Consider the following 66,460-nt stretch of genomic DNA (forward strand, 5'->3'; position numbering starts at 1 on the left):
GGGTGACGTCAGCGCCGATGGGGAAGCAATATGGCGGGAAGGGCGCTTTAATACGCGTCCAATGAACGACGGCGCAATAGAACTAAACTAAAATAATAAACTGATTAGATCAATGGAACGGCAACTTGGGGCATAACAAGTCTATATTGTCCAATAATAATCCTGTTACTAATTCACAACGCAAATGTTAAATTGCCACGGCATTATTTGTTAAAAAAAATATACATTATTATTGCACTTGCGCCATACAAATATTTTTGAATACTGTACTGAAAAAATAATTAATAGCTACTAATATCATTTCAATTATTACATTAAATATGTTTTGGCTGGTCCATGACAACTCAACAGGTCAACCTTCAGAACAATAATATTAACCAATTAATAATAACAATAGTTGTCAATCATTCATTATTGATAACTTAGAACTTTATTTTTTCGCCAGTGCTTTGATTGCTGCTTTTTTTTTTTATTAGTTATGTGTATTTCAACACAGGGCATTTTGACATGATTAAAATAAGAGCAAAACCATGAAGTAAAAAAAAAAAATTATTATTTTTTTATTAGAAATAGCATTAGCTGTACACTGCACTGTACATTGTGCAACATAAACATTAGAGTGCACCTCGAACCTCTCCCTCCCATCTTCATTTTGGCAGGGGGACAAAATAGCATAGCATCATTATCAAAAAAGTCCTATATACACATAAAAGCCAAGTCTCTGGTTGGGGGGAAAAGTTTAAACAAACAAAACAAGTCATGACGGAAGACTCCCAATCTCTCACAAACTGAGTCCAATTGAGATGGTGATTCATAGTCTGTGCTTCGTCCGTCATTCATCGAGGCCCGGCGACTCTCCTTGCTGTATTCTTGATGCTATTCTGATGGCTTCCTCCAGGGACGGCTGATCACTGAGCTGCAGCGGGGAAAAAAGAAAAAGAAAATAGGGAAAAACAGGGAATCATTCCAACGCCAAATGCCGACGCAATGATCAACGATTACTACCTGCAATGCTTCTATCAGAGACAATGAGCCTCCAGCTGTGACGGCCTGTTAAGCGGCCTCAGACTGATGTGTGGACTGTTATGTGGCAGCCGACGGCCTTCAAAGTTGGGGATTAGCATGACTGAGGGAGCCAAAGGGGGTAAATGGCGGCTGCGTTACTTTGGGTAACTAAAGGTTTGTCATGGGAAACCTTGATGTGATCGGAGCCTCATGTTTCTAAATAAAGACAATAAAGTCATTAGATTTAATTGCTATATGCAGTTTGCAGTATATACAGCATCAAGTACTGTAAAAAAATAAAAAAAATAAAAATGTTGTGACATGGAGGCATTTAAAAAAAAAAATTCCATTACAAATCTTTATTTAGTCCAGTCAGTTAGCATTATTATTGCTAATTACATAAAAACCTAAAAACACTTCAAATAACAAAGTGTCTGTGACAGCTAGAACGTGTATACAAAGGCTTTTTCTCAGCTGGTCCATGAACGGCCTGTTTGTTCTTGATGCCTGTGATAAACACTGAATGTACTGCACATAAAAAGTCATGGCATGAGACTCTTGTTGTTTACAAAAGCCCCGCTGTGTTAAAAACCCCCCCAGCCTCTTGCGGCCGCACACGCCGATGGCGCTGCCACATCTCGACCTCTGTGCAACCTGCCCTGCAAGGAGCCCGCCGTCCTCATCGAACTGCCAGGTTCAACCAATCAAACGCCGCATGTTAATTGTCCCTGTTGTGCAAACGAACTGCTGCCGCTTGTGTTGACGTTGACGTTGCGCGTGTTTACATGCAGTTTACGGTTATCTGATCCCTAATCAATGCACCAGCGGGGGCAGGGGCAGCTGAGCCGGACCCCGCCCAGCTGTCTGTTTAGGGCAAGTAGCTGGGAAAACGGGGCGGAACTGGCGAGGGGGATTAGCGGTGAGCTTAAATTGTCTTTCTGTAATTCCACTCCAGAGCTCTCGGCTGGGACTGGAGCGCTAAAGAAGGCAGGAGTCAACCCACCTGCACAGCGATGTGCGTGCCGTTGGAGGTGGCCAGTAACGTGACAGGATGAATGTCATCCTGCTCTTGGCTGTAGGCCGTCGCGTCCTCCACCGCTTGGTAGGAAGCCATATCGGGCGTCATGATGGCCACCTGGGGGAGACACCGCGCATGGTGCGCGCAAATCAAACAAATGCTTTGAATCACTGAAATCAAACAAACAAACAAACCAACAAAGACACAGACCGAGCTGGAGGGCAAAGCGGGGATGTCCTGAAGCACCTGAGGGGTTAAAAGTCCACGACCTGTGGAAGGTTTGGATCTAGGCTGCCCTCTAGTGGTGCGCCTTTTCCTCACAATTTCATCTCCACTGATATATTTTGTCAAAATAAAAAAAATTCTTTGGCAATTTTTTAAAGCACATTATAACTGAAATCATCAAATTATAAAACCTATGGCTCATATAATCAGATCTCATGCAGGCGTGCAGTGCTGGGGAGCACAAGGACTTTGACTGATCAGTTTGGTTTGAGTCTTTTTCTTCCACATTGTTGTATGCTGCTAAAAACAATAAACATGAACTGATATTATTGACAGCCTCGCCCTGCAAAAACCTATTACCATGCTCACAAGTTCCTCCTGAGGAGCCCACCACACCGGCAGTCACATTAAGAAGAATTGCAGAACCTTTGGTGTGTTTTCGTTCTTGCCAACTGAAAAGTCCTGAGAGGGACGTTCCTGCCACTCCTACCTGTTCGTCTGAGCCGTCTGTCGTAACCATGGTGACAGCGTGAGCGCCCTGCGCGGCCAGTTCGTGGGCAGGGATGGTGATGGTCGTGCCTTCCTGCGTCACCATAGTGATCGTGCCGCCCATGGCTTGTAGGTCCGCCTCCGAGATGCTGACCTGCCGCGCAACAGGAAGATCAGACCGAGTTCAACGCATCCCACGGATCCCGTTGGCCCTTTTCCCCCCTCTCTGTGACCCGACCGCAGTCAGTTACCTGCTGCTGGGTCCCGTCCTCCTGCGTCACCAGGGCCAGGTGCTGCTGCGGCCCCATGTCGGCGCTCTCCACGGTGGTCTGCTCCGAGCCAGAGTCCTCCGTATCCACCACAGTCGCCGTGTAGCTGACGCTGGGGTCGTCGATGGCGTCTGGAGGCAGAGTTTTCACTTCACTTTCCCGCGCAAATGGTGCATTCACACATTGTTAAATCACATTTTAATGTTCTAATCTCATGCTGGGCCACATAAATAATATTTGTGAAATTAATATTGGGAGTTTACTGGGGTTTTAGTGTTTTTTACACTTTCACTTCAGCTCATAAATGTTTTTGGCTGCACAATTTAGAAAAAAACAATTAAACTGTGAATGAAACAAACAAGTATCATTAAAAAAGGAAAGAGCCGCAGCCCTGCTGTTCACACCAGACCCACATTTCTCCGCGACGGTCGACAAGCGATTCTGCTCAGCTGCTGTTTACTCCCATTCAGAGCTATATTTTTCATCAAGATCAATTTCACGTCATCCTTCTTGACTTCACAACTCCTCTCTGCCTCTCTCTCTCTCTTTCCCTTTTTTTTTGTGTGTTTAGACACCCAAGACCCCGCCTCCCACCTCGTAGCCAGCCCACTCTGTTGCTCTCTTTCGTGCGCATGTGTTTGCGTGTTTGTTTTCATCTCTCTCGCACTCTGTTTTGATACGTACACAAAGATGACCGCATTTGTCAATCGCGGTATTTTATTTTGAAAATTGCTTTTATTATGAAGACTTACAGGATCTTCTTGCGTTCCTTTGAGTGACTTCCCTTCCGACCTGACACGGATCGCTGGCCACTCGCGCACAAAATAGCAGACGCGGAAGTGAGCACCATCATTTAACGAGGGTGCCGAAAGGAAACGTTCTCCTTACCGCGGCTTTGCTGCGCTTCGGTCTGAACCAGGCATTACGTTTGAAATGCAATTACAACAAATAAACGCGTTATGGATTGCATTTAACTAATCGCGACAGCCCTAACATATACATTATGTATATATATATATATATATATATATATTTAACAACCCAAACCACCACACAAGCCATTCACTCCTCCCACTTGCACTGTCTTGCACTGACCTGACGGGGGCTCGAAGTAGGCTTCCTGCTCCTCCTCGATGGGCTCCGTGTCGTTGTGGGTGGTGCGTTTGTGCATGGCCAGCGTGGAGATCTGCTTGTAGGTCTTGCCGCAGTGGTTGCAGTTGTACGGCTTGCACGGCGTGTGGACCACGTGGTGCTTGTACAGGCTGGAGTACTCGGTGAAGCGCTTCTCGCAGCCGGGCACGGTGCACACATACGGCTTCTCACCTGCGGGAACGAGCCAGAGGTCAGTGAAGGTCGAGAGCCGGAAAGCCTTCGGTTGCGAGCGCGCCAGGCGACCGGGACCGACCGGTGTGTATCCGCATGTGGTTCTTGTAGTTGGTGGCGCTGGCGAAGGAGCGGCCGCAGCTGGGCTCGGAGCAGTAGTACGGCCGCTCGCCGGTGTGCGTCCGGATGTGAACCTTGCGGATGTTGGAGGTGGTGAAGGACCTGCCGCAGCCTTCGATCGGACATTTAAACGGCTTCTCTCCTGCAGGACACAGGGAGACACAGAGCTCATTTTAAATACAGCTGAAATATTTTCATAAAACGCTTTTGGGGACGTTTCCTTGAATAAACCCATTTTGGTTATTTTTTACCTCTCCAGCACTTTCTGTATAATTGTTGTTGTTTTTTTAAATCTATGTATTGTCTCTGTATCATGGTTAAAATAATCAAAATAAACTATGATAAAAAAAAACGTTTGAAAAAAAAAATCAAACACTGTACTTCTCCATGGTTGCTTCTATTCCATCAGCTGATGCTGTGTCCTATTGGAACTTTAACACTTTAACTGCAGTGATCTCATTCTGGATGAAGTCACTGCACCTCCACCTGTGTTCTCCTGACACACACACACACTGACACTGTGACTCACTGGAGGCGAGGCCGTCGCCAGACACCCGACGGATGACGCGCTGACGTCTCACCTGTGTGAGTCCTCGTGTGCTTCTGGAGGTCACCGGAGGTTTTGAAGGACTTGCAGCAGCTCAGCTCCTGGCAGCGGTACGGCTTCTCGCCGGTGTGCGTGCGCGAGTGGCTCTTCAGTCCGTAACCTGCAGAAACCAGTCGACGGACATGAAGTCACGTTGACACAATCTCGCTTGCTGATTAACTCCCCGCAATAAAAAAATAAAAAAAATCCCACGCTGTAAAACATCAGGTCAGCAAAACAATCAACAAGTAAAGTCGGGCAACAAAAATCAGACCAGTGACACATTCAGGGTGTAAATGATTAAACGGGAAACAAACTCAAACATCAATCGCACTGACATGGGAAGCCGGCTGATAAACTTTATCTCGGATCCCATTTTTACTGGAAACGGGTGTAAACAGGACTTCATTGCCGAGAGCATGGGATGAACATCTACAGGTACCTGTAGCAAACTTCTTCCCGCAGCCCGGAAATTCGCAGATGTACGGCTTGTCTCCGGTGTGCGAGCGCTCGTGTACCTGCAGGGCAAGACGGTCGGGTGAGGAGGCGGATCGAGGGCCACGTGCTGCAAGCGTAACATTTCGCAAACTGCGCAAACTTTGGAAGTGGCGGCGCTCACCTTGAGGTGGTGGGCGGTGGTGTAGAGCTTCCCACAGCCTTCATACTCGCAGCGGAAAGACTTCTCGCCGACGTTGGTTGGCCTCACCTGCCTGTTGTCCTGATCCTGCAGCACAATCTGAGACACGCAAGACTCTGAGGTTCAAATCTGAACAAAGCACATTCAGGAGAAATGAATAATAATAAAAAAAAAATAAGCATCTTCTCGAGGATGGTTACCCGCATGTGGACCCCGTTGTCTGGCTCAACCCTGCCGTAGGAGCTCAGAGGGTTCTCTATGTTCTCCACCTGGGGGAGGGGAGACGAAAAGGCACAAAAAACATTGAACAGCAGAAAAGAGAGATGAAAGGGAAAGGCGGCATAAATCAGCCACGTCACATGACCACTGCTGCTGTGGCACGCTGTGTTCACCTTGGTGGTGTACTGCTCCAGCACGCTGATGGTGTCCGGATCAAGGGCCGTGGCCTCTGCCTGCAGGTCAGCGATGGTGCCGTCGGCCTGGATGGCCAGTATGGTGTTGGACGGAGGCATGTGCACCGTGTGCTGGATGTAGGCGGTGCTGCCGTCCTCCAGCTGCACCTCCTGCAGGCCGCTCTGGTCATAGGTATCTGCGCAGGGAAGAACAGGGACCTTGACAACTGCAGTCCTGCTGGCTAAAATACTTCCATGCAGTTTCAATTATGTATATTTACTTTGCACACTGCATGTTGCATGAAGTACTGCAGTCATGCATTAAATATCTTGTTACCTTTGGGTGTGTGGATGTAGGCTGTTGTTCCATCTTCTAACTGGACTGCCTGTCCGTCCTCGAGCTGCAAGCCGTCGCCTCCTGCAGACAAAGATCAACATCCAAGGAAGGTCAGTTACTGCAGCGCAGTGTCAGTGTCAGCGCCGCATCTTGCAGCTTACCCGCTTTAGGCATGGACACGTGCTGGACGTAGGCGGCCGAGCCGTCCTCCAGCTGGATCACCTGGCCGTCCATGATCTGTCCGTCAGAGAAGGAGGCCTTGGAGTCGTGCTGGATGTACGCCGTGGAGCCGTCAGCGAGGGTGACGGCCTGCAGGCTGACGGTGTCCATGCTCTCCATCTGATCAGCGTCTGGGGAGCCATTAGGCAGGGACGACAGCGGGGACAGTGAGCTGAAGAGTCAAGATGGTCACGGCCAGGCTAAACAAGTTATATACATGTTGTGCACGTATATTAACCGATATGTATATATATTTTTTTTATTTGGTTTAAACTTGGGTTCAAACGTGACATGTAATAAATTATGACTTACAAATAGTTTAAGCAGCATTAATCACATCAGCATTCATTTTTGCACATGACTTTATGCAGCACATAAAACAGTTTCAAACTGAACTTCTAGATTCATCGTACCTGCGACTGTCACGGCCTCCGTCAGGCAGAGTGTGACCGGCTGCCCATCTGCATCGTGAAACTCAGCCATTCCCTGGGAGTCCCGGTTTATCTGAGCGAGGAGCATGATTCAGCCGCTACACACACACACACACACACACACACACACACACACACACACACACACACACACACACACACACACACACACACACATTAAGTTTTACACAAATGTTTTGACAAAGAGAAACTTTACTTAAATTAAACGAATGAAAATATTGCGCTATACATGTGTTTATGCCATTTTGAAGTCTGCAGAATTAATTGATGTCGCTGCAACCGAGATTTTAGTTTTAGAGGACTATAAGCATACTCAAAGAAAATTAGCCTCTATAATGACTCTTGCTATGATATAAAAGACAACCTTGATATTTGCACATATTTATTCAGTTCCACAGTGACCTGACTGACTGCTCCTGTACCCTCAAACAACCCTCCTGAGTCAGCCGGCGTGTGGACAGAGTGACGCCACAGGTTATGACGGATGCGTCAGGAGGCAACGGGCAGGTGTTAGACTGTGTTTGTTCGAATGAGATAAAATACACACAAGTGCTGCGCAATGCGCAACATAATTACCGACGCTTTTAATGCCGCGGTCCTGTCATTTCCAGTAACTGCGGTGCTCTTTCAGGCAAGTCCGGCTGAGCACGTTTACCGTTTAACATCGCACTAAAGTTTGCAATTAGGGGGCTAAGAGGGTTCACTAGGTACGAAGGAAGGTCCCTGTTATTGTTATATTTCGTCATATAACAATAACAGATTAGTCTTTATTACACCTGTAAACGCCGTATCATCACTTCCTGGTGGAGTTGACTTGTTAAAAACAAAACGTTAACAAGCATCGCCATTTGTCAGCCAGGCTTTCATTTATCGAGCCAATGTCAGTCAGTTCCTGAGTACAGTAGAATTTGTTCCTGCCGCACAGCGATTCCGTTTTGGCGCTATATTATTTTCAATATTAGCATTGGGTGCTAGCCAGTGAGCTAACCGTGACTTGTCAAGTACGTCATCGTGTACCAAATCAGTACTTACAAGGTGTAATTAACGTGGTACAGCCATTATTGTAAGGTACCAGCCAGGCGGCACAGTGACAGTGTGTTTTACTTTGCGAAACGGCACACTTTGCTATTCCAGCCGCCCCAAGTCCACACGACGTGCATCGATTTAGCCATCAGGCTAGCGGTAGTGCTAAACTACCGCCGCTGTCACGACTCTTTTTAGGGAAGGAAAAAAAAATCAGCTGTCCAGAAAGCGGTGTTAAGACATGATCTTTTACGAGACATCAACTATTTTAAGCGAGCATTTGAGTCGCAGTCAGTCTCTACAGTGACAGGGAGGCTAGCTAGCTACATTCATCGAGTCCGATCGCTTTAGTCTAACGAGCGACGCAGTCAGGAAACAAGAACGGGGGGAATCCATGAGCTAATTAATGATAACATAAGCATTTTGACCCGGCCGGTGTCAAATGTATTCAGATGGTAAACAGTGTTTCCCATTCTGCCCATTCCACGGCGTAGCCTGCTAGTCCCTCTCGCAGCGATGGCTGTGGGAATAATGCATACTGGGTAAAAACCAATTTATATACTAACCTCCGCTCCGAAAATTTCCAACAATTCCTCCTGTTCGACCACCATGCAACAGTGCAGGAAACGTTCCGCGGTGCCAGCACACCGGGAACATGAATGTCAGCAGAACACTGGGGGGGAAGGCGTCGCTTACTGCGAAATGAGACCGTGGGATTGGCTAAAACGATCACACCGGCGGCCTCCTATTGGCCTACCATGTCGTCTTCAGCCATATCTTGATCTCACTCATGGTCCGGGGCCCCACACAGACGCCATTCCGCGTCAGTTTTCGTATTGTCTCGGGCTTTGCGCCTTGAAAACACAACGTCGCCGGACACATGAAACGTTTCAACTTCAATATTTTGCGACATTTATTCACGGCAGCTCGATCCGAGCCGCGTTCAGTCGCCTAAACGCGAGCGACGGTGTTTTTTGAGCGACATAAACAGTCGTGTGCGGAGCGACTGCGGCATCCATGTTGAAAACAAGGTCGTGTGGGAAAAAAAGGGGGAACCTGGGCAATGCAGTGAAGAAGAGAGGGTGGCACGATGCAGCGCACGGGGCTTCGCACATGATAAAAATTAAACTGTCATCCCGTGCAGTGCACTTACACAAGAGGCTAACTTGCATAGATTTGTGAAAACACATCTATATTAGGTCATCGTCGGAATAAGATGGTTATCTGAAGACTAATTTTGAAAAGAGCGGGGGAAAGCCAACACTATTTTGTTCAATCTGACTGACTTTAAAGGACAACAACTACAGTTTTGTTCAGAACAAAGATGTTCTGTTAATTTTCGTTTTCTGCACAAACTTGGCAACGTAGCTAGAAAAGAACTGATAGAATTTATTGGCTTATTCGGTGTAGGTTATTTAAATTCAACTCTATTATAATCAAGTGGAATTGATTAACGGGTTGTCCAGGATATAATAATTCCAGGTAGCTACACTGGAATACACGAGGTCTGCTGGAGCCTCTCCCAGCTGTCATAGGGCTAAGGCAGGGCGACTCCCTGGACAAGTCGCCAGTTCATCGAAGGGCCACTCAGGAGACACATGCACACCTACGGACAATTCACCTTCTCACTTTACATGCATGTTTCAGGAAGACGCTGGTATTGAAAATGGATTAATGGATTTTCTGGAATTAATTATTTTTCTTTAATTAATTTGTATTGTCATTTTCTTCTTTTGCTAATTTCTATTTGCCATTTAATGTGTCTTTGCTCAACACTCTGCATTTTCATTCCCTTACTTTCAAACGAATCTTTAGTTTCAGAAGGAGTCACGATTCAGTAAGTGGCGTATTTGTTATTGGAGTTTTGGTTAAGTCGAGGTTGCCGACAGATACAGGAACGAGGTTGTGGTGTAAGAATAAAAGTTCCCGTTTATTCATTAAAAAAAAAAAACGTAACCAAAAGGGGGGAAATTAAGGACGTTCACTCATTTTATTTTATTCTTGCAGTTTCTACAAATATAATGCAAAGCAATTTTGAATTAGTTGTGATCATAGAGTTCATGGCTTCAATTTAATATTCCTTATAGAATAAAGTAAATAAAACGTTTGTAAACATTCAGGGGGTTAGTAACTTTTACACTGAAGATTCTGACCGGAAACGTGGTTGCAAACACGTGTGACTCGAGTCCCGTCAGCGGCCGAGAGGTGTCTCTCCCTCCTCCCCGCGGAGCTGAGCGCATCACCTGGGCTGGAGGTGGCCTCTCATCGACCGTCACCGCAGCCGACCACACACCCTCACGCAGCGGCTGCCATGTACACGGTGATGCGGACGGAGAACCGGCGGGACTCGGGAGTCTTGGACGCTGCGGCCGTGAGGCAGCAGAGGAGACTCAAACAGGCCATCCAGTTCCTGCACAAGGACTCCGCCGACCTGCTGCCTCTAGACGGCCTCAAGAAGCTCGGGACGTCCAACCAGGGGGTGCGACACCCATCACAGGCTTCATCATTATCATTATCATCATCATCATCATCATCATCATCATTAGAAATATTTTATCACAGGGACTATGTGCATGTGTAGCAATATCCTCTCTTATAAACATCAGAAGAAGCAATAATTACAATTTACATAATTATTATTTGTGTAGAATTTTTTTAGAATTATTAAATGATATTTAAGCTATTTATTATTTATTTTCAGATATTTTTATTTTCATCGCTGCAATAATTATGTTTTTGATGCCATTATATTATGCACCTCAGCACTATTTTTGAGAGTTGTTGAAGGGTTGTTTTAGGCCCAGGTGTATTTTGTGGGACTGTGCAGGTATAGTTTAACATAAATCCAGAAGACTTTGCCATCTTGCACAGGCTCAGAGCCACTGAAGCAGCTTGAGCTGCAGCCATCTGGGCCTAGATTCATGCTCCCATGGAGTAAAACAAACAGTTTGAGATTTTTTTTTGTGTGTGCTCGACTTCCCGCTGCCTCCTTTTCAGTATCATGCAATGACAAACTCACCCTGGTGAGTTTGTCATTTCTTCCTGCTGAAAAACGGAAATTGTCCCTGGGAATAATAAAGTTGACTTCACTCTCTTGCAGCATTCAGAAGTTTTAGTAACTTGTATTCGTTCTCATTTGTCTAATGTATTTTCGGGACATGCTTGCGAATTGTAGCAGCCACACCACATCCTCCAGAAGCGACTGCTGGAGGCCAAGTTGTCCCGAGGAAGGATGAGCCTGTCACCTGGAGAAGGAGGAGGAGGAGTTCTTCTGACCTTGACTCATTTCAACTCAGACGAAGAAGAAGAAGAAGAGGAAGAGGGGGATCTGATCTACATTCCCTGCAAGGTTATTATGTTTGGACATTTCCAAATTATTTGGAAAACATGCAGTTTTTCCACTCTGAAGCACCACTTCCTCCTCCTCTTTCTCCTACTCTCAGTGTTTGGGTCGAGATGTGAACGTTCTGATCGACACTGGTTGCAGACTGAATCTGATCTCCTCCCTCACCGTGGACAGACTGGGGTGAGAAGCTCCGCGTTTGTCTGTGCCTGTGTCTCATCACCTTTTGTTCGTCTGGCGGCTTCGGTCGGTCAATGTTTCACTTCCTGTCCTGCAGACTGAGGGGGCTGGTGGAGGAGGACAAGACGGAGGCTGACGGACTTCCGTTCCGGAGGAACCTCTGTGTGGACAGACGGGTCAAAGATCTGGGCCTTACTGTGGGACAGCGCAGGATCCTTTGCTCCTTCGCCGTCATGGGTGAGAAAAAGGGCTCCGAATCCGTTGTGGGATTTCTACCAGATAAAATATTAAATAAAATTCATTACACCAGAAACCTCCCTCCTTCACTCCTCACAATATATAAATCAGTGATGTCACAAAGGGGCCTGACACCTCTACCTGTACAGTGGGCACGCTTCCAGGCAGGTGCTGGCTCCGCCCCTCAGAGACCACTTTGTTTTTGTCCTCTTTCAAACATGTGGAGGGTCCAACCAGCAAAACCGACTGTAAACAGAGGGCTAAACATGCTACTTTCCAGATGTTGAGAGATTTTGATGATAATCAGTCTATCATCAATATTAACTTATATATAACTGGTATATTTATGTGTTTCAGACTGCAACAAGCCACTGATCTCACTGGGCAGCAGGACCTTGACGTCCCTCAAGGTGAACCGTCGTATCCCCGATTGATCAACGCAGTGTTGAAGATCTGCTGGAGGGCAGCGATGATTGGTTTGTTGTGTGTGCCGTGTGCCGTGTGTTTTCAGAGCGTTGTGGATCTGGAGCAGCAGATGTTGGTGTTTGGGACGGCCGTGAGGGAGCAGGTGGACTTTGTCAAGAAGCCTCTCTGCGAAAGGTGAGCTGCTGTGCTGACCAGCGTCACCATTTAGGCCAAATAATATATTTTAATATAATATTTTTGGACCAACTACTCCCTGGTACTCCTCCTTCTAAGGTTTCTTTGACCTTTCACCTCCTGCGATGCTGACTCCTCCCCTTCTCCACGAGCAGCCTCACTGAGCTGAAGCAATAGAACCATCGAGAGTCAAAACTGAAGAACCTCGTCAGAGAACTTTACATTTTTTCCACACTCTTTCTCACCCTGTTTGTATATTGGGGGGAAGGGGAGGGATTTGGGGTTTGTGGGGGGAGGGGCAGAATGCATCGCCGTCCTACCCCACCATCGCTATCACCGCAGTAGCATTCGTGTCGTGCAGGACCTAGCAGAGCTTCTAGTGCTGTCGACTGTTGAGATTCTAATAGAATTGTGATTTTTGTATTAGCTTTAGCTTTAGCTTTAGCACTCTCATCCAGTGCTGGCAGGTTCTGCCACTCTTTTAGTCCACACTTCAAGGAAAATACAAAAAAAAGGTTTTTAGAGTTTTTACTTCAGACAGAATGTAGCCAATGTTAATGTAGCACAAATGCGTAGCTGTTTATCTGCTGCACTTTCTAACCCTCAGAGTATTCATCCAGGTCACTGCACTTTTACTGTTTACAAAGTAGGAAGACGGCACCTGTGATTGGTCAAGTCGCGTGAATGTAGCAACAGCAAAGCAACACAGAGGATGAAATGGAATAAAATTTCAAATGGTGCGAGCGGTTTGAGGTGTTTTGTCTTTATTGTATGTCCTACTCCGACATTTAACGCGTGTGCCACTTCATCCAGGAGTTATTTCTGGAAGTGGGCCGTCCGGACTCGACCTGACACAATTAAAAACCTCCTTAATTAGCTGCTGAATCTGAAGATGAAGAAGGATTTTGACACACAAGCAGAGATGGCAAGTCCTTCTTGCACGGATGGACTTAGATAGTGCCACCCAGTGGCCAAAGTGTAGAAGGACTCCTAAACCTGAACGTGTCCACGGCAACCAAAGTCAACAGTGAGGAGACACAGTCAACAGGAGCTCAAACACTGCAGGAAATAAAGACATTAGCTTGCTAGCTGCCAGGGGACTAGAAGCATCAGATGCATCAGTTTGTATCACACAGTACAACTGAAGTCCTGGTCCTTTCAAAGACTCGGAGGAGCCACACACAGGCCAAGATGTCATCTACCGCATTCTCTCTTGTTTTGAATCTCATTTCCAGTTGTTGGATGGGAAAAAAGAAGTCTGCGAAGTTCTGACCTGGGTGGAGAACCATGGGGTCAGAGGTCAGGGTGGCCACGCCACAGTCGCTGCTTGTAGGCGACAGGGGGCGCAGCGTCACCTTCGTGGTCGACGCGTCGGAGGATATGAGAGGCATTCTGGCCTCAGCGAAGCGGCTGCTGATCGGAACACTGCTGAGAAAGGCTGCGTTCAGGGACTCCCTGTTCAACATCGTGACCTTCTCCGCCCAGGTGACAGTTGGTGCTGCGCAAAGTAACTGCAAAATATGATGTGACGTTAGAGTGGGAAATTTAATTATTTGCAAGGGTATTTACATTTTTGAGTGAAAGAAAGTTTATCCGGTTGATTGAATCATTTGAATTGGTCATACTTGAAAATGCAGTGAGCAGCTTTGTAAGGCTGAGATAATTTTGTCCGCCCTATGGTGGCAGGGTCCAGCATGAGCCGTAAACACATCCTCCACTCTACAGCTTCTTAGCTGATATGTCACAAGCTAAATAACTTTAGCCACGCTTTAATTTTTTCTTCCACAAGAGATATTTTGTTTCAATCGTGCAGAAGTTTGTTTATTTTTCTAATCAGTTTTGGTAACAGCAACCTTGAGCCTGCTATGAAAAAAGTTGAGTATCAAATAGTAGCACAATGTTTATTCAAGAAATACTTTTTCTTTCTAAAAACTTGGCCTTTAAATTAAAAGGTGTTTGGTTCTCTTCACTGCCTGACTTGATGCTTTTCCCTTTGTCTCAGGTGACCTCTTGGTCCAACCACATGCTCCCCTGCGCCCCTGACACCCTGTACCTGGCCCTGGCCTGGATCCACTCTATCAACTGCAGTGCTGGTAGCGACCTCTGGGGAGCGCTCAGCACAGCTTTCGCTGACCCAGCTTGTGAGGCTGTCCACCTGCTGTGCTCAGGCCGGCCCAGATGGTCGGAGGGCTTGCTGACGGCCCTGCTGAGGCCGGCTGTGGGCCGGCCGCTCAACGTCTTCTACCTGCAGAGCTCCGCCCATCGGCTGGCTGGAGACAGCCTGCAGCAGTTGGCGTTGGCCACAGGGGGGCATTGTTATACCGTCCCGGTTGGTTTCAGTGGAGAGCTGAAGGAGGTAGATTTCCACGGAGCAAAGGCATCAGTGTCATGTTTTTTGTTGGTCCTCTAACGTCGTCTAAAGTCCCGGTGTTATTGCAGCAACCTCTTTAGCTGTAGCAAGGCTCACAGTCACTTCCTGTAATCCTCCATCTTGTTTCATGCCAGCAGTGGTTGCTTTCTGCTTTTGTCACTCCTTACAACAACACTGATTGGTTCTTAAAACTTGTATTGCTTTCTCATGGAGCTTGGCAAGACAAAGTGCTGGACGTCACGACAAAGGTCTCATCTGACTGCGTGTGTTTTTGTGTTCAGACTCTGCCGTGTGCTGCCGAGAACGGAGAACAGTCGCCTCGGACGTACTCTTCGCTCTGGTGTCGTCGACCGTCCACCTCAGTTTTGGCGCTACGCACTGCGCCCTCTGCTGTTTTGAGGTGTGTTTCATTTGGCCTTCATGCTTCAATACATTTGACTGAATTAACTCCAAATCGTAGTTTGTTTCGCTCCTTGATATCTGGCACTAAAGTGTTGTGTGTGTGTAACTTGTGACTGTGACTTCAAAAGTGACATATGCAACATTTATACCTCCCAGTCAGTAGGTGTCGCACTCTTTCTCGTGACTTTGCCACCAACTTACAACAATACCAAGAACCAATCAGAGGCATTTGTTGGTAACTTATACACTTGCTGACGTTTGCTACAGAAGAAAAGTTGAATCTTAGTGTGTTGTTCTTCTTTGTCTTTGTAATCTTTCAGTTCAGCCCACTGGGGAAATGCTGAGCAAATGCAAATACATATTTTTTGCTCTTTGAGGCATTTTTTTTGTCTTCTTTTAAGTAATTTGTTGGTGGAAGATACATACAATACAATACATACATATATGTGTATTCTCAACTTCTAACAGAGCATCAGCATTGTCACACAGATTATTGACATGGATGATGTGATAAAAGCAACATCTTTTGGGATCAATTCTGAATTTTCACACTGTGAAAAACACAATATCCACAACATCAACATCAAACCAACCTTATCTGTGTATCTGAGGGCAAATCTGATGGCAAACGTGGATGTTTGTCTGAAAAATGGAAAATAATCCATTATGAAAATGATAAGATCTTTTATCAACCCTGCAGGAGGCATCAAATAAAAACAGACAAACTAAAAACAGCAAATTCAATATTAGTCGTCACGTGGGAATGGTTTTAAATGTTAGAAAGTACAAAATATTACTGGTGTCCCATGGCTGCCCAGGTGCACTGAGGGCAATCCCTGTGTGACCTCCTCCGTGGTGGTCCCTGAGTTCTTCCCAGGCTGCAGAGTGCTGGCCAGGAGAAAGACAGACGGCCTATACTACGCAGGCACCGTAACACAGGAAATACAGGTGACAGCAGGGGGAGCACTTCACAATATTATCAACAATAATTCTACTAATCTAGCTCTTCTTGCCCGCGGCCACTCAGGGCTACACGGGAGCCTGGGTGGTGGAGTTTGAGCCACAAGAGGGCACCACCTGGGGCGCCCTCTCCTGCCACAGGGAGCTGGTTTCCTCCCTGGACATGGTGAGCAGCGCCGGAGGAGTACCCCGGTGTGACCTGGTGGCCGGTGATGCTGTACTGTCGCCATGGGAACCGGGTGTGAGGCGGTACGGTCCGGGGCGAGTGACGGCACTGTCCGCAGGATGCAGAGACGGATGTGGAGGTGAGCAAATCCAAACAATGAGGTCGTCTCAAAGTCAGTTATTTAATCTGTCATCTCCGTCTCCTCCTGTAGGTGGGGCCACCAGCCTGCGCGTGCAGATGTGGAATAGTTGCGTGTGTCTGGTTCCCGCCCGTCTGGTGGAGCCTATCCTAAACTCCCACTATGACAGAATAGTGAAGGAGCTCCGGATCACAGCGCCACCCTCTGGCCAGTGCTGTCGCTGGCTTTGGGCCCCTCACTGCTGGTCTCAGCCCGGGAGGTGTCACTGCTGCTCGGGCCCTCACACTTCCACGCAGCAGCTCCCTACTGGATGTGTGACCAGCTGTGAAAGCCCAGTGGGATTCCAGGGGGCAGAGCTAGACGGCCAGGAAGTGATGAAGAGTGACCCTGAGGAGGCCTCAAACTCCTCCTCCTCTTCCTCCTCCCTCTCTGAACAGGAGCCCAGCAGGAGGCTTCCTGCTGTGGTGAAACTGAGGGGAGGCGAGCAGCGCCCCCCGTGGAGATATTGGAGAAGAACGGGGGCGGAGCGTCAGCACAGGCAGCCAGGTGGGAAAGTCAACTGGTGCATACTGGTCCATGAGGGACATTGGGGTTGGACGCGATTCAGTTAGACTCCGCCCACCGTCACAGCTAGCCATTGGCCAATTAAGGTTGTCACTAATCAGTATGTGATAGGATGTTAGCTTCACGAGTTCCTTTCAACTTCACTAGTTGAGTTATTTCACCGGCAGCTCCACTCATGTTGACTCATTTCTGTGTTTGCCTTCAGGAAGTGTGAGTGCCAGGAGGACGCCGCCACCGCCGCATACACGCTTTCACATCCCCGTCCCACCACTCTGCACCTCGCCCAATCACAGCTCTCTGTTCCAGCCACTTCCTGGTGTGGCAGGAAGGAGAGCGAACAGCAGGGATGTTTTTAGACCCCACCCTCCTACCAGACCACCAGTGGCAGAGCCAGCTTTTTAAACTTGGGGTAGAATCTGAAGTTCCTGAATAAGGCAGCAAAGTGTGTGAGGTCTTCAACATCCAAATAACACCGAGGGATTTAAATTTTGGGAGTGGCACTCAGGGGTGTCCAATCAGACTTCAGGCGTAGCCATTGCCACCCTGGACACCCCTCTGGCTCTGCCTCTGCAGACCGCAGACACTGGTGGCAACCACTCAGCTGTTCACAGATGTCTTGGACAAAAAAAACCCCCAAAAAACAAACAAACAAAAAAAAAAATCACTTTAAACTATGTTTTTAAAAAATATTATAAAATTCTTTATTTCAATACTTTGAAGCAACATATCCACAGGTTAAGTACTGTACATCACTTTCTAATACATGTAGTAAAATACTATATAGATATATATAAAAATAAAACACCTCTAAATGTGCTGCATATACAAGTAATTTTAAAAATAAAATGTAAACTCTTTGACGCAGTGGCGAGCGCTGAGGTCCGAGCCTCTCCGTATCAGAGGGTGAAAGTGAGCACGACGCTCTCTCCGGGTCGGACGCTGACCAACTGAGTCTGCCGCTGCTGCGACTCCTGCAGGCTGGCGGTGACGGTGTACGTCCCGGGCGAAACCTCGATGAGGAAGTCCTCGTCTGGCGATGGGGGTTGACACTGCAGAGTCAAGACGAGAAATGGAATTGAAAAGGACAGAAAGATGTCACTCTGAAATGGCAAAAGTGCTTCTGTATCTTTTTTTGTTTTGTTTTTGCTGAATCGATTCCAAAGTGAAGAATATGGACACATTGTGACGTCACAAAGGGCCATAATGCCTCTCTGAGGTAAGTTAGTGCACCTTCCAGACAGGTGTTGGCTCCACCCCTCTGAGGTCACCTTGTTTTTGTCCCCTTCCAAACATGTGGAAGGTCCAATACAGCATCAGCTGTAACAGCAGGCTGCAAACAAAGGGTTAAATCTACTGAAACTAAGAAATGTTGATTTATTTCATCATAACTAAAGAAGCTGCTTCACTGGAAGGACTTTTTCTTATTAGACACACACAAAAAATGTCAGAATACCAGGCCAGGGGTTTGATGTTGCAACTCCACCTGCTGGACACTTGTGGTAGTAGCCACTTCTGACCTTGTTCTGCGGAGTGCTGGCTCTCTCTCTGGCCGGCGGCGCCGACGTGGACCTCCATGTGACTCGCCTGGAGTGGAACCTGGACACGTGACTCTGCTCCGGGTGGGTGGCGCCGATGCACTGCCCCGACTGGTAGAACTCCTGCAACACCATGGACGACACGCATACTTCAGGTCGTCAGATTGGACGACGAGATCAGCGGCAGGAGTGCAGGAAATGACCTGCTGACCTTGCACTGAGAGCTCATCTGCTTCATCAGGACCGCAATGCCGTCAAAGACGTCATCGAGCTCTGTGTGTGTTTTCTGTGGAGGGGAAAAAGCAAACAAATGTGAAAAGTAAGATTCATTTTTAAAAAAAACATCCTGAAGTGACTACAAGGAAGAATTGTGGGGGTCAAACAGCACCTTGACTGAGGTTCCTGCATCTTCTTCTATTTTGCTGGTAGTCCAAGAGGCTGGACCGCTGGTCCAGTCGACGGTCCGCCTGGAGGCTCGATCCAGGACCTGGCGGCCCAGACGGGCAGAGCGCCGCAGGGAGGACTCCAGCCAGGCTCGGTCAGCCATGAAGATCAGGAGGCCTTCATATGGATGGAGATGCAAAGTGACAAAGGTGTTATCGTTTGACAGTATTTGCAGTTTTCAAGTTCAACATTCAAAACTCATTTCAGATTAAACAAAAACAAAACATTTTGCCGCCCTGGTTTGCTTAACACAATTGTGTCGACAAATAAAAAGAGGTACAGTGTTATCAAACCTAAAAATAACATTAATTGCAGGTCAAATTGCTGGCTTGAACCAACTCCAAAGGTTGTTACTGAGTTGTGGCAAAATGCGCATGCGCGATTACTAACGCCGCGCTGAGCCAACCGGAAAAACAATGTTTCTGACACTTTCTCCAGTAGAAAGAAATTAAAACAAAACAACAAAAGCGCGGGTTTCCACGCCTTGACGAGACTCACGATACAAGTCGCATCGGGACAACCGAACCGGAAGTAGAACTGCTAAACAGCCGATATGCACTAATGTCTTCTCTGTGCGCGCAGCGCTGTCAGCGAAAGTAAATCTGACGGATTATGAGTTTAGCCGGAGCAACATGTAAATGAAAACACTCACTCGCGGGGTGTGTCGTCGTCCACCGAGCAGCATGTCTTCTTCCTGCTCAGACGCCACTTCCTCTTCTTCTGCTGCCGCCGGGACGAAGTTCACTCCGGCCGAAGTGCAGCATTACCGCCACCTCCAGTTGTTGTGTTTTAACTAAACTCACCCCGTGTTCGCCTCCTGCTGCGCCGACCAGCCCCGCCCTCTACCGAGCCGTAGGTCACGTGGGCCCCGTTCCCTTTCATTTCAAAACGGCTTTCAAATTGAAAACGTTTCATTGGATCGTACGGAATTTGGGGGAGAGTTAAAGTTAAAGCAAGAAGTGGCAGTGAAAAATCTTTTTAGTCCCGAGTTTCCTCTTTTACAAAAGCAAGTGTTTTCAAATTAAAATTAAATTGCTTTTAAATTATGACGCAGTCCTCATCAGGTCTCAGAAAAGGTTAACCAGGTGCACTTCCGTATTTTCCCAAATAACCATTATTCAGTGATACAACCACGTACATATATGTACTTGTACAGTTTTTTATGAACTTTAGCCTACACCCTTTCTAACACGGAGTGGCTAATTATGTTATTATGCGATAGAATTGTCTTTTCACATTTGTTTTTTTTTCTTGCATAAAGCATGGTTACATGTTACTTGTGTTTTTCTTTAAACCGGTTCAAATAAATTAAGTGAAAAGAAAATGAAATATCAGTGAGTTTCTCAGCCTGTTTTGAAATTGCTAGAAGCCAACAAATGCTGGCTTCAAAATTTGGTCAAAACATTTTCCATCCCATACTGAAGCTTCAATTTATTTCAGCTGGATTAATTCATCTGTTTTCTGCAATGCTGATGTGAAAGATAAAACACTGTATTAACACTTGCATCTACATTTTCCTTTTAGTCTACAGAGAGGTCAGAGCTAAAATAAATAAATGCCTTAGCATTCATTTATCATAAGCATAAAACACAGAGACAAATCCTTCCCACTTAAACAGTTTATTTTTGCAAAAACGCGTTGACAAGAGCACTATGCCATCAGCACACAGGCTCCTCCCACTGCCTTGATCTTCTCCTCGGCCCGTCGGCTGAAGAACTTGGCCTTGACAATCACGGGCTGCTTGGGCAGCTTGCCTTTGCCCAGAACTTTGTAGTAACCCTGGAGAAAAAAGGCAGAAAAGTAAGAAAAATGGACAGCACAACCAGCCAACCATACAGTAGTTTATGCACACAGCAAGACGACACATTCTTACAGGAATATCATTAAGCATAGGAGAGGTAATCACAACTATCAACCCAGGACAAAGTTCCCTTGCTCTTTTTAGACACGTGAACATGTTGACAGAAGGTAACACATTTCCTTCTTAGATTTTCATATGGTAGTTTTATATAATAATTGACAAATGATGAAATTCGCAATCAGATTTAGGCATAGATTAAAAATAAATTAACCAGATGGGAAAATCAGATTAAGTGACTGCCAATAAACAACATTAAAATGTTATAATACAAATATACTGAGATCAAGCGGTCTGTCATGTTTGTGTCCCAGTTCACCTGACGTGCCAAAAGGTGCCAAAGTCACATAATGCAACCTTCTAGAAAATAAAGTCCACTGCAACGGTAATCAAAAGTGCCACCGGTACACTCTTTGTGAATTATATATAATTACATCACACAACTTAAATCCTAAATGTATCACCAGCCAGTTCTGAATAAGTGAGATACTGCTGTGCTCCAACTCAACAACAGGGAAACTAACAGACCAAACTCCCACCTGGTCCAGAAACAGCTTTACAAGATCACATCAGACTTAAAAGGCTGCCACTTTTGAATCATCAACCCTCATTAACAACCAAGACATTGGAAGTCCAACTGACTCCACATGTTCCATCATTATGGAAGTGCATCAGCGGGCTGCGATAAAATAAACTAAAAGGCCAATACTCACAGCGCGCACAGCATCAATGATGGGGGCGGGTCCCTCGGGCTTCTTGGAGTAGTTGAGCCTGGTCTGCTCGCTCACAAGTGTCCACAGCTTGTCCAGGTTGATGGTGGGGCAGTGGGTCGCGTTCCTCTTCAGGTGGTAATGTCTCATACCCACCTTACCAAAGTACCCAGGATGGCTGCGCGCACACGAGAAAACAGAAACATGGTCAACAAGCGTCCATTTCAGGGTTTGTGTCCAGCATGAAAGTTCAGGGCCCTCACAGCAAAGGAACAAGATGTTGCAGCTATCATCATTAATGCCAACTCGCCGTTAAACCAATAAATGTTATGATAGAGACATGCAACCCATGTACTTGATGCACACAGAAGTTACACACACGCTCATACAATGTCACAGTAACTCCTATGGCACTGCTCACTTCCAAACCCTCTTCACTGCTACTCACTATTTGTCGAAGTTGATTCTGTGGTGGTGCATACCACCAGCATTTCCACGACCTCCAGGATGCTTCCTGTGTTTACCTGTAAGGGGGACCAACAAACGTGATTATTATTGTTATTTATTTTTAAAACAGACAAACATTTTGGGGTGTGACTCATGTCATTAAATACATATGCGACAAGATACCCACCAATGCGACCATGTCCGTGGCTGACATGACCTCGGAGCTTCCTGGTCTTGGTACTTTTGGTCGGCTGTGGAGACACGTTGGAGAAAAAGTGAACATACCTGTGGACCTGACTGGTCCCACCAGACCTCTGCTAGCTCGGCTAGCCTAAACAACCCGTGCGTCGAGATGTTCTCAAATTTTCGGGCAAACTCGCAACGCGTTTCAAAACAACACTAATGCTAGATATGAGTTACGAACGGAAGTAGATAAATGTAAACGTTCCCTTTCGTGTGAGCGACTTCATGCAGCTAAGCATCAGTGGCAGCTAAAGCTAATCAACTTGATTTGTCGGCTGCCTTGCAGAGCTTCAAGTGAAAATTTCATGAAGGACCCGAGGATCGCATTATGACAGGCTAGCCATTCAGACAACCATCCGGGGGACGTATCATTTAGAGTTCTGGGATTTTGTTTGGTTTTAAACGCAAGCCGGACCCTGCTGACAGACTGTCGTGGCCCCGGGACAGCTGAGCTCACACCGCTCGGCAAGACAGAAATGTGAATCAATCGCCACAATAATATTCACACAGTAAATATGGGCGATTGGTTTATCATAAACTGCGTTCGGGTGACAATTAAAAGTACGACTGGACAAGGATGGCCTGAGATTTGCCCTCAATTGTGGACACAGAGATACGTGATAGCACCTACCATCTTGGAGGCTAGTTGAAAGAGGAACGGGATTTGCAAATCTCGCGGTTTTGTGTGAGAACGGTTGGAACACGACCACAGCGGGACAAAAATAGACAGCGACACCTAGCGGCGTCTGGGAGAAATGTAAAAACACCCAGACGCAACGTTTGGGTTCATCAACTATTCACGTTGAAGAAGTCTATAGGGCTGAAAGACACAGTTTTACAGTTACCTACTACAAATAGTTGCACTAATAAAAGATCAAGGCTTTTTTAATGTAGTTTTTTTTTTTTTTTTTTACTTTGAAGTTGTGTCTGTCTGTTGTGATATTTATTATTAGTTATATCATTTATTCCAATCCAATATAATATATTATACAGATGTTTAGTATAATTTGCTATCATATAATATTAAAATATCATAAATATTAGGTCACTTATCTTTGGACAATGGACCGTGTTATGAGAGAAAATAGTAACGTCTAACATCCAAAACAGACAGTATACTGCATCAATTTTAAACAAACAAAAAAAAATTTCTTGAATTTCTTACATCTTGCCACCTTCAACTATTGCTTAAATGACTTCCAGTTTCATAAAAAATTGATTTCTATATTTAAAAAGACAAACAGTCAGATTCAGGGAATTGTATTACTTTCAAATGAACAAGTTTATTTTTATATGTGCAGTAGCTTCCCCCCCCCTTTTTTTTAACCCTACGTTCTCTCCTTGGTAACTGTTAAGAGACAAACAATATGGTCACATGATCACCTTCCTTCAGCCGCTCTGTGCTGGATCTGAGGCTGGACCAGTATTTTCCACCAATGGGATAGCTCGCAGCCACCCCTTGACGCCCATCACATGGAGTGCTACAGTCCTTTCAGCATTAGGTCACATCCACCCGAAGACACGCTTCACCTGGACCAACCTCGGCAGGAAACACTGTTCATCACCTACTGTTGCATTCAGGTGAGGCGCCGCTAACGCCTTCAAGTGCTTTAAATGTTTATTTATTCCATTTAGATGTGATGTGGTAACTCCTGTTCTGAGCTAAGTTTATTTTCTGTAACAGGGCAGTGAAATCCTAAAGTGATGGTGTTAAATTCCTCTGCATGCTTCCTGACCTTGTCTCCACCTCAACCCCCCTTATATTTAGTGCTCTATATTCAAGACGCGGGGGGATTCAAGGCAGCTGTTTTCTCTTGTTTTCGGTCTCGTTCTGCTCACCTCTGGAGGCCACGCCCCCCTGGAGATGGCACACCTATCCAACGACCGCCATGGCTACTTCCCCCAAAGGCTCCCCGCGCTGTCGTCATGGGTAACCACGTGCCGGGTACAGCTGACACTGGAGGCCTTTCCACCAGAGATGGCTCCGAACCCTGGGGTGGCCACAGGTAGTTGCAGCCTCCCAGCAGAACATGTAAGAATACCTGCAAATTAAAACAACAACAGGAAAACCTGTATCGTTTGTTGATGATGTAAGTAAAGGCATTGTGACTGTAATGCCATTAAATCTATGTTTTATTGTTATCCAGTTGGGCAAGAACGTGTCAGTGTCTCCGTCAAAACGACAAACACAACCTGCAAAAAATGCAGCGGCTTTGTTGAAGCGAATCAGGTAAAACAACAATGTCGGAAACATGTTCAACACATCGTACGTTTGTGATGCCAAATCCAGCAGTGTTCCGCTGGAGTCTAGGATAAAATGTGGGATTGCGGGATTTCGCATAACCATCTGGAAGTTTTGGCATCAGAATAACCTTAATACCAGAACAAACAAAGAGTGTTTTCTTTCCATGTCAACAACTGTTTTTCTGAGTAGCTAGGGCCAATAATGCAGCCAGCCACCAGGGGGCCAACAAACAAGATATTTTTGGCTTTATTTTTTGGCACACTCTTGCTGTGTTGCTTAACTAACAATTTGCTCCATATTAGTCAGTTTCCCAGCACTGATGCTAAGCTAGGCTAACAGCAACTCAAGTGACCGTTAATCTTTGTTGATGTTTTTTCTCCAGTGTTGGTGTTCGACTGCTGAGGTTTTAACTACACTGCCATGCTTTTCCTTCCTTCCCCAGGATTCATCCGGAGGCTCAAAGGATTCTGGGTAATTCTTCCATACCCATTGTAAGCTTGGAGCCACTCAACTACCGGTCCTTTCTGGCATCATCTCTGCAGCCTGTGGTGTCTCTGGTGAGACTGCCGAGTAAAACACCAGCCAAGTTCTGCGCTGATGCCTCACATTTTGGTCCTTCTGAACAGGTATGATGATACAAGTCCAGGTCCGGGTCCAGGTCCAGGATCCTACTATGATGATGTGGATCATACATCTCATTGTTCCAAACTCTTTCCACAGGTAGAATTCAGTCCAGATGAGTCAGACCTGCATGAGATCAGAGACCCGGATCCTGGCGATTCCTGTGAGCTTCACCAACAGGACTCAGCACCGACCTTTTTGGCTGAACCTCTTTGTCCCAGCAGCTCGCCAACACAGGAACCAGGCTCAGGCTTCGAGCCGGACTCTGCCTCTGACCAGCAATATATCCTCCTCCATTCTGAATCCCATGATTGGGACCCAGATGGGACAACCGATTCAGAGATGTTTTATCTGGATCCAGATCCAGAGCAGACCCTGGTGATCGACCTGGAACCTGATCCCGAGGTGGAGCAGGGACCGTGTCTGGTACTGGCGGATGACCCTGAGGTGAGATGTGAGGAGGAGTGTGTTCAGGAGGATGAAAGGGATGATCAGAGTCCTCGTCGCTGCTGCCCGTCCATCCAGCAGCCTGAAGCTGGATCAGGGCCAGAACCTGAACTGGTTTCTGGACTGGATCCTGGACCAGGAAGTGAGGAGAGTGAAGATTTCTGTGCCGTGTGCCTTAACGGAGGCCACCTGCTTTGTTGCGACCGCTGTCCTAAAGTTTATCACCTGGCCTGTCATGTTCCTCCTCTGCTCAGCTGCCCATCGTGAGTACTGCAGTGCAGGAACATTTTCTTTCCCTCAAGTCCTTTAAGTGGCACCAAGTATTACGTTGTTGCTTTTGCTTGCTTCCTTTTGACAGAAAATGAAAAGAGGTTCAAGTCAGTCAATATCAGCCTCTCTCTCTGTGTTTGACAGAGGTGACTGGCTCTGCTCGCTGTGTAGAACCGACCAGGAACCTGTGGACACCGGCGACTGCGGGAACATCAATAATTTGGGCGGAGTCAGAGCTCCATACGCACTGTCCAACCAGGACCAGAGGGTGAGCAGGGAGAAAATAAACAGTTTGCAATTATTTTCAATTCTTTTTTTTTTAGGTGATTTATAACTGGAGTGACAAGGTGCAAGGCTGTCACTTTTTCGTAACTTATTACTGACACACCTTGACTGAACATTTCCTCTTTGGCAACTTCTGGTGGACTGACAAGCCAGTTTTGCATGTGGAATTTAACTAAATTTATTGCAGCTTTTACTGCAACTTGCTGCAAAAGACACTATCAATGAAATGTTGGATACACTCCTGTTCGTCCATGATTTGTGTGAACTAATCAGCGACTGTGTGTCTGTGTGTATGTGTGTGTGTGTCTGTGTTTCCTCCTCAGAGATGCGAGAAGCTGACCCTGCTGCTCTTCAGTCACACCCTCAGCACTCCGTTCCACGAACGCGTCAGCCCGCTGGTCAGTCCAACACCTTGACATCATCAACGGTCGACTCTCAAGGACTTTGAATTTGCTGTGTTGGATGTGCTCAACCAGTTGCTGTAGTTGCTGTTGCTGTTGCTGTAAACCCAAAGTTCACTGCTCACTTTTGTTTCCCAACAGCAGGACCCTGAGTCTCAGTGTTGACAATCTGCTCCCATGTTGGTTTCCTCCACAGGCTCGAAACTACTACCAGATCATCAAGAAGCCTGTCGACCTGTCGCTGGTCCGCAAGAAGCTGGACCGGAGCAACACGCTGCATTACTTTACAGCCGAGCAGTTTGTGGACGACGTGCTGCTGATGCTCAGGAACTGTGCAACCTTCAACTACGTGAGTCAGGCCAGTGAGGTCAGAAGCACACATGATATGTTTTAAGTGCAATAATGAGAGACTGAATAGTTGCTGTTTGAAGGTATTGTTAGCGAGAATATTAGGGAATGATTGCCATGATTTTCACATTTTCACATTCACTCAGCTCAGGAAGAATTGAGTATTGAAAATGGATGGATGGAATGAATGGATGGATGACTGAGTAAAGTTCTCCACCTGTGTGCAGCCCGACTCAGAGGTGGCGCAGGCTGGCCGCAGCCTGGAGGAGTTTTTCCTTGGGAAACTGAAGGAGGTTTTTCCTGATCGGACGTTCCCTTCGGCCAGCCAGGAGACGACTGATGCAGCTCGCCGACGGTGGCTCGACAGGAAGAGGCGGGACGACAACAGGAAGAGGAAGCATGTGTTCAGTGGGAAGAAATTCTACCTGTAGCCTGTCTACAACCAGCCCTTCCACTAGAGGGTGGAATTGTGCAAATAACGTGTTTAGAAGCCTCAAACTTGTGTTTCAATGCTCATTCTGTCAGATGTAGCAGCATCTAGTGGTCAGAAAGTATAATGCAAGATTTTTTTCTGTTTGTCTCATGTCTTCCTTAGATTAGCTGAACAGACAAACTGCTGCCATTTTACTAAAAAAAAAAAATTTTTTCTTCAAATTTGCTTGACATGTCATGGAAATGCTCCAACAGTCACCCCGTTAGCATTGTAGTCGATCAACAAGAGTGCCAGTCTTCGTCTGATGCAGCAGAAGAAATCCCATTCAGATTCTGATCTGTCTTGAAAAACTCCAACCAGTCCAATCAGGTTCATATTTTACAATATGTTATTTTATTTTATGAACATGACATCTACATGATAAAAACATTTCTAAGGTGTTTATTTACATTTTAAATTGTCTTTATCTGAAAATGCATAAATGAATAATAATTTAAAAATCCTCCTCCATCTCGAGGAGGATTTCTAAATTTCTACCTCAAAGTGTTCTGGATTTTTCAGGACGTTTTGTTCCTGCGGCGTGAGCTCAGAGTCTCACGTGGCCTCCATTTAGGCCATAAACGCTCCACTATAGGACTTTCATACCGTTTCAGCCACAAGGGCTCTTCTAGTCGCATGGAACATAATCCATCAACTCTAGTCGGCCACAGCAGCACTTTTACTAATAAAAAGGCTTTTCCAGCGGACCAAATCATCCGCAGCCACTAATAAAACCGGCCGGTCCGCCCTTTGATCTGCGTTTGCATCTCAACAAAAAAAACAAAAAGAAGTTTAAATCGGAGCGGTGAGCGAGCGGCTCCAATAGAGGAAATTGAGCGTGAGATGTTTTCAAAGGCAGTTTTATTCTTCCGCCCCTGTTGTCTTGTGGAGCTCCAGTGGTCACGTGTCGTCCTTCTCCCTCTGCTTCCTGTTTCATCATGTGCAGATGTTTCATTTAGATTTAGAGATCAAACAAAAGCTGCTCAGTCAGTCCGGCGGGCCTCCAGCTGCACGACTTCAGACACACACACACACACACACACACACACGCACACTCTACTTGGGACCCACCTGGAGAACTGCGCAAGTTTTTTTTTCTTTTTTTAAATGAACCTTTCTCCTTGTTGGCATCCAAAAAAAGCTCTCCTGCGGTATTTTGCACTTATTGCTCATCCTCTCCTGCTACACAGCAGGCATATTTTCCTGGAATTATCTCCTCCTTGGGGGAGATTAAGGCCCTTACAGCTGTTTTTCTTTGGGTTGGTGGAGGAGCTGATTTATAAACAGGACCACCCGGTCGCCGCCTTGTGATCCGAAACCGGTTGGGGCTCAGAAAATATAGAAAAAGCGTTGCAGATGATTTCAAATTTTTATTAGATTTTTTTTATTCACAGGTATTTTTTCATGGCAGACGCACACAACATGGATAAGAACAGGCAGCAGCAGAGAGAACAGGAGAAGCTTCAACAAGCCATCCATCACATCATAACTTAGGAGGGGTGGAGAGTCGGGGGGGCATCTCATCTGATGGCCAAATTTGGGAATGTAGCTTGATAGAGTGGCGAGGGAGGCCGCAGGGAAAAGACAGACTGGCTTCAGCTTTTCCTTTACATTCACAAACACAACCTCTGCTGCTGCAACTGGTCAAAAACATTGACTTGTGGCGCTGCAACACAGAGGTGCACATGCGGCCTGATAGGAAGCTGTGGATTGTCTATATTGTGAGAGTGTGGTTAGTTGTCTGTGTGTGTGTGCGTGCGTTGTGTGTTGACCCTGTGGATGACCTGTTCGGCCTGGTAAACCTTGCCCTCAACCAACAGCAGCTGTGATAGGCTCCAGCATCCTTGCCACGCCCACAAATATGAATTTCTGAAAAAGGCAGTGCTTTTTATTTTGCTTTTATGATCCAACTGGATTAGACTGTCACTTGTATTCTCATCTCATACTATCCTCTCGCCCCTCAACTTTCTATATATAATCTATATTGTGACGGCATGTTACATTGAGTAATGTGTTGGATTGACTTTCAAGTAATAAAGAGCATTGTTTTATTTAATCCTGTATGATCAAATCTCATCCTGTTTATTATTGTGTCTTCCCTTCTCTCCTTTGTAATAAGATTTCTAGCACCGATAAATTCCTGAATATTCTAAAATTCCCACTTACTTTTTTATCTGTGAGCTGTCTGCTCTGCCAGTTTCTTTAAAATCCTTTTTTGAATAACATCTTCAAAAAATAAATCAAAAAAACATTTTTTTCATTATTAGACTCATCATTACAGTATTATCAGAACATGACTGCTTCCTTTCCTTTCTGTGCTCTGCGGGGTTAAAAGTGCAAGATAGCCATTGAAAGCCGTCAATTATTCTAAGCTGCCTTTTACAGCAGCATCTCCCTCAACCTTACCGTGACCTTTGACTGTCGCCACTGTGGTGGATCTGGAAGAATGAAGAAGGAATCTGAGCCATGTCTTCCATGTCAGCACTGAGTCTGCTCTGCGGATTGATGCTTCATGGTTCCTTCAGGACATCCGACTCATCCAGCGTCCCGCAGTCTCATTCTCCTCCGCCTGTTTGCAGTTGCTTTTCGATGCTGCTGTTCTGTGTCAGATTTACCTGTGGGACAAACCAGTGAACACTAAATAAATAAAAGAAGTTCAGTTCACAGAATGAGACGACCTCTTTTCGTCCCCTTTCTAAACATGACTGAAAGTACAACTGTTTGTTTTTCCTTCTACTTTTTCTCACGCTTGCCTCTGCGCTCAGAATGAAGAATTCTTGAAATCAAGCTTCTCAGTTTAAAGATGTTCTATTCTACAGTGGACGATGCTGCTTGGCTTCGCTTAGCATAGCAGGTTCAGCTCGTGCGATTCCTACTTGACCCTGCCCGCTTGTAGCTGAAGTCTCCACCTGTTATCGAAGCTCTCTTCTGCCAACTCGCCTCGTCTTTGGAACTGTTTCCATTCTGGGTGAAGCCAGAGTTCTGACCAACTCTCGATAGCCAATCGGATCCTCCGACCACCTACAACAATCTTTTTCAACCACAATACACCACTTCAACAGGAATCCAGACCCCAGAATGTGGTCTGTTCCCCCAGGGTTCTGTAAACACACCAAAATCTCCAGCTTATTCTGGGAACCGCTTTAATCTCCCGACGCAGCGTAAACACAAACCTGCAGGCGGAATATGGCAGTGCAGCTGTTACGTAATGATGATGGCGATGTGTACGCTACGCCTCCTTGTGATTTGGGGTTGTGAGGTGGTTTTCATGTGCGTGTGTGTGGGTTTTGTCTGGCGGTCCACATGACGTCGACCCATGTGGAATCATCTCTGCAGCCACGTGTTGACGAGGAGCGCCGACAGTGCGATCCGGAGCCGCCGACCTGGAACCAGAACAAGGAAACTGGGAGTGCAGGAACTTTCTCAGCGAGGTCATTTTGTGTAATTCTGCCCAACGCCAGGACATATTTTTCCTTTCCCTCCAGTAATCCGAGCATCTGATTGGGGGTCGTTAAGCACAAGTGGTTCAGATTTTTCTCCTTTTGTTTTTTCTTTTCTCGAAGGCTGATCAAACATCTTTTCCTCCGCCGGCCTGACATGATTGGGCCCAACATGTTTTCGTGAACCCAACACGCCCCTCGGTCGCCTCCGACCGGAGGCCCAGAGGAATTTGAAATGACGCAGCGCAGGTTTCAGTCAAGTGGCACACGATGGCTGATGTCAAGGGTCCAAACATGACGGAATCCAGGCCACGACTAAAGTTTCCTTCGCCTTTCCAGCATCTTGAAAACATAAAATACTGTCAAGTTTTCCCCGAGAAAAAAATACCAGGATTTGACGAATGAACACAAGGATGCAAACATGAAAAAATGGTAAAATGTTCATTAACTTAATTTGCTGAATTGCAACAAGACACAGACAGACAACAAATCAACACATCTGAGCATGATCTGTAAAATGGTCTATTACACTTTAAAGAATGGCACTCTCACCTATCCTTTGTGCAGCACATCAATTGTTGTTCCTGTAGGAACAGCAACAAACATAAATAAATATCAGCCCTTAGCATCTGTGCCTGTCTGCATTACAAGAGAATGCCTGCTGGAATGGTTTTATGTTTTATATGTTTTATGTCTATAACTGTTTTCTGAATACTGAATGGGGGTATTTAGATCAAGTCTTGTTTCAAGTGTTAATGTCTCTGAAAACACTTTGTGCTACATAAGTCTATGAGTTTCTGATCATTTTTGTTCAGTTTTTCAGTACAGGGTTACTAGATGCAAGTCCTGCAGTTCTTGGTAGTTTCAAGTGTACAGACGAACAAGTGCGACAAAAAAAAAAATAGTCTTTTGGACAAAGTTTGTGCAGAACAAACAGGAACAAAAGTGTAAAAGTGTAGCTGTCTCATAAATCAGACTCTCAAAGGAGCAGTTTGTCTCTGGTGAGCCGCCACTGGCTTCACTGCTGCCAGAGGGGTCTGTGTGTGTGTGTGTGTGTGTGTGTGTGTGTGTGTGTGTGTGTGTGTATGTGTGTGTGTGTGTGATCTATAGGCTGTACCAGCCGTGTCCTGTGTGGCAACTGGAGCGAGAATTTCTAGGAAGATTTCTTGTGGGACTAATTCAGGATGATGTCACCAGGAGCAAGACTGATGTCCCAATCAGTGCATGTGTGTGTGTGTGTGTTGTGTGTGTGAGTGTGTGTGTTCATGTGAGGGCCACAATCAAAGCAACTTTATCAACTGAAATGTTTTCCAGTAAATTAGATTTTTTTTTGCCTCATATTCTGCTAACCCTTGACACACACACATACACACAGTTCCAGATATCAGCCCTTTGTGATGTCACAGAGAGTTCACCCCGCAGACAGTTCTCCTAGAATAATGACACCCCCCCACACCCCACTTCCTCCCCTGCCATGGGACACACACACACAAGACCCAACCGAGCATCTGGGTTATAGGTGAAGGCTGCAAACAGAGGGCTAAATATGACATTGATGTTTCTGGACGATGGACCAGGTGAAAGCTGCTCCATGTTCAGTGTTCTAACAGAAGAAGAATGAATGAAGAAAAAAGAATGAAAAACATTTAAAAAATAAATAAATAACGGAGCTGAGACACTGAATAAATATCAGCGACTTCAGACTGAATCAACTTGACTTGAGTCGACAGGAAGGAAGTGGAAATCCACCTCGGTACTGTTGACCGTCCGTTCCCACTCTGTGCCACTCTGCCTCCTCCCTGCGCTCGGCCGCCCTGCGCTGATGCTTGGCACTGCACAACTGTGTTTACGGCCCGCAAAACTACAGTTACAGTCAGTGGGCGAGTTGCACAACAGCCTCAGTCAGACGTGACCCTTCTGTAAACTCTCTGCAGGAGGGAGGGGAGGAGAGAGCGAGGGCTGGAGGGAGGGGAGAGGGGCTGAGTAAAGAGATATATAGGAGGAGAGTAAAGGTGGTGGAGGAGGGGTGGTGGTGGGGGGGGGGGGGGTCAGAGGAGAGAGGGAGAGAGAGAGGAAACAGGGCAGTGCGTGTGCGTTCTCTCTCTCTCTCTCTCTCTCTCTCTGTCTCTCTCTCTCTCTCTCTCTCTCGCTCTCTCTCTCGCTCTCTCTCTCGCTCTCTGGCTGCAAGACTCACTCCGTTCAGTCAGCGGCTCCACAACGGCGCCGCAGAGACCCGACTGGAGGTGGAGGAACCTGAAGGAGGCTGAAGCCACCATGAACGACATCAAGCTGGCGCTGCTGGGGAGCCCAGGGGCCGGCAAGTCAGGTGAGGACGCCACCGCTGCCGCCTTCCACCTCTATCAATTGACTTCTGACTGCGTTTGGGTCGTTTCGGTTTTTAATCACCAGCAACAAACTTTCCTGGTTATGGCAGCGAGCTGAGTGAGCTCCCCCAGCAGGCAGCTAGAAGCCAAGAAAATATTTTATCATGTATACAGTTCAGACAAAACAGAAATGGAACTTATTATGATTATGATTATTATTATTATAAAATAATCGTAATTCTAATAAAGTAATTTTGGGGTACTGTTCAGTGATACCAAAAAGCTGAAATTGTGCTTATATATAATAAATCAAAACAACTTGAAAGAAAACAAAAACAAGGTGAAGAAGTGGCTTCTTATTATCATTATTATTTTTAAATATGTAGCCGCATTTCTAAGAATAATAAAAAAAAAACATCTGATTTTTTATTTTATTTTTTACTTTCCTTCCTCCATAAATTGCGCCTTGATAACTTCCATTGGTTCAAATATCAGATTATTAAGGGGCAGGAAAACGGTCAGGAATGCTCAGGGTCAAACAGATAGCTGGGATATCTTTGTGTTGTAGTTCTATGCTGCTTGCGGTTTATCGTCAGCGGTCTGTGTCCTGACTATATCAGCCTGAGCCGGAGTGAAGAAGTGACTTCGTCTACTCGGTGCTGCCCCCTGTCAGGGAAGGCGATGCTACTGTCACTGCGGTTGATGTGGCTGCTCTGTTTTTCTTGCAGCGGTCCTCGTCCGCTTCTTGACACGGCGCTTCATCGGCGAGTACGCATCCAACAGCAGTAAGTGACTCCACACTCTAGGGGGCAGCAACACCGCACATCTCCAACCCGAGCAGCTCGACCTCGCCGTAAAACCAAACAAAAGGCGTCACACACGGCTGATAAACACGAGTCAACCACTCAATACAACAACTAGAAACCGAACGAACGATACAATAAATACGTTTTCAGTCTGGACCTATCATAGGAAGAGGCGGGGTTTAGTTGCTACCAATAGGAAGCTAGCTACTGTTAGGCCCACTCGACGATCGTTATGCTCTGTCCACTGAGGCGAGAGCTTTGGTGGTGGCTCAGAAATAGATAGATAGATAGATAGATAGATAGATAGATAGATATGACAATAGTCATCTCATTTGCGCATTTTGTACACATGTAACTGTTGGTGTCGATAAATATCAAAGTAGCGTAAATGCTAATTGCTAATAAACAGGTGCGTCCAGTTTGCCTCCTTTGGCCTCCTCTTCTTCTTTTTTTTTTTTTTTTGCCATTTTTTATTCTGCGAAAATGACTGCAACTTTAAAAATGTTTTTCCCCGCATAGATTGATTTTGTATTAATGATGACGTTGCATATTGACATACGTGCAATAATGACAAATGAGAAATTGTCCAGTCTGTGGGAGTCTTTGCACAGAAGAACTCTGATTGGTTGCCTCTGGAAGCGGACAAGCAGAACATTTCCTCCAATCATCTCTCAGTGTCCAGGTTCAAGGCAATTGTTTTAAAGTCCGAGTGTTTGGCACAGACCCGGTCCTGTGTCCAATGGAGGGGAAAACCAGCAATTGCGAAGAACCTGGACGCAGCTTTTTAAAAAGCTTTTGGCCACAAGCCAGCAGAGGGCACTCTAAAGTTCTTGGTATTTTCAGGGGACGGGGTTGCAGGATTAATCCTCAATCTCGCTCAATTACGCTTTCGATCTGTCTAACGGTGTCCTGGAGAAATGATTTGGCTCCTTTGCTTCTGATTTTATCCTTCTCGGTTGTGAGTCCGGTGGTGGGAACGGCCACCAAACGCAGAGCGAACGTGGAAAAACCAAAACAAGGAGCTGAAAGAGGCTTAAATGCCGGATTATTCCCCTTTAATACTTGACATCTTTCCACGCTAATGATGCGCTGGGGATTTTTCTTTTTTTTTTGTTGCTGTTTCTCATCCTCTCCCCAGATTCCTTGTACCATAAAAGGCTGTCGATCGACGGCCGGCAGCTGAATCTGGAGGTCTTCGACCCCTGCTCACAGGTAAAACACCACGCTGGCGCCTCAGAGACTGTTGTGAGTTCACACAAGTCTTTATTAAAGCAGTGCTGCAGTTTTAAAAGGAAAAATGTATGTTTTTTTTTATATTGTATGTGAATTGTAAAGTTCTTCAGTGGCCTCCATTTCATCAGGAATGAATCAAAACGGGAAAAAAACCAATTCCCCTAATCACAATCACTTTCAAGTTCTTGTTTAAACAACAACAAAAACATTTCTGTCTGTGTTTAGACTTCTATGGACCAAGCGGCGTTGACAGATAGATGGAATCTCTCTCTCTGTGTCTGGAACCAATTTTTAAACAGGCCAAACAAGCACAAAGGCTCCGGTGGAAGTAGAACTACACTCATGATTATTATTAGCCACGCTAGGGAACGCAAACTAAAGGACGAAGCGAAGTACAGATACTTGTGTAAAATAATACTGTGCTAACAGTGCAAGTACTGATTCAACCCCTTTACTCAAGTAAAATGAAGAAAGTACATGTTGTAAAATGTACCAAGTAATTAAAATTATTTTTTTCGTATCATAAATGAAACAATACAATATTGGATGTTCACACTTTTAATGTTATTTTCTGTATGTTTATTTTTCTCTGGACTGAAATCTTACTGAACAGTGACCCGAAAGCCGAGGCACTATAATATCATCTCCCTATCAAATATACTACAATTAGAAATACTACACAACAACAAAAGGAACCAGCAGGTTTTTCCAATGTTACGAGGAGAAAGTACCGATATTTGTGTAAAAATGTAGAGAGTCAAAGTAAAAAAAAAAACTTGAGTAAAGTAATGAAAAAATCTACTTAAGAGAAACAGTTAATTTGTACTTTGTTACTTCCGACCTCTGCACAATATTCACAACAGGTTCCGGTTAGCCAACATTTGGAAATCCGCATTTAGGTACTTTAGGTAGAAACAGTTCAACACCTGAATTCATTCAACAAGCTTTATGAGATCACGTTTACAGGAGAGATGGACAGAAGAAGAAGAAGAAGAAGAAGACAAGCACTGTTTAACCTACTTACGTTTCTTTTCAACACACAAAGAATCCTGAGTGGCTTTTTTCTTTTTACTGCGGCGTGAGTGTTTTATTGGCCGACCTCGGCACTCAGCGACAACAGGAGGCCACGGTCTCAGCGGTTTAATGGGCTAAAACCAGCCGCCCTGTTGGCAGGAACCATTGGCTCTGCCCACCTCCTCCCTCCCCCTCCCCCCTGAAGGTCACCTGGAGCTGTCCGCCGTGACCCGCCTCTGGGTGGCGCGTGTTCACTGCGTGCTGCGTTGTTTGGAGGAAATGGGAGCAACAGAAATAGACACAGAGGAAGTGGGACAACAGCAGTGACACACGTGAACTCTGAACAAGAGGATCATGTTTTTTTTGTTTTTTTTCACAGCAGCATTAAAATTGGGAGATGAATTGCTTTATCGTGACTTTGCTTTCGGCCAGTCAGAAGGAGTTGAGGAACAAAAGGGTTCGGGCAGCTAGTTGGTTGGCTAGCGCTGACTGGCTTTGTGCAAGATGTTTTTACTGCGTTCCAGTTCCAGTGTGCGCACGTTGTGGTCACGCAGACGGCAGCAGCTGAGCACAGACGGAATTTCTTTGTTTCTTTTTTTAAGGTTTCATCCACTGTGATTAACCCTGGAATGAAGCTTCTTGTCAAGTCTGGCATTTTATTTTGATGCTAGCTACTTTGGTTACAGGGGTGTCGTCACAATGGAACTGAAAATTAAAAAAAAACAAAAAACAACCAAAAACCTTTAAAGCTTGACACCTGTACGATTTTTTTTTCTAATTTGCAAATCGTGAAAGTCTTTAGCCCCTTTTGCTCGCCGACTTCCAGATTTGTTTATTTACCCCCAACCAGCTTGTGGAAATGGCTGCGCTTGCACATTTCCTTCTCGCTCGTGATCTCATAAAGTAATTTTCACAAGGGGAAAAAAAAAAATCTATTCAACACAGGTTCTGTTTTCCATTAGTCTGAACTATTGTGAGACATGACTGCAGTGTCCCTCTCCCTCCCCTGCAGAGCTCGGAGGCCAGGTGCGTCCTGGAGGAGCCGCTGGACTGGGCCGACGGCTTCCTGGTGGTCTACAACATCAGCGACCGCGCCTCCTTCCTCAACGCCAAGGGCGTGCTGCGGCAGATCCGGGAGGCTCGTGCAGACAACTGCAAAGGGTCAGAGGTCATTTTGTTTGACTGTTGCATTAGCTTAGCCGCTGCTGATCATTCAAGAGTGCCAGCCACTGCATGAGGTTTAAAGTCTGCGCCACCGGCTACCGATGTTGGCATGCTAACCAGTTAGCCTACGCTAGCTGTTAGCGTAGGCTAGCTGGTAGCGTAGGCTAGCTAGTGTCGGTACACTGCATGTTTTCTGACATTCAGGTTCACCCATCACTCTCTCACCGTCACCTGACAAAAATGAATGCAAATGGAAATGCAAAATTTCTTGGGTCACACAGCATCACGTCTTCACACAATAGGAAGCTGGGCTATACTGCAATATCACAGTAAGTATAATAACAGAAAAAGCATTAATAAACAGAAAAATGTAGCTGTGCACCAAATGTTTATTGAGGAAAACACTGATAATGCTGGAAAACTCTCAAAATCAATCATCTAAATTAAAAAAGGAGCCTCTGCAAAAAGTAGCGAGAAGATGTGACGGTGTAAAAAAAGACAAAATTCTGACTGAACATCCACCAGGTCTGTTGGAGCCACTTATCCCTGAGAGGAGGAGACACTTTTCTTTGCTTCATCACATCGTTCCTCAGAATCAGTCAGTCAGTGTTTTTTGGTTTGCTGAGAGTTTAAATCTCAACTGGCTGCTGCACCTGAAACAAAGCTGTGCTTTTTCCTGTTTCGTCTTCTGCCGTTAAGTTTAATCTTGCGGTTTTCAGTCAAGCCTACTTTACACTTTACCGCCCCCCTCTGGATGGGGGTCTCGGCTGCACTCGTCCTCCTCGACTTTTAGCCGCATTACAGACACCTTCTGGAGCGGAATGTGGAAGAGACGGACTGCATCTGGAGGATTACATCAAATTCTTCCGACGATCCCGACTCCCTACATGAGGCATCATCAGAATTCCTCTGCACTCGACCCCCCCCTTTTATCTGCTCTCTTTGAAGTGCACAAGCCTTCCTTCTACTGTAGAGACCCCGACCATTTTACAAACACACAAAAAACACATTAAAAAACACTGTTTCCAGATAAAACCAAAGAGCTCACAACTCACTAGTAGCAGGCTGCTTGTTGCTATGATGATCACGATGGAGAAAAGCTGCCTCCTGCATCAATCAATCGATCAATTAAATTTTATTCAGAATTTTACATTGAGATTTTATTTTAAATCCCATCCAGAGGCGTCCTGGAACACTTTAACACAATCAAAGAGAAACCTAACTGACCCTTGCAGAGGAACTTTAAGCCACTGTGACTAGGAAAAACCTGTAGGGGACCTCCGCCTCCAGAGGGCGGAGTCATCTGCTTTCACTGCGTAGGCCAAGTTCTGTTTCTGGGAGAAGCGAAAAATCATGGTTTTCTGTTACCAGTTTTTATATTGCGATGTTATATTTTGCTCTTGCCTTAGGTTTTGCTCATTTCTGAGGGTGATGTGAACCCAGCCAAAGGTAGAAGTATCTTTGGAGGCACCTTTTAAACTCTGGAAGTATTCCTCTCGCATCCATCTTGTTCTCCTCCTTCCTCCGCAGGGAGTCGGAGGTTCCCGTCTGTCTGCTGGGCAACAAGCAGGACCTGTGTCACGCCCGGCAGGTGTGCGAGGACGAGGGCCGGCGCCTGGCCCAGGAGAGCCGCTGCCACTTCCAGGAGGTGTCGGCGGCCGAGGGCTACCAGGACATCGCCAACCTCTTCACGATGCTCATCCGCCAGGTGATGGAACAGCTCAGGCACCGGACCGACAGGAGGCGCTACAGCGGCTCCAAGTCCATGGCCAAGCTCATCAACAACGTGTTCGGCAAGAGGAGGAAGTCGGTGTGACGGACCGCGAGTCAGCGGGAGATGAAGGAAAGAAAGAAGGGAACTGGACCGTACGAGTGGGTGTGCATCTCGTCCCCTGGTGGCAGTCTTCAGTATGAGCGCTTGGCCACAATATCAGCACGCAAACGCAACAAATGGCCAAACTGAAGACTGGAAATACAAAGCAAAAGTCACGATTATTATTATTATTATTATTATTATTATTAATATTATTATTACACACTTGTCCATATTTTTTCAATTGAGAAGTGTTTGGCTCCGAGGTTCATTTCTGCCGGTGAAATAAATTCAGTTGAATAATGTGTAGGGCCTTTTTTTTTTCTTTTTCAGAGTTTAGTTCAGTTATCATTTTTTTTAATTCTAAAAACTGGAGACCCGTGAATGACCCTCATGATGGTGAATTGTTAAGCTTGTCTCGGTGCTTCAGCTGATGCTGTTTGTCGGTTTTTACTTGTGAACGTCCTCTCTAAGAATAACATTCATATAACCGTTTGTGAAAAGAAAAGAAAAGAAAAGAAAAGAAGTTATACTCTCAAGTCTTGGTGCATCAATTACAAAATATAAAATTCTGTTTTAGCCCCCTGTCGTTTGGCTGAAATGTCTTGACTTTGGCTTGTTAAATAAATTGTGTAGACACACACACGCACGCACACACTGAGGGCATGAACTCTTTTGATCCTCCTTGTTACGTCACCGTCCTGTTGGTTGGGAAAGAATCCGCCGTGATGCGCCACTGTTTAAACAGCCGACGCTCCGCAGGAAATGAAAGTTTAACGCGGCTTAATGAAGGATTCCTGCTCTGGTCCTCGGGCCTTCCTGCCCTCAGCTCGGCTCCAATTAGAGGAACTTTGTCCAGAGCCTTTCACAGAGGCGGCATTTCCGGTGCGAAAGGCTTTTGAAAGAAGGTGGGAGAGGTGAGAACGCACACAAAAAAAAATGTCAACGTTTGTGTGCTTTCCCGAGTCTGCCGCCAGATGGCAGCACAGCTACCTGAGCGTCCATCCCTGGGATGAACGATTTCCCCTTCAGCGGGGTCAAAGCCGTAATACACTCGGTCAGTTCGTGTTGCAGAGATAATTAACCACAAACAGCGAGAGAGAGAGAGAGAGAGAGAGAAAAAACTAATTTCAATTATTTTATAACCACAAAAAAAGGAGGACACTGCTGCTGCAGTCGCCACTCGATCTCTGTTCGTTCCAAATGTTTTGGCCGAGGAGGCCAGACAGGAAGTACAGTAGCGCCGCCACATCTCGAAGAAACTGTTTTTTCAGCCGGTCAGAACAAAACCTGTCCAATTGGTGGTGGAAGAGAAAGAGGCGGAGCTTCATCTGGGGTTTTGTATAGCTGTGACAGAAAACAGGAAGTCAGTGCCATCCTAGTAAACAACAGTCAGTCAGTCAGTGCCACAGTTAAGCCACGCCCCTCTAACAGGAAGTGTTTTGCCCTCACTGTCTATTTTTCGCTCACTGGCAGTGAAAAGGCTTTGAAAAGGCTCCGCCCCTTTTATGAGCAGGTTGGAGGCTCTTCTTTGGCAGGTGAACATGTGAAACAAACCCCACTTAGTTTCACTGTTTCACATTTTCACCTTTTCGCCATCATCCACCAGCTGGGACGCACGACAGAGACACACACACACGAGTGTTTTGCTCCAGAACAGAGCGAAGACGAAAGTGAAGAGCTCCACCTACAGAAAGAGAGAAATGTGATGAGAGAGAGAGGGAGAGAGAGAGAGAGGGAGAGAGAGGCTCCTCCGAGGCGGCCCGAGGCACTTTGACTGACAGGTAATTTCTGGTGGGAGCCGAGCAGGAACGCTGCTGACACCACCAATTAACAACAGAGACGTGAGGGAACTCATTAAATAAGGAGAGATGAAGGAAAGGAGGGAAAATCTCCCCATTTAAAGTCCATTCAGCCTCTCTCCTCCCCCTCCCTCCTCCCCACCCTCCTTCCTCCTTCTTCCTCCCTCCTCCTCCCCTTCCCTCTGCTCTCCTCCTCTCTCGTTGCTCCATCTACCTCCCCTCATCGTCCTCCCTCCTTCCTCTGATCTCCTTCGTCCTCCGTCCTCCTTCATCTCTCCTTCATCCTTCTCCTCCCTCCTTCCGCCCCTCTTCCATCCTCTTTCCTCCTCCCTCCATCCGGTCATGGAGGAGGCGTCTGGAGCCTCCCAGTGTGGCCCTGCAGCTTCAGGTCAGCGAGCTTATTTGGCCTCGGTGCGATGGGAAGAATTGCTTTTGGCTGCGGCCGAGGAAGGACAATCATCCCGACGGCGGCGGACGAGGAAGAGGAGGGAGGTTTGGGGGGTGGCGGGGGTGGAGGGGTATGTGTGTGTGGGAGGGGGTATTTGATGCTGCAGGGACGCCAGGCGGGAGCCAATCAGAGAGGCCATCGATCAGTTTCCCCCTTTATCTCACAGCTGGAGAGCACGATCCCGCACTGAGTCCGTCAGACTGACAGCCGATTGGACGGATTCCCAAAAACACCTCAACCGCCCCACATCACCACCAACTCCAATCCTCCAGCCCTCCCCTACCCCCGATGGACGTGACAGGAAGAGTTTTGCAGTTGCCGTTTACATGAATACGGGATTCACTGAACTGCACAGACCGAAACCAAGCTCATCAGGGTGGATTTTTTTTTGAAAATGCCACCTGCCCGAATTCATGTAAACGTTGGAACCGATCTTTTTTGGAAACCCCGCCCCCGCCCTGCAACCTGAGCGGCCGTGAGGTGCAGACGACCGGTCACAACAACAACCACCACGTCCGACAGCGGACTTGTTACCGCAAACAATAGCGAACAATAACACACGGTGCTCGTGGATCGATCGTGGATTGTGAGTAAAGTGACAATTAGCACAACAAAAAGTGATTTGCAAACCTCCTGTTTTACTTTTTATGGATTTTCTTTTGGGTTGGTGGGCTGGGATATTGAGGCAGGAAACCTAAATGACAAAAATGTTAGCAAACTTTTACTGGCAGGACTCCCAGTCAACCTTAACATGGACCTTTGAAGGCTTTGTGTTCTAAAGCAACTCGAAGCAGAAGCTAAAAAAATCAGACTCCGTGTAAACGGCCGTCCGGGAAAGACAAAACGTCAGATGAAATCCCCTCCGACTTCACGCTGGGAGTTCCCAGATAACGAGGGAACGATGTGACGGAGCGCTCGTCCGTCTTTAGCAGCTGCAGGATTCACGAAAGGTGTGTTTTCACCTGCGACAGCCGAGAGGAAATCAGCTGATTTATCTGCAGCCTGTAGCGGCCCGAGGGGACGCTTCACTTCGCCATCTACAACTGAGTGTCACCCTGCATGAGCGCACACACTGATTGCTTGCTGGATATATGTGTGTGTGTGTGTGTGTGTGTGTAGGTGGCTTTCTGAGATGAAAGGCACCCATAAAGCCTCCGCTGTGATTCTGCTTATGATTGGAATCCTGTTGGCGGTGATGGCGTCTCTGCAGACATCAGCAGGCTGGTTTTATTTTTATTTATTTATTTATTTGTTTATTTATTTATTGTAAAATAGGAAATTAATGTATCTATAAGTCTTGGGTTAGAATCAAAGTATTTATTATATATATATCCAGTGTATCGCATGCATGCATGCACACACACACCAGCCTTCAACAACCTCTGAGTGTCAATAAAGAGGGGTGGAGTCATTAAACCTGTTTTATTGTTAAACTGACTGGACAAATTATTATTATTTTTATTTAAACCAATAGAAACGACGCAAACAGTTTGTAGCAGTGAGGCTAAGGGGGCCTCTCCCCTCCCGGGGAGGTGGGGTGGGGGGGGGGGACTTTGGCGGTCACTGCTGGCCAAATGACAGAATGCAGATTTCTATCTGTTTTTTTTTACCTCCCATTTTAATGTACAACCCAGTCCACCAAGTTAAGCTCTACACAACCCAACACATAGGTGTTGCGTTGCGTTGTTGTCTTTGCAATGTAGAATGTCTTTTTTTCCCCCTATCCTTTCTTACTCTCTGGGGAAGGACGACCTGTCCGATGTTAAACTGGCCAGGAAATTCATCTTCTCTTGCTGCCACTGGTTCATGTTTTGCAGCAGCAGCTCCTGATGGCAGTGATCCTGAATCTGTGACATAGAGAAGATAATTCAGTTCAGTGCTCTGCTCTGTTTCTGCAATGACAACAACAACAACAACAACAACAACAACCCTAATCTGTGACCGACGTCTGCACTCAGAGATGGCTGCAGAGGCTTTTGTGAGACACTAACGGCTAACTACAGCCGTTACAGCCTCCACCTGACATTACGTCTGACCCAGAGCCTCCCCGGCTGAACACAAATTAAATCTGTTGTTGCAACTTTTTCAGCGCTGAGGACCCGACCACCACGGTGATGAGGAGGACGACACAGCAGCAGCAGCAGCAGCAGCAGCAGATGGCCAGCGAAAAGGCGCCTCCAGTTTCCACCGGCTGCTAATTAGGCTACAGCGCTACGTTCAGTGCCGCTCACCTTTAATGTCAGCCGCATTAAAGCGCTTTTAGCGCAATTAGCCTAATGGGCTGCGGCCCCCGTGAATAGCCATGAAATGTTGGGAGCCGAGAGCTGGATGCTCCGGTGGTGTGTGTGCGTGTGTGTGTCAAAATGAAAAAGGACAAGAGGTTTGTGTGTGTGTATGTATGTATGTGAGTGTGAGTGTGTGTGTGTGTGAGTGTGTGTTTGTGTGCGTGAGAGGCGCGGATCCATTTATCGCGGTGGCGGCCGTCGGAGGATGAGACAGTAACCATTATTACCCAGAGAAACTATTTAATTAGATGCATTAATAATTGAACTAATTAGCTCCCATGTGTCTCCCGGAATGACGAGGAGAACGCCGGCGCTTTGGCCCGCACCCCGTCAGCTGATTAATTAGTCTGTTGATCGTTAGCCGCCTGGATGAGAGGCGGGATAATGAGGGGCTAGCCGGTCGATGGCGGCGGTTAATTAGCGCGACCTGATCCAGGGGCCACGTCGGAGCAGTTGTTTACGCCGCCGCTTCTAACGAGCGGGATTTAGGGGCCGGATGATGCGGAGCGAGCGGCCTTGAAAACCCCCGCAAAAGGAAGGAAAAAAAAAAATCCCTCCCCGAAAAAAAACAAAAGCAAAAATCGCTAGTGTTCCAATAATCCATCCGTGGAGACTACTAGCACGCCTGCTCCGTTCAATATTAGCTTTAAAAACTCCCTGTGGAGCTCTTTAAGTCGCTGACGCATAGCGCAACCTGGTTCTGAGGCCGTTTGACCGTCAAACTTTGGTTTTCTACCATATTTCTTTTTCTATCTTTACCTCTTTTGGTCGATTTCCAGAGATCGTAACTCGACAGGCACGCTGGAACGGGATTTAGTCATTATTTCACACGTCTGTTCGTGAAGGCCAAACAGATGTTTTAAAGAAAACAAAAACAAAGTAGTACAAAATTTGACCCAGTTAGCTGCACTAACGTCGCTTTTCAGCCTGCTGGCCAATCAGTTTTCTGTAGCGAAGGTATCAAAATCAGGAAGCGACTACCTTTAACCACCACAGAAGAAGAGTCAAACGGAAGAAGACCAAGTGACTGTTAGCGTCATGGCTGCTACAGAGATTAGCAGCTCCGCCTCCACAACAGGGCAAAAGAACACTCCTGATTGGCTCTGGACAGATTTCACCGACAGGAAGTCATGAAGCTCCAGTGGTCTGAAGCGACGCGTTGGCGTCTCCTCCACCTGGTGAACCAGGTTCATGGTTCACTTTTTGGTTGGAAAGTTCCTGAACTGCTGAAAGGGGAAGACCAAGTAGAAGAAAAAGAAAAAGAAAAAGAAAACAGTTGCCCTGCAGCATCACCTCACCATCCCATAATATCACCTCGGTGCACTGAGAGAGAGAGAGAGAGAGAGAGAGGGAGAAAGGGAAAGGGTCGAGTGACCTTTACTGTGCATTAGTGAACCATTAGCGCCTTTGTTGGGGGGGGAAATAAAACACAAAGGTTAAGTGCACAAATAAAGGAGGGACTCGCTGGCCACACACACACACACACACACACACACACACACACACACACACACACACATAGACACGTGCTAACGTGGCAACGTGGATTGGGAGGCGGAAAACACACACGCACGCACGCACACGTCCTGCTGCATGTGCGCTGCTGAATGGTGCTGGTGTGACTAGGGGGCGCCCCGGAGATAATTGGTGTCCTTGGAGTTGAATAAGCTCATTCTAAAACACCTCAGGCCCGAGCGGCCGGCTGTGGGACTGTCTATTGAATAATTGATTCACAGAGGGCGGGGGAGGCAGCGGGGGTGTGAGAGGGGGGAGGCGGGGAGGGGGGGGAGGGAGGGGTGGGAGGATTGGGAGGGTACTATCAGATGTGAGCATAATGACTTTATATAATTAGCACGCAGGGAAAAAACCCATTTAACTGTGGGAGTGTTTTTTATGCAGAGAGGGGGGGGGGAGAGTGAGAGAGAGGGGGAGAGAGGGGGAGAGGCAGAAGGAGGTGAGAGAGGTGGTGAGGGAGAGAGCTGGAAGAAAAGAGGAAGGGTGAGAGTGAAGGAGGAGAGAGAGAGAGAGGGAGAGCGAAGGAGGGGGACGTTAGGGGGGAGAGAGGGAGAGAAATGGAAAGAGGAGGGGGAGGAGGAGGAGGAGGAGGAAGAGGGAGGGCAGAGCGAGCGATAGAGCGAGGGAGAGACAGACGGGAGGAGGAGAAGGACGACGAGGAAAGGCAGAGCGATAGCGCGAGGGGAAGAGAGATGGGAGGGGGCGGGCGAGAGAGGGAGAGAGAAAGAGAAGGAGAGAGAGGGGGAGACGGTAGAGCGATAGAGCGAGAGAGAGGAAGAGAGAGAGAGAGAGAGCGGTAGCGGCGTGAGGAGGTTCAGTGTTTCAGTCTCTGCAGCAGGAAGCAGACTCGCACACTGGCAGCAGCCAGCCGACACACACACACACACACACACACATAGAGCAGAGCAGAGCAGCGCTGCCTCCGTCTTCATCATCATTATCGTCATCACTGACGTCCTCGTCTTCTTCTTCCTCTTCTTCTCCGTCTTCACGCCGCAGACGTCCGAACGCCTCATGAGGAGCAGCAGGACGTTCAGAGAGGAGCCGCCGCCGTCGTCCTGAGGAGGAGACGACCACAGGCACCCGTCTGTGCTCCATCCGTCCGTCCATCTGTGGGTCTGCCCGTCAGTCCGTCTGTGGGTCTGCCCGTCAGTCCGTCTGTCCTTCAGTCTGTCAGTCCGTCCTTCTGTCTGCTCTTCAATCCGTTCGACCGTCCATCCCCTGGCTGCTACAGGGCTGGACGCAGAGCCATGGTGCTGGAAAAGGAGGAGAGTGAGTACATGCACGTACACACACACACACACACACACACACACACACACACACACACACACACACACACATGCTTGGCTCTGCCACTGATGTGTTATCAATAGTTTTGGGAGGCAGCAGCAGGAAAAAATAAAAACTGCCCAGGTTTTGTCCCGGGGGTTTTCGCGATAAACTACCAGAACTACAAAAAAAATGACGCCGTTGTCGATGAAGTTTGGAGCTCAGGAGTGACTTTGTTGTTGGGGTTGGGGTTAGGGTTAGGGTTAGGGTTAGTTCGGGTTATCGTCTTCTCACCCGTCCAGCATCTCTCTGCTCTCGGATATTTAAATATGAAAAAAAAAAAAACCCAACTCTGAAATTCTTCGATGCTTGTTTCCTGTGTGACCTTAAACTCCCAGAACCTCTGCGAAGTTTCCAACTCTCTTGCTCTCTCTGGGTCTCCCGGCCCCAGCAGGCGTCTCCCTGGTGTCCCTCCAGTCCCGGGAGAAGCCGCGGGGCTGCGCCGGCTGCAACGGGAGGATCCGGGACCGCTTCATGCTGCAGGCGCTGGACCGCTTCTGGCACGAGGACTGCCTCAAGTGCGCCTGCTGCGACTGCCGGCTGGGCCGGCTGGGCTCCACCCTCTACACCCGGGCCAACCTCATCCTCTGCCGCAGGGACTACCTCAGGTGAGCCGCCAACCCGAGAGGCCGGAGGGGGGAAAACTTGAGCTTCCCACGAACCACAGCTTGCTTTTTTTTTTTTACATTTTCTGACAGGAGATCAGTTCCTTTTAAAATCTGTCTCTTGATTGTATGCTGCGCCAGCAAAAAGATTCAACTGGAAGAGTTCTGGCAGCTGGTACAGTTTAGAAAAATATTACCTGTCAGTGACCTTGGTGGTGACCCTCAAACTACTACAAAACTGCCTAGATATAGAAAACAATCTAGGCTTTGTTCCTGGATCTAAATTAAACACTTTCAAGCTAACAGTTAGCCTGGCTGCTGTCACAGAAGCTGCATTAACGAGCGCAGCTGTGCATCTACTGGCTAACTACCGCAAACTGCGGCATTATAAATAAAGAGTAAGTTAGCGTACAGCTTTATTGATGGTTTGAGAGCAGTGTTAGCCTGCCTCCGCTAACTCTTTGGCCGTATTAACCCACAACCAAGCCGAGCGACGCTTTAACTTTGACTTGTTCTAAAAACAACAAAACAAAACACCCAGTTAGCAGGCTATCTGGCTAGCTGGCTAACGTCACATACCACAGCACGGCATAGCTTTGCTACGATTTCCTCGAGAGGAAAGACAGACTTGCATATCAGAAAATTGCCAGCATTACTTGATATCCGATGCCTTTCAGCAACAACACAGACAGTAGAAAAAGGGCCCATTACAAAATGTGTGTTTTTGCGTACACTAAATATTAGAAAAAACGTATGGATATATTTCAAGACAAGTTGGAAAAACACTGACTTGCGAGTTCAAGCGGAGAAAAGCCAAGATGTCGCTTAATATGGTTCCTCTTTTACAAAGCCAGCCCCCCTTTGGACTCGATAAGTCTTGCACACTTGTAGCGTCAGACGTGTAAAGAGGCCTCGACGGCTCCGACTCTCCCTGTGAAGCACTTCGAGCCCTTTGGCTGAAGACAAACGGCTCTGATTGTATAAACAACTCCTGCACAAGACCCCCTCCAGGCCCCAAAAAGCTTTTCATCCGGCCACGTCTCGGCTTCGTAAATCTCAATTAATGTCTCCATCCCTCTTCCCCCCCTTTAAAAACCAAAAAAACCCCAGAACCAAACCACTTTGCCACCGTGATTTAAACGCGTTTTTGCGCCTCTCTCCATCTCTGGACGATGAATCTCTGCCCTCTCAGAGCCTTTTTTCTTGTTGCCTTGAATAACGAGGTGCGGCCGGCGGGTCAGCCGGAGAAACTCCTGATATCTCGGCCACATTGCTGAGCTCATGTGTTAGTCCCATGTAGGATCCAGCTGGATTTGGTTGGAGCTAAGTCTCTCATTAGCCACGCTGCACTTAAGAGACCAAAACCCCTTTTGACAGTTAAATTGGCTCGATTGCCTCCTGTTTTCCTCGTCATGGCGAGGGCGCAGACCGAGAGGCCTTTGAAGAGCGGGATTAAAACCATGTGATTTCTTTTAATTGGACCATTAGTGGAGAATTAGCATTGAGCTGCGTAGCCTCGTTAAGGAGTGGGGGAGAGGAGGGGGAAGTGGGGAGAAGGGGGTGAGCCCCACCGCCAGGTGCCTGCTCAGGACTCGGGCTCGTTAGATCAGAACATTCAGTTAATTAGGGCTCCTTTGTTCCCATGTTGGTCACCGATTTGATGACGTCTCCCATTGTTGGAAAAGCTCCAGGATACACGCGCTGGCCGCTGCTACCACAGCAGTCGTTTTTCACTTCCTCGGCTTCAAGCTATGTAAGGGGGATAAAAAAAAGAAGAGAGAGAGCCTCCTTTTTTCTATCTTGCCGCTAATGGAATATGAAAATCTGCAGCAGCCACTTATCTTCATGTGTGTGCATGTGTGCGTGTGTGTGTGTGTGTGCGTGTGTGTGTGTGTGTGTGTCAGGCTCTCTGGGAGTCATTTGTTCATTCTTTCTTGAGGTGAATGTGAGGTGAAGCAATCTGCAGCTGCTAGCCTCCGAGTCACTGAGTCACAGAGTCACTGAGTCACTTTAGTCACTGAGAACAACGGCGGGTTTGCTCACAGGTAGCTTGTCTCGCCGACACGGTTCGCACACAGTCGTCTCTCTCTCTCTGCAATGGAAGATTTTTTTCTGGAGATTTTTTTTTTTTTTTTAGCAGCTTCAGTGTTGCTTCTCCACAGTCACAGTTTTTGTCCTGTGACAAACTGCAGAATATCTGCGTCCTGATACATTTTTCCCGAAACACAAAGTTTCCTGGAACTAAACTACGAAAGACACCCTCTTACTGTGTGTGTGTGTGTGTGCAGTATTTTTTTTTAAAGGTGCAGTGGTTAGCTCTGCTGGATTCACAGATAAGAAGGTTGTGAGTTTGATTCCCCTCTCTCTCTCTGTAGTCTCTGTTAGCTCTGCCCAGAGCCCAGAAGTATGAGTGCGTATTGATGGTTGATGGTTGAACTGATGGTTACAGACGGTTTTAGATGAACGATGGAATTCTGCGGCCTCATTTGGGAGCAGTTGATCAAAAGAGGGCGGACCAGAGTCGCAGCTACTTTTAATAATTAAAATCTCTGTGACAAAGTTCTTCAGTCTTCTCTAGATTGAATTATTGCCTCCAAATATAGCTGATTTAAATCCCGAGTTCGGGGCTCATTAGCTTGCGAGCTTGCTGACGTGCTAATTGTGGAAAGTGAGCCCGGTGCCATCCACTCTGAGTCTTAGCTGGAGCGTCATGCTAGCTGCTATATTTAATTTGCAACTGTCCTTCAGTAAACTCTTCAAATTTCAATTCAATCTTCACTCATTTATGAATCAGGCCATGTTCATGTTATTTCTTTTCAAAGTCAACCCAGAGTCAGTCCAATAAAACCCTGCCCTTTAAGTTGGCTGCAAAAAGAATAAAAATGACTGGTTGTGAATACTTGGGAGGAGCCCTCAATTCACTGTTACAAAGTGGTAACAATGTTTCTGCCGGCTTAAATCACCAGTAAAAAAAAAAATCTACCAATTGGCTCTAATATCTAATTTTTACCAAAGAGGTTTAGTAGCTAACTGTAATCGGCCCACTATCGGGTGGGCGGGTCACAAGCTGCACTCACGCTCCAATCACTGCTCACCACCAGTGCCGCCCACACATCCAAATATGGAATCTTCCACTTTCAAAATCAACCAAAAAATGGCGGCAGCCGTCAAACGGACCTCCAGCCTGCAGGACAAGGTCTCCGCAATCCAACAGGGTGACACCATGATGACTCCGCCCCTTCTCCATTTGCAACCAATGGCTGGGGATGTGGTGCTCACGCCTGCCACCGGGCTCTTCTGTTGTTCTACTTTGGCTTTGTTTTTGTTTTTTTTGTATTTTTGGCCACCAGACAAATGGAAGTGTGTCCAGACTTCAGGTCTGCCTTATCTCCACCCCCCCCCCCCCCCCCCCCCCTGCCTCCGCAGACTCTTTGGGGTGACGGGGAACTGCGCAGCGTGCAGTAAACTGATCCCGGCCTTCGAGATGGTGATGAGAGCCAGAGACAACGTCTACCATCTAGACTGCTTCGCCTGTCAGCTCTGCCGCCAGAGGTAAGATTAGAGGGCAGAAGGGGGGGGGGTTGGATTCGGCAATTATACGAAGGGGGTGGGGAAGGTTTGGGTGGGATTGGGGTGGAGCAGTGGTGGTGGTGGCGGGGAGGGGGATCGAATTCCGCCGAGGTGAGCCAATGGGTCACAACCGGCACACTTACAGTCAGCAGAGTGCAGTGGAATTTGCACTCTGCTGACTGTCCCAAGCCTCCAGGGAGTGGTGGGGGGTATTGGGGGTGGGCGGAGTTAAAGTTTTTCTGTATCACATGGCGAGCTAATCACCCTGCAAACATACAAGATTAACTTTCGTCGGATAGCAGCGGCAGTAGGTGAAGAATCGTAAAAAAGACACAAAAAAAAGTGGACGCGTGCTACACAAAAAATATGCTGGTGGAGGAAAAAAAAAAGCTCCTGAGGGAGCTCGTGATTCACTCTGGCGCCAGCGAGAAGCGAGGACGGAGACCCACTTCCATATTTTTATCCCTCTCTCGCTGTGTTTCTCTCTCCCTCTCCCTGCAGATTTTGCGTGGGAGACAAGTTTTTCCTCAAGAACAACATGATCCTGTGCCAGCTGGACTACGAAGGCGGCCACCTTCCCAACGGCGGTGGCGAGATGCGGCCTCAGTAAGAAGGTGAGAGTCCAACTCCCCCGTCTCCGCTGGGAGCTGCACCAGCCAGTTTGTTCCGTGGTACGACCAAAAGTAGCCCCGAGAGCGGCGGGGGAAGCAGGAGGCACGGCGCCGCTGCAGCCCCTTATCTCAGGGACTCGGTCCCGCCGCTACGTGTGGCGCTTACAGATTATGATGCTGACGCCGCCTGATAAAAACATCATCACCGGCTCAGCGGCCACATCAGCCGGTGTGAAAAACAGCTTCAAAAAATCCCAAAACAATCTACCAGTTAAGCACCTAATAGCTAAAAAGCCACCCCCTCCTCCCTTTGCTAGGATACAAAAGGTCATCGTGACCTTGGCTGGACGGATCCATAAACAGCAGGAATTAGGACATCCGGAAAAATGCAGTTTAGCCAAATCATCCCTCAAGAGGATGATAAGACGGGTGGATGGAGTACAAAATAGAAAAGACACTTGATTCAATTGAAAGTAAAACACTACATAGACTAATAAATCAATAGAGTCACCCCCTAAATCCCCACAAGCTAAGCTGCACTGTTGCCATGACGATGCACCACCGCGTGGGGCTTCAGGACGTTTGGGCGTCTCATGTCGAATGAAAATGAGGACACCAGGGCAAGACAGGGAGTGTTTCTCCACAAGGCAACTGACTTGGTGTAGCAGCAGGTGTGTGGCTCACCTGCAAGTTCAGTCAGAGCAGAAGGCAGAAGAAAAGCGGTGCAGCAAAACGCCACAAGGGTCCCTCAACAAGTCTAGAGAGGATTCAGAGTCCTGGACAAGGTAAAGAGTCCTGGGGAGGATTAAGGGTCCGGAGAGGAATCAGAGTCCATGGACAGTATTCAGAAACTTGTAGAGGATCCAGAATTGTGGAGAGGACTCAGGGTCTGGACCACCAACCAGTCCGGAGAGGTGTTAAAGATCCAGAAGAGGACTCAAGGTCTGGAACACCAATCAGTCTGAAGAGGACTCAAGGATCTGAGAAGGTTCAGGGTTGTGGAGGGGATTCAAGATCCAGAACCACATCCACTCTGGAGGGAGAGGATTCAGGGTTCTGGAAAAGATTCAGGGTCCAAAACCACAACCGGTCTGGAGGGGATTCAGGTTCCTGGACAAGATTTAGTGTTTACTGCATTCAGTCTGAAGAGGATTCAGTGAGCCGCCACCAGTCGGGCCTTTCATCATAACACAAAATACTCTGCTCATAAAAAACAAAACAAAAAAAACATCTGAAGAAGTTTCCCTCCAAGGTCTCCAAGAGTTCACATCAACGCGGCTTCGGCCAAATACTCCTGAAGACTGGAATGAGTGGGAATCTTCAAACTGGTGCCTTCAGATGTTGGTTACTGGCTGTATATTTTGTTTGGAGAGGAGCAGGATGGGAGGCTCGTTTCAGACAAGCGGCTCCAACGTTGCAATTTTGAGAAAACACAGCGACGGGTTTTTGGCTGGAAGGTTTTGCAGCTCTTCGTCTGTTGATGTTGGATGGTTGTTTTGCAGAATTATTTCAACCGCTGTCAAAAACTTCAGAGTGGAAACCACCAATGGCTCCAAGCTATTTTTAGATGTGTTTTTCTGCTTATCGACAGACTTGCTCAGAGAGTTTCCTGGTTTTCTGTGTATCTGTCACATGGGGGAGCAGGCAGGACCCAAATGTGGACATTTATCTCAAATAATAAACAAAAACTCAACTAAAGGTGTTTTCAATGGGAAGAAGATAAACAAATCTGATGGTTGATTGATGGATGATGGGTGGATGATGTGGAATGAATGGATGTTGGATGGGTGGGTGGATGGATGGATGGATGGATGGATGGATGGACAGATGATGGACGATGGTTGGACGATAGATGAAAGGCTATAATGACCTTTTGTCTCAGCCAATCAGTTTACCCGCTCAGCTCGGAGCATTGGGGTTATGAACCAGTAACCTGGAGCTGATTTCTGCCTTCTTCCCTCTCTGCAGACCAGCGCAGGAAGACCCAGCAGCAGCGGTGGGACCAGGGGAAAAACTCGACCCACCAGCTTCCTGTTTCAAATTGTGTGGGAAGGCCACCCACGTTTTCCAGCACGCCAGCGCCACCTCCAGACTATCGACTTAAAATCAGCGCTGAGCGGACCACAGAGCCGCTGTGAGGAGGTGACAACAGAACGTCAGTAGCTTCAGCCTCCAGCTCGGGGCTCATAACGAAGGCTGGGACAATGACGATTGGTCAGCTTTCTTCGCAACCGACACGTGACAGGAAGACGGAACACCAGGAGCTGTGAACTCTGCATCACGGAGAGCAGCTGGACCAGAAAGAGTGGCAGCCAGGACTCTCGTCTCTGAGAAAACTTGTCTTAAAACTAGTCAAGAATAGCCTCCGCAGAACCGTCTGTCACAACAAGCTGAATTAAAAACATGCGGTTTGGCTACTGAGCTACTGAGGACATTGTGTGATCTTTGTGGCACTCGACTCGAGAGAACCGCGGAGAACTGAGATAGGAACCTTCCATCTCCACACCTGCTTTTGCTTCTTCTTTTTTGAAAGAATAAAATGAACTTTGAGTCCTGTTTTCCTACACTTGTAATTGCCACACAAACACACATACAGAGAGAGAGAAAATGAGAGAGAGAGAGAGCGAGAGAGAGAGAGAGAGAGAAAGAAAACACAAGCTAGGGTAAAGGCAGTCTGTCGCTGCGTCATTTAAGGACATGTTACAAACAGCGCCCCCTGGTGTGTTGGAGATAAAAATGTGTGTGTGTGTGTGTGTGTGAAGATTGGAGGGAAGATATATCCCTATATGAAGGAAAACAGTCTTAACAGGTGCTAGTGAGACAAGTTCAGACCTGGAATAACAAAACAAAACAAAACAAACAAACAAACGAAACAGACTGAGCCACCAACAGATGTTTTGATATAAAACTTGATGTCATATGATGCTGATCCCGCTGTTGAGAACTGGTGCTGCAAGTGGAGCAAAAATGTTTTTGTTTTTTTTTGTTTCACTTCCGTTTCATGCCTAGGGGAAAAGCATTGGGCTTCTCAGTCAGTGACTTTGCTACCCACTTCACCCCCACACTCACCAGAAACCGGAAATCAGGCTGGGTATGTCAAGGAAGTCAAACCCTCCACCATTTTAACATTTTGCATCAACAATATAACTACTGTTCCGCATAGAACGAGACACACTTCTTTGGAGTCTTCCATTTTATATCATTGTAACATACATATATGTATATGTACATATATATATATAGATATATTATATTTAGTAATAACTCAAACTTAGATATGATCCTTTGTTACATACTAGATAGAAATAAAGGAATTAAAAAAAACAAACATACAGGTTTCCCCAGGTTTTCTGCTAAGCAATACGATCCTTGGTGTTTTTGTGCCATAATCATTTAAGCTAAAACAGAAGAAGAAGAAGAAGAAGAAGAAGAAGAAGAAGAAGAAGAAGAAGAAGAAAAGAACCCGACAGTTTGCACCTTTGGCGGTCCTCTGTCGCCACCAAGCGGCAGAAGACGGTCACTACAGCCGCGGCTCACTTCCGGCCCCCGGTCAATGAGGAAGCCGAGCGGATGGATGCGAGCCGTCGACCGTGTTCGCCGTGACGCGCCTCCGACCAGCGGCAGGTCTAGTTCTTCAGGGTCGCCATGGCCATCTCGACCTTCCAGAAGCTGACCCTCGCCACGTGCCTCGTGCTGTGCGTCGCGCTGCTGCTGCCCAAAATGTTGCTGTCTCGCGGCCGGAAGGATGCTGCCGAGCGGCCGGAGGGTGCGTCACCGTTCGTCCGCAGACAGGGAAGATTTTCCGGCCGCACGTCTTCCGTTCCGGCCGAGTCGCACGGCTACGGTTTTAAATATATGTCGGGATTATTAATGTCTGTTAGTGCAGTGGAATTATCTGTTTTACTGCTGTTTGAGACCATCGACTGGCTCGCTTGGTTATCACCGTTTCTGTTTTATTTTCCTCCCTGAGGAGGGCGCCAAACACGCTGTGGTCAAATTAGACTGTGAGCGACGGAATTTAGTAGATTTAAAGGTCGATTTGTTCGATACATTCATCGTTTTTTTGTGCAGAATACAACAACAACAACAAAATCTCCGAGTGTGCTGAAAGCAGCATTATTAGCCCTGTGTTTACAGCCTGCTGCTGAAAGTGATTGCTTCGTTTGGAAAGGAGGGGGGGAAACAAGGCGGTTTCAGAGGGAGGAGCCAACTCCGAGCTGGGCATGTGGTCACCATGACCGTGGAGCAGTATCAGTTCCCTGTGTGACGTCACAGAGGGGCTGATTGTAGAGCTGTGTGGGGAGCAACTAAAAGTGTTAAAAGTTGTCGTCTTCTCCTCCAACAAAAATACTGAGAATCAGAATAATAGTTTTAAGTTGGAAAGGCTACATGTTGTTGCTTTGGAGGCGTCTCAAAAATGAAAATTTTATCAAAGTGTGGATAAAATGCAACTCTATGCAGGTCCAGGCCGCCACCCTCCCATGATGCACCGCCAAACGGCCCCCGAGGGTCGAGGTCAGAGGGCGGCGGGCCCCGGCCTCTCCAGGTCACACAACACTGACGCCGCCTCTAGGACTAAAGGGGCGGGCACAGGGGGCGGAACCGGCGGCAAGTCCAACCTGGCGGGGCAGATCATCCCTGTCTATGGCTTTGGCATCCTGCTCTACATCCTCTACATCCTGTTCAAGGTCGAGGCCCCCGACGAGAAGAGTCAAACACAGAAAAATCCCAAAACTTGTGTAACGTGTGTTTTTGTTTTTCTCTGTGTTTCTTAGATCACATCCAAGGGGGGCGGCAAGCCCGCCGAGGGCCGCTTCGCTTCCGTTCGCTCTGAGAACATGAAGAGGAAGATCAGTGAGTATCCAGCAGCAGGACCGAGACTCCTGGTTCTGTCTGGTTTCTCTCAGGTGACGACGGCAAAGGCTGCGCTTCCTGTCGCTGGTTTTGTTATCTTGGCCTGCACTGCCTCAGTAAGGCTACTTTGACTTGTCATGGTGTGGAATGCAGCAAAACTTGACAAAAAGTCCAAATCTCAGTGACGAGGAGGAGGAGGCGAAAATAGAAGAAAATAAAAACTCTCAAAACGCTGACGTCTCACTTGGAATCAACCAGAAGTTTCGACTTCTGCAGGCTGATTTATATTTTTCAAAGATTAAAGTGTCACCCCTAGATGGCGTCATCCTGGGCGGCGGCTCGAGGTGCATTACCATAATGAAAAATAAATTAACGTCTCTCTCCACCGTATCGATTTCCATAAAGCGTCTCTGCAGGGAGATTCAACATTTAAGGTCTTTTATTGTCGTTGCGCAAGCATGACAAAATTTTGAGGAGCCTCTCGGCTTTCACACACAGAAAGAAAAAACAGAAACATACATGCAAGGGAAACATAGCACACAAAAAAGGGAATATACATAAATACGGAAATGAAATGAAAAAAATCACAGTGAATTGCAGGCTGTTAAAAGGCTTTTCTTTTTCTTTTTTTTAATGAAAAGCTCAAATTTTCTCTCTGTTTTCACTCACGCCCGCACGCAGCCGACTTCGAGTTGACTCAGCTGCAGGAGAAGCTGCGGGAGACGGAGCTGGTGATGGAGAACATCGTCTCCAGCGCCCACCACAGCCCAGACAGGTGGGTGACCAGGCCGCCCTGAACTGGAACAGTCACAAATTTCTGTAAATCATTGTCATACACTCATTCCCATAAGGACACTTAAGGTAACTAATGGCATTTACAATAACCTGCTGCACTTTTTTTATTATTTTCATTGATTTTCTTGTAACATTTGCACTGTCATCCTGTTAATGTGTCATTGCAATTTGGCATCTTCAGTTTTCTGTTATCTATTTCATCTTTTTTTTCTCTTTTTCTATTCTATCTTTTCGACCTTATTGTATTTCATTCATGGTAACACCCGACCTTACTGCCATAATTTCGTAGCGTATTTTTGTGCAATGACAATAAAACAGCATCTATCTATCTATCTATCTATCTATCTATCTATCGGTTGCTTCCAGGCTGAAGGGGGTGACGCTGGACCAGGAGGAGAGTCTCCTGCAGCAGCTGACGGAGATCACCAGGGTGATGCGGGAGGGTCAGCTGGTGGAGAGCGTGGCCCCGGAGAAGAAGACGTGCGGCCAGGACGACTGGGAAGGTAACACCGGCTGAGGCTGATCGTGATCCTGAACCATCTCCTCAGATACTGATTAAAGGTGCCCCTAAACCCAGACCTACAGTGTTTGAGGGGAGGAATGTTAATGTGACATTGTGACCCTTTATTAGAGGAACTCTGACCCTGGAATGCCACGTCAGGAATCTTCTATTATCCATACTGTGATGCTCCGGTCTGAATCCTTCTTCCAGCCAGAACTGAGAAACTAATCAGCACCTGTTTGGTGGTTACAAAAGCAGGAGGAAACTGTTGCACGACGCCCTGAAAGGTTAAAGGTTAAAGGTCAAATCCCCAATGCCGTCCAAGAGTGACCTGAGTCCCTGCGAAATGAGAAAAGTTCCGTCCTTTGCTCTTTTTTTTCTTCATCCAGAAAGAAGTTTGCTGAGATGCACAGCTCTCAAATCAGGGGCCCTCTGTGATGTCACAAAGGGAATTGATACCCCTCACAGGTCAATGATCACACCCCCCAGCCAGGTGTTGGCCCTGCCACCTAAGACGGCCTATTTTCCATTCATGTGGAAGGTCCAGCAAAGTGTCAGCAGGAGGCTGCAAACAGAGGGCTAAATGTCCTTTGTTTTCTGGTTAATTAATGACCTGAAGCCACGTTAAAAAAATAAAACCTGCATTTTGTGACTATTTCTGTGGTTTTTGCTGCATCTCTCCAGAAGGTCCAAAAAATTGTCACCGTCCCTTTCGACAGATTTTCCCGAGGAGCCCCTGCAGCAGTGGGGACGTTCCCACTGCTGCTGCCAGCATCGGCCGCAGGCGGAGACGCAACAGACGGAGGATGCTCAGAAGGTTCCCGAGGACGCGACGGTGGCCGGAGAACAAGTTCCGCAGGGTGACGACCGAGAGGAGCCGGGCGTCGTGGCGGGAAGCGACGATGGGGCCGAGGCCGGATTCAGTCCAGGCGTCCCGGAGGAGAAGAAGGAAGAGGAGCTGGCCGGAGTGCTGGAGGAGCTGCAGCTGTCGCTGAGGATGACGTTGGCGGTGGAGCAGGAGGAGGTGGAGACGCTCGGCCGGCTGACGGAGGCGGAGAGCTCCGGTGGCGGCAGCGCCGTCCGGCAGAGGAAGAGGAGGAGGAGAACCAAGAGAGCGTCAGAGTGACTTTCTGAACTGAAGCTTCTGCCTGCTGCTGGGAATGCATGAAGATGAGCGTCGTGGTGGTGGCAGACGATGCGGAGCAGGAAACTGTTTTATATGAAGTGTCTCTGCACGTTGGATGTGTTAAAGAAAAAAAAAAAAAGCAAGAAGTTCTGGAGCAGAATTTTTTATGTTTCCTGTTGACATCATGATGTAATGAAGCGCAAAGTCTGAAGTCAGTGTTCCTGTGAGTGTCTTTTTTTCTTTTTAACCTGAATCGGACCTGTAGGCTCCATTAGTTCTGCAGTGAGTCGAGTTTCTGCTGCTGTGACATCAAGTCTTTTAATATAGATGAAGTCCGCCGGTAACGTTTCACAGGGGAGCAGAACCGACAGTTGGATCCGTTAGCAGCAGGTTTTCAGTTTCGTACCAATCAAAATGAAGACTTGAGTCTTTTTGAACTGAAACTGGGACTCATTCACTTCATTAGATACTGATTTGAAAAAATTACAGTCACCAGTTTCTCATTCTCAGACTTGATGATTTTTACCTTTGTAAGTTTTTTTTTTTTTATTCTGCTCCAAGTTATGAAATTCCACGAGTGATATTTGAGTGAATCTGTGTGACAAAAATAAATATCACTTTTCTCTTCAGTGTCCTTGTCAAACCTCCAATATGTTGACTGCAGAGCAGCACAGCGCAATGATTACCTGCCATAGCGCCCCCAGCTGGTCCGCTACAGGCCTACATGACTCAGTCGCCTGCCAGGCACCAATGCAAGAACATCCGAGTGTCTGATTGAACCATTTAGCTGCTGTCAGTCACACAAGGGAAGGATACAAAGCAACTAAAGTTCTGTATTAGACCAGCCAGGGGCGCCGTGGTGAGGTGTCGGTCTCTTGGTTACAAGTCAGTGAATTATAAAAATGTTTTTGAAACTCTCATTTAGTGAGAGTCGTCATCGGACGAGTAGAAAAGCAGGTCACACATCAGCTGGATTGACTTGAACACAAATCAAAAGAGGCAGCAGAACTTCCAAAAAAAGAGAGTTTATTTCTTGTATAATGGATAACGTCACCCATACAAAAGCAACATCACGTTGGCCGATGTTAGCGGAGAATAATTTGGAATCGACGGTTTTCTCGAGTGGCACGTCACGACACAACGACCTTCTCCTCCTTCCACACACGTTCAACCCGCTGTGTTGGGATTGGTCCGGGGTCTGCGAGCTCCACCCCCTCAGTGCTCCATGGGCTCGTCAGAAGCCGGTCCGGCGGCGGCAGGGGCGGCGGCAGGGGCGGCGGGTTCGTCTGCGGGCTGAGCGACCTTGACGCACAAAAACAGAACAGGTCAACAGGAGAACCTCCCCAACCAGGTGGTGAGACCAGTGGGGATCGGTGCTGGTACCTTTCTCTGTGGCCGCTCCTCCAGCCCCTCCAGGAAGGGAGCCACGTCGTCGTCGTCGTAAATGGTGAACTCCATGTCCTTGCCCACGATGGCGATGGAAACATTCTGAAGGGAGACAGAAAAGGCCCGTTTACCTCTTTGATCCCGGACAGTGTTGGGCTTAAAAAAAAATCTTTATGAGTCGTTTGGCTGAGAACCTTCAGCTTTTACCAGTCCGTCAGTGACAATTCAACTGTTTATTTCACAGGATGTTTCAGGTTGGTTTCAGTCACATATGGATTTCAACAAAAGGCAAAACAAATCATGTTTCCTTTCAGGGTTACCTTGGTGGTGAGGTCCTGCTCGGAGGGGAGGGTCTCTCTGAGAGCACGGAGTCCATGCTGGACCAGGTCATTCAGCTGACCTGGACGGGAGGGGGAGGGGTAGAAGTGTTAGAAACTTCAGTTTTCAGCTTAAAATTCTAAATCGTTCCCGTCTCCGTACTCACAGTCTTGGAAGTTGTCCATCAACCTCTCCAGGTAGGTGCGGGCCGACTGGGAGCGCGCTCCGATGGACATGGCCTTGCAGTCAAAGTAGTTGGCTGACGGGCAGGTCTGGAAGATGTGGGGTCCCATGTCCTGTGAGGCAAACGAGAGCCGAGTTTAAACAGCACCACCATCAGAGTATCTACTTTATTGCAGGGCTGGCGCGACAGCCTTTTTCTCCCGATTGGATTCTTCTACCATTTTTTTTTTTAAGGCAAATTCAATTTAAACTGCGAAATAAGAGTATAGAAAAAACAGGCTTCTGAAACCTTACTGACAAAATCAGATATGTATTAGATACTAATAGATACTAATAGAAACAGGTAGGTTCACAGAGCAGAGTTAAGTAAAACTATTTTGCCCTTTGCTGGAGAAAAGTGGTAACTTTTTCCATCCCGGCTTAACAGTCTAAAAATATAGCATTTGAATTTGAAAAAAAAAAAAAAAATCATAAAAAAATAATTTTAAAAATTGTGACACTTATGTATCCATTTTTTCTCCCACCCCTACTTTATTGGTGCACTTGTTGGAATATTTTACCCGACAAGTAGCAGACACAGATCAATACTCACGTCGTAGCCAGCAATAAGAAGTCCAACACCGTAGGGCCTCCTTCCATACCTCTGTGTTGGGATTTGGGTTTCTGAGGGTTGAGTTAAGGCTCACTGATTGCAGTTAGTAGAGGGAAAATGACAAGGATTAATCACACACATAGACAAAATATAATTTTTGCTAACAGAACTTGGAGCCAACAGAGGGGAGGATACTGCTTCCAATAAGAGAAACAAGACGCGAGGCTGGGAGCGGCCGGTCGAAGACGAATCTTGAGTCCAGGCACTCCTGACGCATGAAGTTACTGCGGGGGAGACGAGGTCGCATCTAATTAGGATACTTTCAGTGAGTTTGCAGCAAAGCTAAACGGAGTGGCGGTGACCAACCAGAGCAGCCTGGCATCGGCGGTGAGTCCAGCGATGGAGATGCCGATGTGGTTGTCGACATGGAGGATCTTCTTCTGGTGGGCCGCCAGTTCAGACTGGGCTCTCTGCAGAAACAACACGGAAAAAGGCGATAAATGGCTTAAACTCTCAATGGATTCCACAAAGGGCATTTATCTGCTTTTCAGAATCAAGGATTTTTTTATTTTTCTTTCAAGATTCTGGCTGTGCGAACCTTTAATGCGACCAGGACTGCGTGGGTTCTGGACTTCAGTCCCACAGTTGCTGATCCCTGCTTCACTGCCTCCATGGCATACTCGATCTGATGGATGCGGCCCTGGATCAACACAAACAGGAAATAGTTCGATTGTGTATCACAACGAGGCCTGTGAACGGTGCACTCAGAGATCGGACACAGTCGGAAGGAAGTGAGCAAAGCGAGTGGCACCTTACCTGTGGACTCCATACTGTCACGTCGTTGTCGTACTGATTACGAAACTGCGGGTGAAATGACAAAAACATGTTAATAAAAAGCACCTACAAGCATCTAAAAGATCGCCCGAGGTTCAAACGCTATTCTTACATAGTTGTCCTGCATCGTGTGCTGATCCTCGAGCAGCCGGGTTCATTGTGAACATCCAGCTAAGACTTTTCTAGACTCTGGTTTTAAATTACTTCCACCAATTAATAATTGATAAGCACCGGCTTCACATAGAGCCATATGGTAGAAGTAAACACTCAAAAATAATCAAAGCATCACGCTTGCCTCTGAAGCAAGCTGGGTGTTCATTGAAACGCTTCGAAAATGTACAAAAGGGGCTTGTTGAACCCAAGTAATTGCTAATATAGTTAACATAGCAAACCTAACACAAGTAAACTTAATGCAGATAATTTTGATGTTAGAAGTGACAACATGACGCCAATTAAAAATTAAAATTGCGGAAAACGAAAGCAAAAGCCGTGATGCATCAGTTTGATGCTAACTTGGCGCTAGCTCACGCTAGCCAAGTTGCTTCAGCCCGGTCACGATACAAAAAGTAAACAAACATCAATGTAGATGTGACTTATACTGTGTGTCGGATTAAGAATATACAGTTACTGTGATATTCTATGGCAACAAAGGAAGTTTTCCAGGACATGCTGTATTTAGCCGGCATTACTGCGGCTAACGTTAGCCGCTACCGACGGGGTTTTGCTTACTCACAGTGCAGCACAATTAGCAAACCTGCGCTAGCTTAGTGAGGGCGACGCGGCCCGTTCCCAAGAAGTTGAAAATACACCGAATCGAGTGAATGTTGAGTTGCGTTTTACGAAACAAATATTGAACATCATGTTAAACCGGTACGTTTATTTCACAGTTTAGACATAATTACCATGTCTGCTTCCGAAAGTGTTCCGTCTTCTCCTCCGTCTGTGATTATAGATCGACTTACTATCCTGGACCTGACAGCGACAGGGTAAACAGTAGATCACCGATCTCCAACTCGAGATTGATCGAGCTTAAAAGTAAACGTGGAGGGATCATTTGTGATAAAGTAGAATAAATGATGTACAAAACAGAACAAAAATCAGGTTTAATTTCTTTTTGTTAAAATATTACAATTGTTCTTTCCAATAAATTTTTAAAAACATTTCCCCAACTTTTTGACATACACATTTCCTAAGCTATTTTTCATTGTGAGACCATGTGATATAAATTCTATGAGTCACTATTATAGTGATTAGAAGTAGCCTAAACTTAGCTGCTAAAATTTTAACTACTACACTTTGTTCTAAGTCTTCTGACGAAAATGCACACTGATTTGCAGTTTCCAATCATGAGCACTGGGTGGCAGCAATAAACAATAAACAGCTCGGCGCATCTTCAGCGCGGACAAACGTGGAGAACGCAGACCTGATGAAAAACATTTTAGGAAAAGGGAACATTTCCGTTAGCAGCTAACGGTTTGCTCTTTCCGATATTATTTTCCTGTTGCTGTGCTTACCGATACCTCCCCACCCCCCCCCTCCCCCACACACACACACACAAAATACTGAACTTAAACTGCATTTAAATGTATTTTTATTTTGTGAGAGTAACCCAAATTATAGTTACATGTGTTAAATACCAATAATTTACCTAAGTTTGGTTTGATGTTCACACAGTCGTTATTTAAAAAAGGGCAAAAACATTGTACAATTTAAAATAAATGTATTTGTAATAATACAAGGAAACAAAAAAATGCAGTAGTTTTATACTGAGTGGAACACAGATGAACAATATGTGCTATGAGGTGGTCAAAATGACCATGGCGGAGCACAGGTTTCAGGGCAGCCGCGGCAGATTGCGTGCTCTCTCGTGTTTAAATGTAAATGCCACCCATTCAATAATTTACGTTCATTATTTCTGAGCCATGGAGCAGAGCTCCAGTCAATACTTCTCATGCACCAGCAGTTTGTTCTCCGAAGGTAAAGGCAAGGAATGGGAAACTGCAACTTTCAAATCAAAGATCTTTGCAGGCATCAAGTGGATCCACATCAACTGAAAAATAATAATAATAATAATAAAAATACATAAAACTTTTCATTGATGGCTTGCATGTCGGCAGCTTCTTGGAAGCGGCTGCTGCCGTCACAGAGTTCCTCCTTGATTTCCCTTCAGAGCCACCAACTCGACGCAACGCTAAAATTCAATGATGCTAACAACATTCCCTCCCAACTCCATCAGTTATTGTGTGGAGTCCGATCAATACCTTTATTTCTGCAGCTTGGGAGTTTGTTAGAGGCCTCAAAAGTGACTCATTCTGTGTGAGTCTTTTTTTTTTTTTTTTGCATTTCCACAGAGTGAAGACAGAAAGTAGAGGAAATGTGAACTTTGGTACGACGACAACATGTCGTAATTAGCTGCAGAGCGAAACATAGGAGTTTCTCCCACAAAATAATAATAAAAAAATGGTTTTAGTTTGAACGGATGCATAACAGGAAATGCTTGTGTTCTTACACAAAGTAAAATAATTCATCCATCGACAGGAAGTATCCAGAATTTAGAGAAGACACTCACAATGCTATCAATGAACGCTATAATGAAAAGCTATTAATTAAATGTTCAATAAGCGTCTCTGAAAAAAAGATTCTGGAAACACGCCCAAGACTACTGAAGACCTGCGCTGAAGAACTGGGGGATCCACTACAACAGATCTTCAATCTAAACCTGAAGATTGGGAGAGTGCCCACCCTCTGGAAGACATCCCGCATCGTTCCAGTTCCGAAGAAGAACCGGCCCAACGAGCTGAATGACTTCCGGCCAGTGGCACTCACTTCACATCTGATGAAGACGTTGGAACGGCTCTTCCTTAGCCTCCTCAGATCCCAGGTGCAACATGCCCAGGACTGCCTTCAGTTTTCTCTTCACCCTGTACACCTCGGACTTCTGCTATAAGTCCGAGCTGTGTCATATTCAGAAGTACGCCGACGACACAGCCATTGTTGGGTGCATCAGGGAAGACAGAGAGGAGGAGTATCAGGGACTGGTTGGGGACTTTGCCACATGGTGCCACACAAACCACCTACAGCTCAACACCTCTAAGACAAAGGAGCTGGTTATTGACTTCAGGAGGTCCAGACCAACACCACGGCCTGTCCTGCTAGAGGGAGCGAAGGTGGAGGCTGTGGACTCCTATAAATACCTTGGGGTGTGGCTGGACAATAAACTGGACTGGACTACACACACCAGCCACCTGTATGGGAAGACACAAAGAAGGATGTACTTCCTAAGGAGGCTGCGGTCCTTCAACATCTGCAGCAAACTCCTGCGGATGTTTTACCAGTCTGTGGTTGCCAGCGTCCTCTTCTACACCGTGGTGTGCCAGCATATCCAAGAAGGACCAATCCAGACTGGAGAAACTGATCAGGCGGGCCGGCTCTGTGGTCGGCATGAAGCTGGACTCTCTGGTGACGGTGGCAGAGAGGAGGACTCTAGACAAACTGCTGGACATTATGGACAATGCCAGCCACCCCCTGCACACCGTCATCAGCAACCAGAGGAGTCTGTTCAGTAATAGACTGCTTCTTCCCAAGTGTCGGACCAACGGGCTCAAGAACTCCTTTGTCCATCATGCCATCACTCTCTACAACTCCTCACTTGGGGGGAGGAGGAGGACATAGAGTGCTGAGGGTAGTGGTGGGGAAGGGAGGTGGCCATTATTATGTATATGTATATTGTATATGTATATTAGTAATTATTTATTATTTTATATCTGTGTGTGTGCCGCTATTTTATTTTATTTTATTTTTTACTTATCTGTGTATATATATATATATATATATATATATATATATATATATATATATATATATATATATATATATATATATAATATGTATATTAGTAATTATTTATTATTTTATACCTTGTGTGCCGCTATTTTATTTTATTTTATTTTTTTATTTATCTGTGTGCTGCTATTTCTTTTAATCTGTGTGCTTAAATTTCTTTTTCCATTGGTGTGTACTACTGCTGCTGGAAGTGTTAATTTCCCTGAGGGAGTCATCCCAAAGGGATCAATAAAGTCTCTATCTATCAATCTATCTATCTAAAAATCAATTTGCAAGGAAAATTCCCCGCGGAATTATTTTAAAAAAAAACAATGCTGAGACAAATGGCTGTGGAAATCAGCCCCTCTGTGATGTCACAAGGGGTACTGACACTTCTCCTTCTTTTCGTGTCTACACCCTTTGCCAGCTGTTGGCTCCACCCCCTCAGAGACTTCCTTGCGACTTGTCCCCCTCCAAATACAGACGTGGACTCACGCTTCCAGTGAAGCCTGCCTGCGTGAAATTTGGCAATACACAGGGTGCAAACAGAGGGCTAAACGTGCTGCTGCTTTTTTCACTCCCTGGATATACTGAAGCTCCAGCAGCAGACGCTTCTGACGACACACGCTTCATGCGTTGGAGTTTTTCCACAGTTCTCGTCCTCGTTGTCACACTCGGCTCTCCTCCTCTCTGATCCACGATA

At 46.7% G+C, this 66,460-nt stretch overlaps 9 protein-coding genes across 15 annotated transcripts; 5 read left to right on the plus strand and 4 right to left on the minus strand.

Annotated features, from left to right (window-relative positions):
* Positions 1–536: 536 nt before the first annotated feature.
* Positions 537–8,783, minus strand: znf143b (zinc finger protein 143b). 3 transcript variants are annotated; one of them, XM_076028619.1, is made up of 15 exons: positions 8,662–8,783; positions 7,034–7,149; positions 6,563–6,751; positions 6,402–6,482; positions 6,065–6,261; positions 5,873–5,941; positions 5,655–5,771; positions 5,478–5,553; positions 5,031–5,156; positions 4,412–4,591; positions 4,102–4,329; positions 2,989–3,137; positions 2,739–2,891; positions 2,009–2,140; positions 537–916 (listed from the first exon to the last, which is right to left on the minus strand). In XM_076028619.1, exons 2-15 carry the CDS (start codon positions 7,137–7,139, stop codon positions 833–835), a joined length of 1,887 nt encoding a protein of 628 aa, XP_075884734.1. In that variant the 5' UTR covers positions 7,140–7,149; positions 8,662–8,783; the 3' UTR covers positions 537–832. The 3 variants fall into 3 exon arrangements, with proteins under 3 accessions (XP_075884734.1, XP_075884735.1, XP_075884737.1); XM_076028620.1 differs by lacking the exon at positions 8,662–8,783 and adding an exon at positions 8,105–8,225; XM_076028622.1 differs by lacking the exon at positions 8,662–8,783 and adding an exon at positions 7,649–8,075.
* A 432-nt stretch (positions 8,784–9,215) lies between these two features.
* On the plus strand, positions 9,216–12,724 carry LOC142889936 (nuclear receptor-interacting protein 3-like). Its single transcript, XM_076028624.1, has 7 exons — positions 9,216–10,574; positions 11,271–11,444; positions 11,539–11,621; positions 11,716–11,855; positions 12,213–12,265; positions 12,367–12,455; positions 12,555–12,724. The coding sequence occupies exons 1-7, from the start codon at positions 10,407–10,409 to the stop codon at positions 12,562–12,564; spliced, it is 717 nt and encodes a 238-aa protein (XP_075884739.1). The 5' UTR covers positions 9,216–10,406; the 3' UTR covers positions 12,565–12,724.
* Positions 12,725–17,733: 5,009 nt separating this feature from the next.
* Positions 17,734–19,835, minus strand: akip1 (A kinase (PRKA) interacting protein 1). Of its 2 annotated transcripts, none has more exons than XM_076028626.1 (5): positions 19,689–19,835; positions 18,981–19,153; positions 18,804–18,878; positions 18,575–18,715; positions 17,734–18,106 (listed from the first exon to the last, which is right to left on the minus strand). In XM_076028626.1, exons 2-5 carry the CDS (start codon positions 19,137–19,139, stop codon positions 17,954–17,956), a joined length of 528 nt encoding a protein of 175 aa, XP_075884741.1. In that variant the 5' UTR covers positions 19,140–19,153; positions 19,689–19,835; the 3' UTR covers positions 17,734–17,953. The 2 variants fall into 2 exon arrangements, with proteins under 2 accessions (XP_075884741.1, XP_075884740.1); XM_076028625.1 differs by having other exon boundaries at positions 19,683–19,824.
* An 804-nt stretch (positions 19,836–20,639) lies between these two features.
* rpl27a (ribosomal protein L27a) lies at positions 20,640–22,998 on the minus strand. Its single transcript, XM_076028627.1, has 5 exons — positions 22,926–22,998; positions 22,239–22,302; positions 22,053–22,128; positions 21,608–21,782; positions 20,640–20,815 (listed from the first exon to the last, which is right to left on the minus strand). The coding sequence occupies exons 1-5, from the start codon at positions 22,926–22,928 to the stop codon at positions 20,687–20,689; spliced, it is 447 nt and encodes a 148-aa protein (XP_075884742.1). The 5' UTR covers positions 22,929–22,998; the 3' UTR covers positions 20,640–20,686.
* Positions 22,999–24,066: 1,068 nt separating this feature from the next.
* LOC142889865 (uncharacterized) lies at positions 24,067–27,547 on the plus strand. The gene is made up of 8 exons (XM_076028544.1): positions 24,067–24,326; positions 24,442–24,524; positions 24,982–25,165; positions 25,260–25,870; positions 26,022–26,145; positions 26,486–26,560; positions 26,760–26,912; positions 27,139–27,547. Exons 1-8 carry the CDS (start codon positions 24,159–24,161, stop codon positions 27,340–27,342), a joined length of 1,602 nt encoding a protein of 533 aa, XP_075884659.1. The 5' UTR covers positions 24,067–24,158; the 3' UTR covers positions 27,343–27,547.
* Positions 27,548–32,947: 5,400 nt separating this feature from the next.
* rerglb (RERG/RAS-like b) lies at positions 32,948–39,519 on the plus strand. The gene is made up of 5 exons (XM_076028628.1): positions 32,948–33,149; positions 33,876–33,932; positions 35,092–35,165; positions 37,213–37,361; positions 38,895–39,519. The coding sequence occupies exons 1-5, from the start codon at positions 33,098–33,100 to the stop codon at positions 39,178–39,180; spliced, it is 618 nt and encodes a 205-aa protein (XP_075884743.1). The 5' UTR covers positions 32,948–33,097; the 3' UTR covers positions 39,181–39,519.
* Positions 39,520–46,038: 6,519 nt separating this feature from the next.
* On the plus strand, positions 46,039–53,767 carry LOC142889942 (LIM domain only protein 3-like). 2 transcript variants are annotated; one of them, XM_076028633.1, is made up of 5 exons: positions 46,039–46,499; positions 46,951–47,167; positions 50,591–50,716; positions 51,236–51,348; positions 53,314–53,767. In XM_076028633.1, the coding sequence occupies exons 1-4, from the start codon at positions 46,478–46,480 to the stop codon at positions 51,342–51,344; spliced, it is 474 nt and encodes a 157-aa protein (XP_075884748.1). In that variant the 5' UTR covers positions 46,039–46,477; the 3' UTR covers positions 51,345–51,348; positions 53,314–53,767. The 2 variants fall into 2 exon arrangements, with proteins under 2 accessions (XP_075884748.1, XP_075884749.1); XM_076028634.1 differs by having other exon boundaries at positions 46,954–47,167.
* Positions 53,768–54,015: 248 nt separating this feature from the next.
* On the plus strand, positions 54,016–59,165 carry ric3b (RIC3 acetylcholine receptor chaperone b). 2 transcript variants are annotated; one of them, XM_076028630.1, is made up of 6 exons: positions 54,016–54,436; positions 55,807–56,033; positions 56,121–56,199; positions 56,881–56,974; positions 57,361–57,497; positions 58,216–59,165. In XM_076028630.1, exons 2-6 carry the CDS (start codon positions 55,827–55,829, stop codon positions 58,620–58,622), a joined length of 924 nt encoding a protein of 307 aa, XP_075884745.1. In that variant the 5' UTR covers positions 54,016–54,436; positions 55,807–55,826; the 3' UTR covers positions 58,623–59,165. The 2 variants fall into 2 exon arrangements, with proteins under 2 accessions (XP_075884745.1, XP_075884744.1); XM_076028629.1 differs by lacking the exon at positions 54,016–54,436 and adding an exon at positions 54,744–55,111.
* Positions 59,166–59,631: 466 nt separating this feature from the next.
* Positions 59,632–62,973, minus strand: psma1 (proteasome 20S subunit alpha 1). 2 transcript variants are annotated; one of them, XM_076028632.1, is made up of 10 exons: positions 62,838–62,973; positions 61,918–61,962; positions 61,700–61,801; positions 61,468–61,571; positions 61,297–61,385; positions 61,102–61,172; positions 60,493–60,622; positions 60,329–60,408; positions 60,006–60,110; positions 59,632–59,915 (listed from the first exon to the last, which is right to left on the minus strand). In XM_076028632.1, exons 1-10 carry the CDS (start codon positions 62,838–62,840, stop codon positions 59,838–59,840), a joined length of 807 nt encoding a protein of 268 aa, XP_075884747.1. In that variant the 5' UTR covers positions 62,841–62,973; the 3' UTR covers positions 59,632–59,837. The 2 variants fall into 2 exon arrangements, with proteins under 2 accessions (XP_075884747.1, XP_075884746.1); XM_076028631.1 differs by having other exon boundaries at positions 59,632–59,924.
* Between the last annotated feature and the right edge of the window lie 3,487 nt (positions 62,974–66,460).

Source organism: Nelusetta ayraudi, unplaced genomic scaffold (genome assembly GCF_046127955.1).
Source record: "Nelusetta ayraudi isolate G7.1 ecotype Tasmania unplaced genomic scaffold, CSIRO-AGI_Nayr_v1 ptg000026l, whole genome shotgun sequence".
NCBI lineage: Eukaryota > Metazoa > Chordata > Actinopteri > Tetraodontiformes > Monacanthidae > Nelusetta > Nelusetta ayraudi.

Excerpts from the sequence above, each read along its gene's own strand:
- znf143b (XM_076028619.1), bottom strand. The coding sequence starts at position 7,139 with ATGCTCCTCGCTCAGATAAACCGGGACTCCCAGGGAATGGCTGAGTTT. Across the intron at positions 5,554-5,654 it reads CCACCGCCCACCACCTCAAG|GTACACGAGCGCTCGCACAC; the intron begins GTGAGCGCCGCC and ends CTTGCCCTGCAG. Across the intron at positions 5,157-5,477 it reads CGGGAAGAAGTTTGCTACAG|GTTACGGACTGAAGAGCCAC; the intron begins GTACCTGTAGAT and ends TGGTTTCTGCAG.
- LOC142889936 (XM_076028624.1), top strand. The coding sequence starts at position 10,407 with ATGTACACGGTGATGCGGACGGAGAACCGGCGGGACTCGGGAGTCTTG. Across the intron at positions 11,445-11,538 it reads TGATCTACATTCCCTGCAAG|TGTTTGGGTCGAGATGTGAA; the intron begins GTTATTATGTTT and ends TCCTACTCTCAG. Across the intron at positions 11,856-12,212 it reads TTGCTCCTTCGCCGTCATGG|ACTGCAACAAGCCACTGATC; the intron begins GTGAGAAAAAGG and ends TATGTGTTTCAG.
- akip1 (XM_076028626.1), bottom strand. The coding sequence starts at position 19,139 with ATGGCTGACCGAGCCTGGCTGGAGTCCTCCCTGCGGCGCTCTGCCCGT. Across the intron at positions 18,879-18,980 it reads ATGCAGGAACCTCAGTCAAG|AAAACACACACAGAGCTCGA; the intron begins GTGCTGTTTGAC and ends TCCCCTCCACAG. Across the intron at positions 18,107-18,574 it reads CCAGCACTCCGCAGAACAAG|TGTCAACCCCCATCGCCAGA; the intron begins GTCAGAAGTGGC and ends TTGACTCTGCAG.
- rpl27a (XM_076028627.1), bottom strand. Across the intron at positions 22,129-22,238 it reads CCACGGACATGGTCGCATTG|GTAAACACAGGAAGCATCCT; the intron begins GTGGGTATCTTG and ends TCCCCCTTACAG. Across the intron at positions 21,783-22,052 it reads AGAATCAACTTCGACAAATA|CCATCCTGGGTACTTTGGTA; the intron begins GTGAGTAGCAGT and ends GTGTGCGCGCAG.
- LOC142889865 (XM_076028544.1), top strand. The coding sequence starts at position 24,159 with ATGGCACACCTATCCAACGACCGCCATGGCTACTTCCCCCAAAGGCTC. Across the intron at positions 25,166-25,259 it reads ATTTTGGTCCTTCTGAACAG|GTAGAATTCAGTCCAGATGA; the intron begins GTATGATGATAC and ends CTCTTTCCACAG. Across the intron at positions 26,913-27,138 it reads ACTGTGCAACCTTCAACTAC|CCCGACTCAGAGGTGGCGCA; the intron begins GTGAGTCAGGCC and ends ACCTGTGTGCAG.
- rerglb (XM_076028628.1), top strand. The coding sequence starts at position 33,098 with ATGAACGACATCAAGCTGGCGCTGCTGGGGAGCCCAGGGGCCGGCAAG. Across the intron at positions 33,933-35,091 it reads CGAGTACGCATCCAACAGCA|ATTCCTTGTACCATAAAAGG; the intron begins GTAAGTGACTCC and ends TCCTCTCCCCAG. Across the intron at positions 37,362-38,894 it reads CGTGCAGACAACTGCAAAGG|GGAGTCGGAGGTTCCCGTCT; the intron begins GTCAGAGGTCAT and ends CTTCCTCCGCAG.
- LOC142889942 (XM_076028633.1), top strand. The coding sequence starts at position 46,478 with ATGGTGCTGGAAAAGGAGGAGA. Across the intron at positions 46,500-46,950 it reads GGTGCTGGAAAAGGAGGAGA|CAGGCGTCTCCCTGGTGTCC; the intron begins GTGAGTACATGC and ends TCCCGGCCCCAG. Across the intron at positions 47,168-50,590 it reads TGCCGCAGGGACTACCTCAG|ACTCTTTGGGGTGACGGGGA; the intron begins GTGAGCCGCCAA and ends CTGCCTCCGCAG.
- ric3b (XM_076028629.1), top strand. The coding sequence starts at position 54,991 with ATGGCCATCTCGACCTTCCAGAAGCTGACCCTCGCCACGTGCCTCGTG. Across the intron at positions 55,112-55,806 it reads TGCTGCCGAGCGGCCGGAGG|GTCCAGGCCGCCACCCTCCC; the intron begins GTGCGTCACCGT and ends AACTCTATGCAG. Across the intron at positions 57,498-58,215 it reads CGGCCAGGACGACTGGGAAG|ATTTTCCCGAGGAGCCCCTG; the intron begins GTAACACCGGCT and ends CCCTTTCGACAG.
- psma1 (XM_076028631.1), bottom strand. Across the intron at positions 61,386-61,467 it reads GCCGATGCCAGGCTGCTCTG|TAACTTCATGCGTCAGGAGT; the intron begins GTTGGTCACCGC and ends TCTCCCCCGCAG. Across the intron at positions 59,925-60,005 it reads AGGAGCGGCCACAGAGAAAG|GTCGCTCAGCCCGCAGACGA; the intron begins GTACCAGCACCG and ends TTGTGCGTCAAG.